Below are 70,692 nucleotides of genomic sequence, written 5' to 3'. Positions count from 1 at the left end.
TAGCCAGAATACATGGCCCTCAGATCCCGTGGTCGATGAGCCCGATGGTCCTCAAATGGGGTCCATATAATGTCATCCACCGTCAGCTCATCGAGCATGACTCGCCTCTCATCAAGGCCTGCATGCCCGACCCGGGACATAGCCCACCGCCGCGCCCTAGGCTGGTCCTGCGAGTACTCCGGATCCGCCCTACGGATAATGACGCGGTCAGAAAGGTACTCGTAGACCCATCCTAGCAGGAGCGAGCTAAAACCTCCCATCTGGGCCGTCCCCCTCCTGGACGCTCGACTAAGCTGGTCGTATAGCGTAGCGAGCGCAATCGCGCCCCACGCGTACTCGCACACTCGACCAAGATCCTCCAACATCCCTATCCAGTAGACGGTCGTATGGTAGCCTCCGCTCTTGCTAGCAAAGAGCGTGGCGCCTAGCTGGTTCACCAGCCAAATCCGTGCAGCGTCCTCATATCGGTGCTCTACAATGAAGTGAATTAAGTTAATAGTTTATAACAATACAATAATAATATATACAAAGACAATACAATAATAATTAAGACATACCCGCCAACGCAGCCTCATACCGGGTCTGCAAGACCCCAAAGCGAATAGTCTGGGACCTATTCGTATCAAACTTAGCCTCATAAATACCAACAGATCCTCCCATCAACTGAGCACAGAGCGCTGCACACTCGTCCCTCTCCCCCCTCCCAAGCGTATAGAACCTCGACCCCATGGGGAGATGGAGAAGAGCCGACACGTCGTCCAAGGCGATAGTCATCTCCCCGAACGGCATGTGGAAGCTACTAGTCTCCTCATGCCATCGCTCCACAAGGGCCAAAATAAGGCCTGCATCTGTCACCAGGTAGCTGCAATAGGGTAGCTGATGAAGACCCGTCTGCTCAATCAACTCTCGAACCCGCCTGTGACTGTCTGAATCACCATCACAAGCAAGGTTCCAAACCTTCCCCCCAGCTGTGGCCACCTTTAACTGTCGACGGTCCACATACCGCTCGTCTGTGCGTAGGAGTGCATGCCACGCCCAGGGAGCCTTGTGATCAGCATAATGGGTGAGGAGCGATAGCTCAACAGGCCCCCTCGGAAACGGCGGCAACCTCTGGATCAGGTCCTCCTCGCCACCTTGTGCCCCCTGCTCCCCCTGCTCTGGCGGCAGGACATCAGCATCAACAGTAGGCGGAGGAATACTATCCTCGTCAGATCCTCCCATGCCGGATGAGGCCTCGCCTGATGACTCCTCGCCGGAAGACTCCTCACCTGAGGACTCCTCGCCTGAGGACTCCTCGCCTGATGACTCAACCATGGGAGAGGGCGGAGAATCAACTGTAGGTATCTCAACCGTGGGAGACGGCGGATAATCAACCAGAGGAACCTCAATCATGGGAGACGGCGGAGAAACAACTGGAGCTGAAGCCTCCACCGCCTGAGAGGTTGCAGCATGATCGCCGCGCCGGCTAGAAGCATGTAACCGCCGGTGTCTATCCTCAGTAGCCCCGACATCCTCACTAGAAGCATGAGACCTCTTTCTGTTCTTCATTCTCACTATATATTCAGAGCAAACATTCACTATATATACCATTTCAGCCATAGACAGAAACATGATGCAAGCAAATGGAAAATTCCTAGAATTTTATAAGTACATAGATGATAATCGGATCTTCTGTGGTTTATGCATGCTTGGATCAACTTTTATTTTCCTAATAATCAATTATGGCATCTAGAAACTACTCACAAATGCTTTGGAAACCTTCTATAATTGATTCTGAACCCAGAATCAATTATAAGTGTTGGGTTTGGTTCTGAGATGAATACGGAAAACGTTTTTCCGTATTCAATACGGAAAACCATGTTCCATACTGAATACGGAATACCATTTTCCATATTCAATACGGAAACCTGTGATCCGTATTTACCCAGAAACGTCATTAACGACAATGAGCTATCGGCCCTAAACCCAAACCACATTCAAGATATTTCAGCCAACAATACCTCTACACAAGCAACAATCGACTACCCTAGGGTTCAATGATTAACATAATTTCAAGTTAAATGGGGAATGTAAGGCCCAAGTTTTAACGCTTTGGATAAGTGAATAAAATAAAAGAGTTTATTTGATTAAGATAAATTTGTGAAGGAAAAAGGTTCAGGAAAAGTCCAAGAATTTATCGAAAAACCGATAAGAGTTATAGCACGACTAACATACGCTTAATCCTAGGTCAAAGGTATTAGTGAATAGTTAATTTACGCTTTAGGACACGATGGAAACTAATTCCAAAAATCCTCAGAGAAATGTTAGAACTTCTCTTTTCCGTCCTTAAACAATTATTTCGATGCGAAATCCTGGAAAGTACGAACGTCAAATTCCAATTCTCGGAAGTTTGCCGAAACGGAATCCTTGATAGTTCGAGAAACCTAAGATCGACAGACGATGAAGAATTTTTCTATTCGGAGCTGCAAATGAAGATTCCACCCGCGTTCTCCTATTTCTCTCGTCATTCCTAATCTTTCTTCAGAAGGAAGTTTTCTTATCCGACGATCACTGCAAAAAGTAGTTTTTCGGGATAAACCGACTTGAACCGACTCACACCGATTTGGTATCATTTGGTTTAATTCCAAGAATCCTGTTTTGAGTTCTAGAATTCTGTCGCCAGAACCTATCTTAGAATGCGCAGAGGAACGCGCAGGAAAAATCGGAATCGCAAAAAAATCATTTTTCCGCATTTTCCAAAAACCTATAAATAGCTCAAAAATTAGATTTTTTGCCAAAAACTACCCATTTCCCTCCCCAAACCCGCGAGCATCAAGAGAGAGAGAGAGATCCGGATCTTCGTCGTTTCTTGCCCGTTTGCTTCACCGATCGTCGCTAATCGAAGACCTCGAGGTAGGTAAACTATACTCTCCTTCGAATCGTCGTTTCTGTCCACTTCTCCTACGTCTTTCTGAGTTCAAAATTTTGAGGTTTTTGAAAAACTGTTCAAATACGCTGATTTCAGTGTCTAAACTTCTTCCCTGCATGCTCCTGAGCGTGTTCTGCGGATTAGATTTTGTCAAATGTCGACGAAATGCCGCCGGGATCAATTTCTACCTTAAATACCCATTTTTCGGCAAAGTCGCAACCTTTGGGCTGAAATCTATCGACCTGGCTTAGTGCTAGTAGGATTTGTCGTCATAAACGTCGTTGTGGACGTCCTCATCCAATTTGTTTTTCAAAAATCCAATTTTGAAATTTTGAGCTAAAAATAATGACCAAACTACCCCTATATCAGTTTTCGATCCGAAAATTTTTCCGAGCTTAGAACCGTCTTAGTTACGGCTTATGTTAACCTAGGAACCAAGTTTGATCGAAGAAAAATTGACCCTCCCAATTAAGGAAAGTGGCCGAGAGCTATACCAAGGGGGGAGGAAATCCGACTTTTTCGAAAACTTGTCTTAACGCGTTAGATTGTCGTACCACAGAGTTTGTAATGTACCGTGTAACCCTAGGACTTATTGCTTGCTGAGTTTCTGACTCAATGTGTTGATTTCTGTGATTTTGGCTTAAGGTTCTTTTGAGGAGTTTCCTGGAGATCAAGGCGAGGAACGTGAAGGAGGTTGTGAGGAAAACGCTGGAGGAGTTACAGGTGAGGGCTACTCTCTGAATTACTAGATAATGCTTTAGGTGTCGATGAAATTCGACTTGATTTATGTGTTATGCACCTAATTGCTAAATGTCTGAAATGATTTCTGAGGCTTCGGCCGAACTTGTTGAGTACTTGATGCCATGATATTGTGTGCTAAATGATTCACATGCTATGTGCTACATGGTTAACTTAGGATGTGTTGGAATATGCTGTTTATGCCTATTGGTTGAGCTGTTTCATGATGCTATTCCACTCGTGCCTATGTTTCTGGAAAGTGAGGATTACGGGCAAGTCATGCCGAATTTTTATGAGATTTTGAGAGAGTTTGAAAGGACGAACGAAGTTCGGACCTTGTTATATTTTAATGGATCGAGACCTTCTCAGAAATTAATTGGGATTATGGGATCCCTGAAACTCATAGGAAGTATCATAAGACTAAACGAAATCTATTTTCTCAAAGAAAATTCATAAGACATTAATCAATCTCTAAACCCCTTGAACAATGATAACAACTTTAGATAAGAGCTTAGAGCCTGAATATTAGTCTTGAAGATATGATAAGTGTCGTCGAGTCCAAGTTTTGAGGAACTTACAAGTTTTCGAGTATGTTGATACTCTTTTGCTCGATGAGCAGGTTAATGTTTGGCTATCTAAAGTTTAGCCGGAAACTATGAGTTTCCAAGTACAATCGTACTCTTTCGCTCGATGAGCAGTTTATTGTTTGGCTATCTAAAGTTTAGCCGGAGACTATAAGTTTCCAAGTACTTCGGTACCTTTTCGCTCGATGAGCAGTTTATTGATTGGCTATCTAAAGTTTAGCCGGGAACCATGAGTTCCAAAGTATCTTCTTCTTCTTTTGATTAATTCATTTTGTCGCAGAATCGACGTTTGCCTTAGGGTAGGCTTTTTTAGAGACAATAAGTTAGCTAGAACACGTGACGACGTGTCGAGTGAGGTCGGAGACGTTGTTTGGCTAATCACTTGCATTCATGCACTCATTTTGAGGTTAATACACGGCGTGATACCGGACCTCGGTGGATTCCAAAATGGTCATAAGACCCGGATTTCCATATTTAGGACACTACGGTGGTCCTTAGTAGCAGACGGAATGGCAGACCTACGGGTTCACTGCTGATCTGACTACTTTTGTGTGGTGTAAGAGGCGCCCGAGCGGAATGGTCCCACTTTGGCCGGTGTTAGGGCTGACTCGATGGTGTCCATCCTTCTTCCGGAATGCATTTTGTTACCCAGCATTGCATTTCATGCAACATACATGCTGACTTAGTTGCTGAGTGTGATTGGTACCTGTTTATCCTACTTGAGGCATGCTAATTGTTATTATGATCTTTATATTCATTGTGATATATGCAACCCTAGGATGTTATCCCTAAACGTATAAGCCTGAGAGGCTAAATAATTATTACCCTATATATCTGGTTTTATTATTTATATAATTCTTTGGAGTTGACCCTCGCGTCTTCTGTGTGTGTTTGGGCGGACTACGCCATTGTCAGTTGAGTATGGCGGACCGGTTCACGATGGTTCACCCTTCAGGGGAAACTAGGTTGAAGAAGCTTGATCAGGAGGACTACGGTTCAGGGGTGGTCGACCCCGCTGGCCACCGAGCGACTTACTCGAGATGGGATTAGTGTAGGAGTAGAGTCTTAGCTCTGACCGTCATTGTTTCTTTGGGGACAGGGTAGTTTCCCGCCTATAGCTTTTTGTGTGGTTCCTCTACGGGGATCACAGAGAGTTGGTTGGGCTAAGAGGTCTTGTTTTAGGCCATCTGGGCTAACTCATTCTCATTTTGAGGGATAGTGTTGCGGACACTTGACTTTTCTTTTGGTTTGTACTTTTGCCTACGGGCGTTACTCTCTTTTACTTTCCGTCACTGGAGGTTTACTCGTGACGTGGTTTACAACTTACAGTGGGGGCTGTAATCATATTGTATATTAGTTCTGTTATCTTCGTTTTAGAGTTTCATCTCTTTCTGTCTTTACTTACATTATCGAAAAAAAATAATTCACGTTTTTCCGCTTAAGTTATTTCTTTGGTTACTAAAGTGACGCCACCGAAATCGGGGTGTTACATTGTGGTATCAGAGCTTGTCGAGTCTTTCGGGAGTCTTTGGGGAATAGGTCTTCTGTGCTAGGTTGTGTGACTCTGCAAAGAGTAAAAATTGATTGTCTGCCAAGCGATTTGTCGCTTAGAATTGATTGAAGTTATTGCTTAATCATATTGTATAGTATGTTAGATGCTATCCGATGATGAGTACTAACTGTTTGTTTGACTAAGCATAGGATGGTAAGCCCTGACCGTATGGCGAAGGCAATAGCTACCATGATTGAGGCAATGATGAATCAGGCTACTGAGGATGCTTAAAGACGCGCTGAGGAGGCGGCACGTGAGCAACCTCAACCGCTAATCGAGGCGTCCCAGTACCAGCAAAGTAGGTTGGACCGAGCTGGAACAGGAGGACCAGTGAGGTCAGGTTCTCAGGAGTACCGTCAGTTGGGGCCGTATCAGCATCCGAAGGAGAGGGGTTTTACCCCAAGCTCTTTTAAGCCTTCGACTACTGCCACTCCAGGGGCAGGAAGCTAATCGGCACATCCTGAGGTGACATGTTTCAGGTGTGGAAAGAATGGACACTATGCTAATGCATGTCTGGACCAAGGGCCTCGATGTTTTAATTGCAACCAGATAGGGCACTTGGCCGTGAACTGTAGGACGTTCCAAGCGGGACCGTCTGACAACAAGATGAAGGGTAAACTTCCTGCCAAATCTAAAGGGGCGAGGAAGCAAGTAACGTGTTACAGGTGCAAGAAGGTGGGGCACCACTCTAACAAGTGTCCAGACGGGAGACCTCTATGTTTCAACTGCAATCGCCCGGGGCATCAAGCCAAGGATTGCAATGTAACCAGGGTTGAGCCATCTGTGCCTACGGTAAGAGGAAGACATCCTGCTGCACGGGGAGGAGTCTATGTCTCGTGCGGCGAGGGAGCTGACGGACTAGTCAGAGGAGAGCGCACAAACGATGGTAACCTTCTAACTATTCCTTCTCATTCTAGTATAATACGCTCCATTACTCTCGTAGCACATGCGACGCACCAATTTTACTTAAATTGTTTAAGCATTGACTTTATAGTTATTACGCCTAATAATACTTTATTTGACCGTTGCTCGTGTTTAAACTATAGAAGTTACACGAGGTTTAGAATAACACGTTAAGCCTAGAAAGTAGTCTTGCACCGATGCGTTTAACAAGAAGCTAGAAGCTGAAGGGTGAATCTCAGAGAGATTCCGTATGGATAGTATACGTATGGTGTCGAGAGTGTGTAGTTCCGTAGCGGCATCATTGAGGATTTAATATCAAGATCTTTGTGACTGCTGGATGTTAGGAACTCATTGACTGTTCCAGTGGGTTTTTCTAAATCTTCACCTTCGATGTATTAGGCCTGATCAACCTAATATTGAGGGGGTGATATTCGGAATCAGAACTGGCAATGGACTTTGATAGATGGATTGGTAAGATTAATTTGATTGGATCGAGGATTAGTTGAGTTGGGAAGTAAAGTTCTTGTTAAGTAATTGATCTCCTTTGGGGAGGAGTTATAGTTTAAGAAATGGATATTCATTTAAGAAGTATTGAAGAATTAAAGGACATTTGAGGTCCAAACTTGGTGAAAGTTTAGGTTTTAAGTCTATGAATTCTTGTCTCAAGTGCGTAGGACTCAAGGTTTGTCAGGTTTTGATCGAGAGACTAAGTATCGGATTGATTGGAGGACGATCTAGTTACGGAAATAAAGAGTTAGTATTAAGATGAATACTTGAGGTTGTTATATGTGGACAAATTTCTTAGAGTCTAAGAGTGAATGGAACTTGGTTATGGATTCCGATATTGCATGCTGGGGTTAGCAAGTGAATTTCACTAAGTTAAGTGAGGATTTAAGGGTTAAGATTGACCTTGGGAGGTGAAAATCATGTTCGAATCAGAGATTTAGTGGTGTTGGCATTAATGATTGTAGTTAAACCTCCGAATGTTGAGGGATCGGATGATAAAATGACTAGTTAAGTTTCCTGAGGTACAGCTATGGTTTGATCTTCTAGGGAATAAGTTCGGATTTGGGGGAAGTGTTAAGGATTTTAGGTAATTGTAAAGTGGGTTGTGAATAAGTGAAGGTTGGTTTTATGGTTCGAGTAAGGGAAGTCTCGAAAAAGGGGAGATGACAATGATGGATTGTAAGATATTAAGATGATGATTAGCTTATAAGTTGCTGATGAATGGAGGTTAAAAGGGACTGGGTCTAGCGATGCACAAGGTATTAAGACTCACGTCGAGTTTTACTTTGAGTGATGACTAAGTAGAAGATTGATTTCATGGTGCGAATGAGGATGGTTACGAAGTTGGAATCGACGTTAATGGACTAGTAGATTCCAAGGGAATAGTTCGTCTATGAGTTATAGAGCGATCGAGTTAAGTTTTGAATCATGAGTGGAGATCACGAGGACAGGTTGAACATTCACTCTGGAATGCCAGAGGTGTACTGAGTTTAAGCAGAATTTTTGGACGAACAAAAGTAAAGGATCAAGTGGTTAAGGTTGTGCAATTGCACGTAGCGTCAACCAATGTTATTTCCAACATAGAACCGACACGAGTGGTCGAGCAGGACGACATAGAGCTTAAAGTACTTGTTTGACCAGAAGGAGTTGAACATGAGACAACGACGCTGGATGGAATTTCTCAAGGATTACGATTTTACCTTACAATACCATCCTGGAAAGGCTAATGTCGTTGTTGATGCATTGAGCAGGAAGATGCATATCTCATCAATGATGGTTAAGGAGCTACAACTGCTGGAACAATTTTGAGATTTGAGCTTAGATGTGAGAGCATCTGAGGGAGAACTGAAGTTTGGGATGATCAAGATCACCAATGGATTGATGGAAGAAATCCGAGACCAACAGTTACAAGATGAATTTTTACTCGGAAAATAAGAATTTAGTAATTCAGGGTAAGGACCCGGAATTCAAGGTAGGGAGTGACAATATCCTGCGATGCAAGGATAGAGTGTGCGTACCTAACAACCCTGACTTAAGGAGGTTGATTATGGACGAAGGTCACAAAAGCAAGTTGAGCATTCACCCTGGAATGAAAAAGATGTATCAGGACTTGAAGGTGAATTTTTGGTGGCCAGGAATGAAAAGACAAGTGGCAGAATATGTAGCTGCATGTTTAACCTGTCAAAAGGCGAAGGTGGAACATCAGAAATCTTCGGGTATGCTACAAAGTTTGGATGTACCTCAATGGAAATGGGATAGCATATCGATGGATTTTGTCGTGGCATTGCCAAGGACTCAAAAAGGATATGATTCGATTTGGGTAATCGTGGATCGACTGACTAAGTCGGCTCATTTCATACCTGTGAGGACCACGTACAACGTGGAGAAGCTATCAGAGATATATATAGCTGAGATTGTGCGACTTCATGGAGTGCCAACAAGTATCGTTTCCGATAGAGACCCGAAGTTTACTTCACATTTGTGGGGAGCTATTCATAATGCTTTGGGAACGAGGCTGAGATTAAGTTCTGCTTATCATCCACAGACTGATGGGCAAACTGAGAGAACTATCCAATCATTGGAGGATTTGCTACGAGCTTGCGTGTTAGACAACAAGGGCAGTTGGGATATCCTATTGTCACTGATTGAGTTCACATACAACAACAATTTTCATACGACCATAGGCATGGCACCGTATGAGGCTTTGTATGGCCGCAGGTGTAGAACGCCTTTATGTTGGTATCAAGATGGAGAGAATTTGTCAGTAGGACCGGAACTTCTGCAACAGACAACTGAGAAGATCCAACAGATCAGAGAGAAGATGAAGGCTTCTCAGAGTAGACAGAAGAGTTATGCAGATCAAAGGCGCAGAACCTTAGAATTTGAAGAAGGAGACCATGTGTTTCTGCGAGTTACTCAGACTACAGGAGTTGGTCGAGCAATCGAGTCAAGAAAGCTTACGTCAAAATTCATTGGACCTTATCAGATTACTCGTCGTGTAGGACCGATAGCTTATCAGATCGCACTACCGCCTTTCCTATCAAACATTCACGGTGTATTCCATGTGTCACAACTGAGGAAGTATATTGCTGATCCGACACATGTCATCGAGTTGGATGACATTGAGTTGAAGGATAACTTGTCTTTCGAGACACCGCCAATCAGCATTGGTGACACAAGGATAAAGCAGTTGAGGGGAAAAGAGATCGAGTTAGTGAAGGTTATTTGGAACAAGGACACCGGCGATGCGACGTGGGAGCTGAAGGAAAAGATCAAGGAACAGTACCCAGAACTTTTTACTGAACCATAAGTTTCGAGGTCGAAACTTTCTTTTTGGAGGGTAGTAATGTAAGGCCCAAGTTTTAACGCTTTGGATAAGTGAATAAAATAAAAGAGTTTATTTGATTAAGATAAATTTGTGAAGGAAAAAGGTTCAGGAAAAGTCCAAGAATTTATCGAAAAACCGATAAGAGTTATAGCACGACTAACATACGCTTAATCCTAGGTCAAAGGTATTAGTGAATAGTTAATTTACGCTTTAGGACACGATGGAAACTAATTCCAAAAATCCTCAGAGAAATGTTAGAACTTCTCTTTTCCGTCCTTAAACAATTATTTCGATGCGAAATCCTGGAAAGTACGAACGTCAAATTCCAATTCTCGGAAGTTTGCCGAAACGGAATCCCTGATAGTTCGAGAAACCTAAGATCGACAGACGATGAAGAATTTTTCTATTCGGAGCTGCAAATGAAGATTCCACCCGCGTACTCCTATTTCTCTCGTCATTCCTAATCTTTCTTCAGAAGGAAGTTTTCTCATCCGACGATCACTGCAAAAAGTAGTTTTTCGGGATAAACCGACTTGAACCGACTCACACCGATTTGGTATCATTTGGTTTAATTCCAAGAATCCTGTTTTGAGTTCTAGAATTCTGTCGCCATAACCTATCTTAGAATGCGCAGAGGAACGCGCAGGAAAAATCGGAATCGCAAAAAAATCATTTTTCCGCATTTTCCAAAAACCTATAAATAGCTCAAAAATTAGATTTTTTGCCAAAAACTACCCATTTCCCTCCCCAAACCCGCGAGCATCAAGAGAGAGAGAGAGATCCGGATCTTCGTCGTTTCTTGCCCGTTTGCTTCACCGATCGTCGCTAATCGAAGACCTCGAGGTAGGTAAACTATACTCTCCTTCGAATCGTCGTTTCTGTCCACTTCTCCTACGTCTTTCTGAGTTCAAAATTTTGAGGTTTTTGAAAAACTGTTCAAATACGCTGATTTCAGTGTCTAAACTTCTTCCCTGCATGCTCCTGAGCGTGTTCTGCGGATTAGATTTTGTCAAATGTCGACGAAATGCCGCCGGGATCAATTTCTACCTTAAATACCCATTTTTCGGCAAAGTCGCAACCTTTGGGCTGAAATCTATCGACCTGGCTTAGTGCTAGTAGGATTTGTCGTCATAAACGTCGTTGTGGACGTCCTCATCCAATTTGTTTTTCAAAAATCCAATTTTGAAATTTTGAGCTAAAAATAATGACCAAACTACCCCTATATCAGTTTTCGATCCGAAAATTTTTCCGAGCTTAGAACCGTCTTAGTTACGGCTTATGTTAACCTAGGAACCAAGTTTGATCGAAGAAAAATTGACCCTCCCAATTAAGGAAAGTGGCCGAGAGCTATACCAAGGGGGGAGGAAATCCGACTTTTTCGAAAACTTGTCTTAACGCGTTAGATTGTCGTACCACAGAGTTTGTAATGTACCGTGTAACCCTAGGACTTATTGCTTGCTGAGTTTCTGACTCAATGTGTTGATTTCTGTGATTTTGGCTTAAGGTTCTTTTGAGGAGTTTCCTGGAGATCAAGGCGAGGAACGTGAAGGAGGTTGTGAGGAAAACGCTGGAGGAGTTACAGGTGAGGGCTACTCTCTGAATTACTAGATAATGCTTTAGGTGTCGATGAAATTCGACTTGATTTATGTGTTATGCACCTAATTGCTAAATGTCTGAAATGATTTCTGAGGCTTCGGCCGAACTTGTTGAGTACTTGATGCCATGATATTGTGTGCTAAATGATTCACATGCTATGTGCTACATGGTTAACTTAGGATGTGTTGGAATATGCTGTTTATGCCTATTGGTTGAGCTGTTTCATGATGCTATTCCACTCGTGCCTATGTTTCTGGAAAGTGAGGATTACGGGCAAGTCATGCCGAATTTTTATGAGATTTTGAGAGAGTTTGAAAGGACGAACGAAGTTCGGACCTTGTTATATTTTAATGGATCGAGACCTTCTCAGAAATTAATTGGGATTATGGGATCCCTGAAACTCATAGGAAGTATCATAAGACTAAACGAAATCTATTTTCTCAAAGAAAATTCATAAGACATTAATCAATCTCTAAACCCCTTGAACAATGATAACAACTTTAGATAAGAGCTTAGAGCCTGAATATTAGTCTTGAAGATATGATAAGTGTCGTCGAGTCCAAGTTTTGAGGAACTTACAAGTTTTCGAGTATGTTGATACTCTTTTGCTCGATGAGCAGGTTAATGTTTGGCTATCTAAAGTTTAGCCGGAAACTATGAGTTTCCAAGTACAATCGTACTCTTTCGCTCGATGAGCAGTTTATTGTTTGGCTATCTAAAGTTTAGCCGGAGACTATAAGTTTCCAAGTACTTCGGTACCTTTTCGCTCGATGAGCAGTTTATTGATTGGCTATCTAAAGTTTAGCCGGGAACCATGAGTTCCAAAGTATCTTCTTCTTCTTTTGATTAATTCATTTTGTCGCAGAATCGACGTTTGCCTTAGGGTAGGCTTTTTTAGAGACAATAAGTTAGCTAGAACACGTGACGACGTGTCGAGTGAGGTCGGAGACGTTGTTTGGCTAATCACTTGCATTCATGCACTCATTTTGAGGTTAATACACGGCGTGATACCGGACCTCGGTGGATTCCAAAATGGTCATAAGACCCGGATTTCCATATTTAGGACACTACGGTGGTCCTTAGTAGCAGACGGAATGGCAGACCTACGGGTTCACTGCTGATCTGACTACTTTTGTGTGGTGTAAGAGGCGCCCGAGCGGAATGGTCCCACTTTGGCCGGTGTTAGGGCTGACTCGATGGTGTCCATCCTTCTTCCGGAATGCATTTTGTTACCCAGCATTGCATTTCATGCAACATACATGCTGACTTAGTTGCTGAGTGTGATTGGTACCTGTTTATCCTACTTGAGGCATGCTAATTGTTATTATGATCTTTATATTCATTGTGATATATGCAACCCTAGGATGTTATCCCTAAACGTATAAGCCTGAGAGGCTAAATAATTATTACCCTATATATCTGGTTTTATTATTTATATAATTCTTTGGAGTTGACCCTCGCGTCTTCTGTGTGTGTTTGGGCGGACTACGCCATTGTCAGTTGAGTATGGCGGACCGGTTCACGATGGTTCACCCTTCAGGGGAAACTAGGTTGAAGAAGCTTGATCAGGAGGACTACGGTTCAGGGGTGGTCGACCCCGCTGGCCACCGAGCGACTTACTCGAGATGGGATTAGTGTAGGAGTAGAGTCTTAGCTCTGACCGTCATTGTTTCTTTGGGGACAGGGTAGTTTCCCGCCTATAGCTTTTTGTGTGGTTCCTCTACGGGGATCACAGAGAGTTGGTTGGGCTAAGAGGTCTTGTTTTAGGCCATCTGGGCTAACTCATTCTCATTTTGAGGGATAGTGTTGCGGACACTTGACTTTTCTTTTGGTTTGTACTTTTGCCTACGGGCGTTACTCTCTTTTACTTTCCGTCACTGGAGGTTTACTCGTGACGTGGTTTACAACTTACAGTGGGGGCTGTAATCATATTGTATATTAGTTCTGTTATCTTCGTTTTAGAGTTTCATCTCTTTCTGTCTTTACTTACATTATCGAAAAAAAATAATTCACGTTTTTCCGCTTAAGTTATTTCTTTGGTTACTAAAGTGACGCCACCGAAATCGGGGTGTTACATTGTGGTATCAGAGCTTGTCGAGTCTTTCGGGAGTCTTTGGGGAATAGGTCTTCTGTGCTAGGTTGTGTGACTCTGCAAAGAGTAAAAATTGATTGTCTGCCAAGCGATTTGTCGCTTAGAATTGATTGAAGTTATTGCTTAATCATATTGTATAGTATGTTAGATGCTATCCGATGATGAGTACTAACTGTTTGTTTGACTAAGCATAGGATGGTAAGCCCTGACCGTATGGCGAAGGCAATAGCTACCATGATTGAGGCAATGATGAATCAGGCTACTGAGGATGCTTAAAGACGCGCTGAGGAGGCGGCACGTGAGCAACCTCAACCGCTAATCGAGGCGTCCCAGTACCAGCAAAGTAGGTTGGACCGAGCTGGAACAGGAGGACCAGTGAGGTCAGGTTCTCAGGAGTACCGTCAGTTGGGGCCGTATCAGCATCCGAAGGAGAGGGGTTTTACCCCAAGCTCTTTTAAGCCTTCGACTACTGCCACTCCAGGGGCAGGAAGCTAATCGGCACATCCTGAGGTGACATGTTTCAGGTGTGGAAAGAATGGACACTATGCTAATGCATGTCTGGACCAAGGGCCTCGATGTTTTAATTGCAACCAGATAGGGCACTTGGCCGTGAACTGTAGGACGTTCCAAGCGGGACCGTCTGACAACAAGATGAAGGGTAAACTTCCTGCCAAATCTAAAGGGGCGAGGAAGCAAGTAACGTGTTACAGGTGCAAGAAGGTGGGGCACCACTCTAACAAGTGTCCAGACGGGAGACCTCTATGTTTCAACTGCAATCGCCCGGGGCATCAAGCCAAGGATTGCAATGTAACCAGGGTTGAGCCATCTGTGCCTACGGTAAGAGGAAGACATCCTGCTGCACGGGGAGGAGTCTATGTCTCGTGCGGCGAGGGAGCTGACGGACTAGTCAGAGGAGAGCGCACAAACGATGGTAACCTTCTAACTATTCCTTCTCATTCTAGTATAATACGCTCCATTACTCTCGTAGCACATGCGACGCACCAATTTTACTTAAATTGTTTAAGCATTGACTTTATAGTTATTACGCCTAATAATACTTTATTTGACCGTTGCTCGTGTTTAAACTATAGAAGTTACACGAGGTTTAGAATAACACGTTAAGCCTAGAAAGTAGTCTTGCACCGATGCGTTTAACAAGAAGCTAGAAGCTGAAGGGTGAATCTCAGAGAGATTCCGTATGGATAGTATACGTATGGTGTCGAGAGTGTGTAGTTCCGTAGCGGCATCATTGAGGATTTAATATCAAGATCTTTGTGACTGCTGGATGTTAGGAACTCATTGACTGTTCCAGTGGGTTTTTCTAAATCTTCACCTTCGATGTATTAGGCCTGATCAACCTAATATTGAGGGGGTGATATTCGGAATCAGAACTGGCAATGGACTTTGATAGATGGATTGGTAAGATTAATTTGATTGGATCGAGGATTAGTTGAGTTGGGAAGTAAAGTTCTTGTTAAGTAATTGATCTCCTTTGGGGAGGAGTTATAGTTTAAGAAATGGATATTCATTTAAGAAGTATTGAAGAATTAAAGGACATTTGAGGTCCAAACTTGGTGAAAGTTTAGGTTTTAAGTCTATGAATTCTTGTCTCAAGTGCGTAGGACTCAAGGTTTGTCAGGTTTTGATCGAGAGACTAAGTATCGGATTGATTGGAGGACGATCTAGTTACGGAAATAAAGAGTTAGTATTAAGATGAATACTTGAGGTTGTTATATGTGGACAAATTTCTTAGAGTCTAAGAGTGAATGGAACTTGGTTATGGATTCCGATATTGCATGCTGGGGTTAGCAAGTGAATTTCACTAAGTTAAGTGAGGATTTAAGGGTTAAGATTGACCTTGGGAGGTGAAAATCATGTTCGAATCAGAGATTTAGTGGTGTTGGCATTAATGATTGTAGTTAAACCTCCGAATGTTGAGGGATCGGATGATAAAATGACTAGTTAAGTTTCCTGAGGTACAGCTATGGTTTGATCTTCTAGGGAATAAGTTCGGATTTGGGGGAAGTGTTAAGGATTTTAGGTAATTGTAAAGTGGGTTGTGAATAAGTGAAGGTTGGTTTTATGGTTCGAGTAAGGGAAGTCTCGAAAAAGGGGAGATGACAATGATGGATTGTAAGATATTAAGATGATGATTAGCTTATAAGTTGCTGATGAATGGAGGTTAAAAGGGACTGGGTCTAGCGATGCACAAGGTATTAAGACTCACGTCGAGTTTTACTTTGAGTGATGACTAAGTAGAAGATTGATTTCATGGTGCGAATGAGGATGGTTACGAAGTTGGAATCGACGTTAATGGACTAGTAGATTCCAAGGGAATAGTTCGTCTATGAGTTATAGAGCGATCGAGTTAAGTTTTGAATCATGAGTGGAGATCACGAGGACAGGTTGAACATTCACTCTGGAATGCCAGAGGTGTACTGAGTTTAAGCAGAATTTTTGGACGAACAAAAGTAAAGGATCAAGTGGTTAAGGTTGTGCAATTGCACGTAGCGTCAACCAATGTTATTTCCAACATAGAACCGACACGAGTGGTCGAGCAGGACGACATAGAGCTTAAAGTACTTGTTTGACCAGAAGGAGTTGAACATGAGACAACGACGCTGGATGGAATTTCTCAAGGATTACGATTTTACCTTACAATACCATCCTGGAAAGGCTAATGTCGTTGTTGATGCATTGAGCAGGAAGATGCATATCTCATCAATGATGGTTAAGGAGCTACAACTGCTGGAACAATTTTGAGATTTGAGCTTAGATGTGAGAGCATCTGAGGGAGAACTGAAGTTTGGGATGATCAAGATCACCAATGGATTGATGGAAGAAATCCGAGACCAACAGTTACAAGATGAATTTTTACTCGGAAAATAAGAATTTAGTAATTCAGGGTAAGGACCCGGAATTCAAGGTAGGGAGTGACAATATCCTGCGATGCAAGGATAGAGTGTGCGTACCTAACAACCCTGACTTAAGGAGGTTGATTATGGACGAAGGTCACAAAAGCAAGTTGAGCATTCACCCTGGAATGAAAAAGATGTATCAGGACTTGAAGGTGAATTTTTGGTGGCCAGGAATGAAAAGACAAGTGGCAGAATATGTAGCTGCATGTTTAACCTGTCAAAAGGCGAAGGTGGAACATCAGAAATCTTCGGGTATGCTACAAAGTTTGGATGTACCTCAATGGAAATGGGATAGCATATCGATGGATTTTGTCGTGGCATTGCCAAGGACTCAAAAAGGATATGATTCGATTTGGGTAATCGTGGATCGACTGACTAAGTCGGCTCATTTCATACCTGTGAGGACCACGTACAACGTGGAGAAGCTATCAGAGATATATATAGCTGAGATTGTGCGACTTCATGGAGTGCCAACAAGTATCGTTTCCGATAGAGACCCGAAGTTTACTTCACATTTGTGGGGAGCTATTCATAATGCTTTGGGAACGAGGCTGAGATTAAGTTCTGCTTATCATCCACAGACTGATGGGCAAACTGAGAGAACTATCCAATCATTGGAGGATTTGCTACGAGCTTGCGTGTTAGACAACAAGGGCAGTTGGGATATCCTATTGTCACTGATTGAGTTCACATACAACAACAATTTTCATACGACCATAGGCATGGCACCGTATGAGGCTTTGTATGGCCGCAGGTGTAGAACGCCTTTATGTTGGTATCAAGATGGAGAGAATTTGTCAGTAGGACCGGAACTTCTGCAACAGACAACTGAGAAGATCCAACAGATCAGAGAGAAGATGAAGGCTTCTCAGAGTAGACAGAAGAGTTATGCAGATCAAAGGCGCAGAACCTTAGAATTTGAAGAAGGAGACCATGTGTTTCTGCGAGTTACTCAGACTACAGGAGTTGGTCGAGCAATCGAGTCAAGAAAGCTTACGTCAAAATTCATTGGACCTTATCAGATTACTCGTCGTGTAGGACCGATAGCTTATCAGATCGCACTACCGCCTTTCCTATCAAACATTCACGGTGTATTCCATGTGTCACAACTGAGGAAGTATATTGCTGATCCGACACATGTCATCGAGTTGGATGACATTGAGTTGAAGGATAACTTGTCTTTCGAGACACCGCCAATCAGCATTGGTGACACAAGGATAAAGCAGTTGAGGGGAAAAGAGATCGAGTTAGTGAAGGTTATTTGGAACAAGGACACCGGCGATGCGACGTGGGAGCTGAAGGAAAAGATCAAGGAACAGTACCCAGAACTTTTTACTGAACCATAAGTTTCGAGGTCGAAACTTTCTTTTTGGAGGGTAGTAATGTAAGGCCCAAGTTTTAACGCTTTGGATAAGTGAATAAAATAAAAGAGTTTATTTGATTAAGATAAATTTGTGAAGGAAAAAGGTTCAGGAAAAGTCCAAGAATTTATCGAAAAACCGATAAGAGTTATAGCACGACTAACATACGCTTAATCCTAGGTCAAAGGTATTAGTGAATAGTTAATTTACGCTTTAGGACACGATGGAAACTAATTCCAAAAATCCTCAGAGAAATGTTAGAACTTCTCTTTTCCGTCCTTAAACAATTATTTCGATGCGAAATCCTGGAAAGTACGAACGTCAAATTCCAATTCTCGGAAGTTTGCCGAAACGGAATCCCTGATAGTTCGAGAAACCTAAGATCGACAGACGATGAAGAATTTTTCTATTCGGAGCTGCAAATGAAGATTCCACCCGCGTTCTCCTATTTCTCTCATCATTCCTAATCTTTCTTCGGAAGGAAGTTTTCTCATCCGACGATCACTGCAAAAAGTAGTTTTTCGGGATAAACCGACTTGAACCGACTCACACCGATTTGGTATCATTTGGTTTAATTCCAAGAATCCTGTTTTGAGTTCTAGAATTCTGTCGCCATAACCTATCTTAGAATGCGCAGAGGAACGCGCAGGAAAAATCGGAATCGCAAAAAAATCATTTTTCCGCATTTTCCAAAAACCTATAAATAGCTCAAAAATTAGATTTTTTGCCAAAAACTACCCATTTCCCTCCCCAAACCCGCGAGCATCAAGAGAGAGAGAGAGATCCGGATCTTCGTCGTTTCTTGCCCGTTTGCTTCACCGATCGTCGCTAATCGAAGACCTCGAGGTAGGTAAACTATACTCTCCTTCGAATCGTCGTTTCTGTCCACTTCTCCTACGTCTTTCTGAGTTCAAAATTTTGAGGTTTTTGAAAAACTGTTCAAATACGCTGATTTCAGTGTCTAAACTTCTTCCCTGCATGCTCCTGAGCGTGTTCTGCGGATTAGATTTTGTCAAATGTCGACGAAATGCCGCCGGGATCAATTTCTACCTTAAATACCCATTTTTCGGCAAAGTCGCAACCTTTGGGCTGAAATCTATCGACCTGGCTTAGTGCTAGTAGGATTTGTCGTCATAAACGTCGTTGTGGACGTCCTCATCCAATTTGTTTTTCAAAAATCCAATTTTGAAATTTTGAGCTAAAAATAATGACCAAACTACCCCTATATCAGTTTTCGATCCGAAAATTTTTCCGAGCTTAGAACCGTCTTAGTTACGGCTTATGTTAACCTAGGAACCAAGTTTGATCGAAGAAAAATTGACCCTCCCAATTAAGGAAAGTGGCCGAGAGCTATACCAAGGGGGGAGGAAATCCGACTTTTTCGAAAACTTGTCTTAACGCGTTAGATTGTCGTACCACAGAGTTTGTAATGTACCGTGTAACCCTAGGACTTATTGCTTGCTGAGTTTCTGACTCAATGTGTTGATTTCTGTGATTTTGGCTTAAGGTTCTTTTGAGGAGTTTCCTGGAGATCAAGGCGAGGAACGTGAAGGAGGTTGTGAGGAAAACGCTGGAGGAGTTACAGGTGAGGGCTACTCTCTGAATTACTAGATAATGCTTTAGGTGTCGATGAAATTCGACTTGATTTATGTGTTATGCACCTAATTGCTAAATGTCTGAAATGATTTCTGAGGCTTCGGCCGAACTTGTTGAGTACTTGATGCCATGATATTGTGTGCTAAATGATTCACATGCTATGTGCTACATGGTTAACTTAGGATGTGTTGGAATATGCTGTTTATGCCTATTGGTTGAGCTGTTTCATGATGCTATTCCACTCGTGCCTATGTTTCTGGAAAGTGAGGATTACGGGCAAGTCATGCCGAATTTTTATGAGATTTTGAGAGAGTTTGAAAGGACGAACGAAGTTCGGACCTTGTTATATTTTAATGGATCGAGACCTTCTCAGAAATTAATTGGGATTATGGGATCCCTGAAACTCATAGGAAGTATCATAAGACTAAACGAAATCTATTTTCTCAAAGAAAATTCATAAGACATTAATCAATCTCTAAACCCCTTGAACAATGATAACAACTTTAGATAAGAGCTTAGAGCCTGAATATTAGTCTTGAAGATATGATAAGTGTCGTCGAGTCCAAGTTTTGAGGAACTTACAAGTTTTCGAGTATGTTGATACTCTTTTGCTCGATGAGCAGGTTAATGTTTGGCTATCTAAAGTTTAGCCGGAAACTATGAGTTTCCAAGTACAATCGTACTCTTTCGCTCGATGAGCAGTTTATTGTTTGGCTATCTAAAGTTTAGCCGGAGACTATAAGTTTCCAAGTACTTCGGTACCTTTTCGCTCGATGAGCAGTTTATTGATTGGCTATCTAAAGTTTAGCCGGGAACCATGAGTTCCAAAGTATCTTCTTCTTCTTTTGATTAATTCATTTTGTCGCAGAATCGACGTTTGCCTTAGGGTAGGCTTTTTTAGAGACAATAAGTTAGCTAGAACACGTGACGACGTGTCGAGTGAGGTCGGAGACGTTGTTTGGCTAATCACTTGCATTCATGCACTCATTTTGAGGTTAATACACGGCGTGATACCGGACCTCGGTGGATTCCAAAATGGTCATAAGACCCGGATTTCCATATTTAGGACACTACGGTGGTCCTTAGTAGCAGACGGAATGGCAGACCTACGGGTTCACTGCTGATCTGACTACTTTTGTGTGGTGTAAGAGGCGCCCGAGCGGAATGGTCCCACTTTGGCCGGTGTTAGGGCTGACTCGATGGTGTCCATCCTTCTTCCGGAATGCATTTTGTTACCCAGCATTGCATTTCATGCAACATACATGCTGACTTAGTTGCTGAGTGTGATTGGTACCTGTTTATCTTACTTGAGGCATGCTAATTGTTATTATGATCTTTATATTCATTGTGATATATGCAACCCTAGGATGTTATCCCTAAACGTATAAGCCTGAGAGGCTAAATAATTATTACCCTATATATCTGGTTTTATTATTTATATAATTCTTTGGAGTTGACCCTCGCGTCTTCTGTGTGTGTTTGGGCGGACTACGCCATTGTCAGTTGAGTATGGCGGACCGGTTCACGATGGTTCACCCTTCAGGGGAAACTAGGTTGAAGAAGCTTGATCAGGAGGACTACGGTTCAGGGGTGGTCGACCCCGCTGGCCACCGAGCGACTTACTCGAGATGGGATTAGTGTAGGAGTAGAGTCTTAGCTCTGACCGTCATTGTTTCTTTGGGGACAGGGTAGTTTCCCGCCTATAGCTTTTTGTGTGGTTCCTCTACGGGGATCACAGAGAGTTGGTTGGGCTAAGAGGTCTTGTTTTAGGCCATCTGGGCTAACTCATTCTCATTTTGAGGGATAGTGTTGCGGACACTTGACTTTTCTTTTGGTTTGTACTTTTGCCTACGGGCGTTACTCTCTTTTACTTTCCGTCACTGGAGGTTTACTCGTGACGTGGTTTACAACTTACAGTGGGGGCTGTAATCATATTGTATATTAGTTCTGTTATCTTCGTTTTAGAGTTTCATCTCTTTCTGTCTTTACTTACATTATCGAAAAAAAATAATTCACGTTTTTCCGCTTAAGTTATTTCTTTGGTTACTAAAGTGACGCCACCGAAATCGGGGTGTTACAGGGAAAATCCAAAAATCCTTACCTCTAGGTTTCAATTCTGAGAATGGGGTTGTGAAGAGCTTTGATGGAGATGATGGAACCTTTCAAGTACACGGTTCAAGCAAGGGGAGCGACAGAGATCGAAGGTTGAAGAGGGGAGAAGAGCTTGGCAAAATACGGAATGAAGTTTGAAATGGGTTTGAATAAATCCTTGCCGGTTTACATACTAATATAATACGGATATAAGACTTCCGTATTGAATACGGAAATGTTTCTTCCGTATTCTATTAAAGGGGGGCGTTCCAGTAATTTCCCCACTTTAAGTGGGGCGGGGAGCCCCATAGGGGGGGCCCCAAACCCAACTCCCTTATGAAGGCTTGCATGCTTTCTGTGGTATGCGTGAAGCAATCAATTAATGCAACAGTTAGAGTTACCATGTTAATGAATTTGAAAATTGAAGCAATCAATTAATGTTAAACAGGAAGCTGAAACAACAAATTTGGAGGAGAATGACGAAGGAGACAGGCTGGCCAATGGAACGGTGCCACACAAAAGCTGATTGGAGAATGAGAATAAAGGAGAAGAGGACACGTGATCAGGAAAGGAGAAAGGAGAGGAAGCCACCTAGGAATTCCACTCACCGTGAGAATGCACCAGAGAAGAGAATGAATCTTGTGGCGACACATCAGCAAATTAGTCTTATAATCCTTGCTGTTTTAATATATATGTTGATGTTGATGTTGATGTTGATGTTGATGAGACATTAACCAAATAAATTCAACACCCAACTTCATTATAAAACATAGTTCAATATTCTTTGTTAGAAATCACATGGATTTCTTCAATTGAATCCCAAACATAGCAAAAAGGAGAATAGGAAAATTGATTTCAATATTCATTCATTATTAAAATTGATAGTAAAATATTACAATGGGTTTCCTATTTATACTAGAATTCTAATATCCCCGCAAGCTGGAAGTGGTAAGAATTAACACTACCTACTCAATGAAGAAGATGATTAGAGCATTAACTCTAGGCTTTGACATTCAATGAGAGAGAGAAAGCTAATCAATGATTAACGAAAATTAAAGGCAATAATGATGAGAGAGGAATGAATCTTTATTCAATGATTAGAATTACTCATTATCACAATGAGCACCTTATTCGTAGTGTCTTATTACATCAGTTATTAAGACTAAAAACTGTCCACTATACAAGGACTGAAACTCAACACATTAAAACACAAGGGACCTAATTCTGAATTATATATTTTCATTCCAACATTCCCTCATAATTCAGAATCTCAGCAGCTGACGTGATCTTCATCTCCTTACACAACATGTGAAACCTTTCGGCTCGCAAAGGCTTGGTGAACAAGTCTGCAAGCTGCTTCTCTGATGAACAATGAACCAGCTCCAAGTTTCCCTTTGTCACTTGACCTCTCAGAAAATGAAACCTAGTTTCAATGTGTTTACTTCTTTCATGAGCCACTGGATGCTTTGTCAAGTCAATAGCTGACTTATTATCCACTAACAGCTTCATTTTTCCTGCAACTCTCAGACCTATCTCCTTCATAAGCATGCTGATCCACAAGGCCTGACAAGCACCAAAAGAAGCGGCTACATACTCAGCTCCACACGATGATAATGCCATAATAGGTTGTTTCTTGGAGCGCCAAGAAATTGGTGCATCACCAAAAAGAAACACATACCCTGTGGTGCTTTTCCTATCATCCTTATCACCCCTCCAGTCAGCATCTACATAGCCAACTACCTTATTCCTTGCATTGTAAGCTTTGTTAGCACAAAGCACACCATGATCAATGGTCCCCTTTATGTATCTCATAATACTTTTGGCTGCCATAAAGTGTGATTCCTTGGGATTTTCCATGAACTTACTAATCAATCCTACTCCATAGCTAATCTCTGGTCTGCTACAGCATAGATACCTCAAGGAGCCAACAATTTGCTTAAACAGTGTAGGATCTACTGGCCTTCCAGAATCTGTCTTGGACAAAACAACACCACACTCAATTGGAGTAGTTGCTGCATTACATTCAACTAAATTGAATCTCTTAAGCACATCTCGAGCATATTTCCTTTGGCTCATGAAAATTCCTCTCTCAGTTCTGAGAATTTCTAATCCCAGAAAGTAAGAAAGCTCACACATGTCACTCATCTCAAATTCTGACTGCATGCTTTCTTTGAACTTCTTTATCTCTGTAAGACCTTGGAGTTATTAAATAAGTATTTCGACATAAGAATATTATTATGATAATATATAGATTGTTTAATCTTGGTTGTTGACTGTTTTCCGTAAATTAACTTCTGTTGATTCATTTCTTGTTGTTGTCAATATGAGAACATGTGTATTTCATGCTTACATGGTGGAGTCTCTTAGGACAACGCCCTTGTTGTTGATGTTGTGTTGTTGTCGTGATCATTATTGGATTGACGTAGGAAAACAGCACAGAGTATCATTTATGTAACTAGTTGACAGTAAATGACAGAAATTAATAATAATTAGAATAGACTTAGGTTAATTATTTTAATTAATCTTAGAAGCCTTGAAAAAAAAAGTGAAATAATAATTATTAAAGTTTTGATTTTCGTGTTGGGTGACTAGGAGAGAGAAAATAGGGTAAAAGCTTAATTTAGAATTGTTTGAGGGCTTTTGTAGAAAAGTAGGATAAATCTTTTGAAAATAGAAAAGTTGATACAAAATTCAAATAAAATAGTGATGGGTCTGAAGTGACTTAAAAATGTTAATTTTATAAAAAAAAAATTATTTTCCTAAAGAAATTCGTAATTTGCTATTTTTGAGATTTTAAGGTAATTTGAAGTTTATATCTTTAGCATGTCATGGGAAAATTTGAAACTTAAGTTAGTAAAATTTATAAATAATTTTTAGGGGTAACTAAAAGCCCTTGGGAGTAGAGAATAGGTTGAAATTCGGATTTGTGGTATTTAGCAATTAAAATAAGCATTTAATCTTATTTTAGGCTTTAAAATTCAAGAAAATAGGAGATATGTTTTTTAAAAATTGTGGGAAGACTTCTAGACGCTGAGGAAAGCTTGGTGAATGTATGTGACCTATTTCTTGACTTAAAGGAATTTAATTTCGTATTTTTCCAATTTATTTTGATAATTTAGCATTTTTTGGGTTTTTGTTACTTGGGGTGCAAGTAACTAACCTACCTTGATTCAAGGACTATGGAAGGACTTCAAGATGAGTGATAGAGTTTAGGAAAACTTAATGGAATCAGTTTTAATAGAGTTTCTTTTTAATCAATTAATTTAGTGGTTTTTAAAGGTAATTTGATATAGTTATCAAGTAAATTCATAGGGAAATAGGGTGGAGTTTGAACCTAGACCCAAGAATGGACTAAAGGGAGTTTAAACAAAAGATAACAATCCACCATGATTTTTTTGGTCGAGCCTTTCAGTAGGGGAAGGTTAGTTAAATCTCTTCTATAAATAGAGCATTAACTGAAGGCAAAAGTCACATAACCACAGTAGTTGATTCTTTCACCCAAAAACAAAAACACTTGAGACTTCTAATACCTTAGAGCTCTCCCCCTTTGGCCGAAACTCCCCTCTCAAATTGGTAGACTCATGTTAACTTCATCCTCACTCCAAGGTTAGATGTTTTGTCTCCTAGGCTTAAACCAAGCATCTTTCGTAAGATTTCATTTAAGCATGCCTCTTATGAACTTTTACAAAAAAGTAAAACCTAGAGAGGAGCAATCTCTCTGTTTTTTTTGCTCAATTTGTTAAAAGATCCAAACTTTTATTTAAGAAAGATGTTTTGGGTCATAAAGGGGCTAGGGTTTTGAAATCGGGTTTGCAAACAAAAGAGAAAAAATCTTTTCCTCCTTCCTTGTAGTGGCCGCGAGTTTGGCGCCTTAGGGAGGGGGTAGTTGCTTGAATAAAAATCTTTATTAATGACGTTTATATTCTCTTTTGGCAGGTTTGTCGTCACATGCAATATAACTTGAGGAGGTAAGGGTAGTCTTTTTATTAGTGCGTGAGTTTGCATGACTTTAATTCTTCCCTCTTTGCATGATATGTGAGATGAATATTTTAAGGCGTCTTGTTGCTTAATTGTATGCATGTTACTGTATTTTGATTTATGACATGACTATGATATGGATTAATTGTTGAAAGATGTCGTAAATTGGAATATCATTACCTTGTTGTATCAAATTTGAAAATGACACTTTGTTGAAGTATGAGTGTGGTCGTGGGTCACCTTGTTGGTAACTTGAGCATTAGGGTTTGATTTGAAGTGGCAACATGGTGGTAACTGTCCCACCGTTGTCCCACCTTTCGAGGTGTTTTGAATTACTTGACGACGAAGTCGTCTAGCATTGTGAGGCCTGATCGATCCATGTTGGTAGAAGAAGCATATACGCATTAGGACTAACCCTAATTTCCTCTTTAATTTCGTGTAGTATGTTTTTGAATAGTTGATAAGTTGTTAATTTTCTATCCTTAAAATTGAAGTTATGAAGTTTGTTGTTAAATGATAAGGATATGACTTTTAATTTGTTGTTATCTTATCTTTAATTTTGAATTTGAAATTTGTTATCTTATCTTTAATCTTTGAATTTGAAATTTGTTATCTTGTTTGATTTTGAATTTTTGAGACTAACCTATGTTTGTTACTTGAATATGTGGGTGTTTAACGCTTTAGACCATGGAGAGCCAAGTGGTGGAAATTGACCTCTCGAGAGCGACAAGTTGGGTGTGGATTGTTGACGTGGCGACACAAAAGATCGACACTTGCGTGAGGTTCTTGGGCTGATTGGTTGAAGAACATAACTTTTATTTATGGATTTCATTTTAAACCATGGTTTTTTTTGTCGTACGTCGATATTTTTATTTGGGTTTTAAGCTAGCGGTTTTTAATTAGGTTTTATCGGGTTATTTTATATTATTATGATTGTCACAATCTCGTTTAAATTTTGAATATCGATATCGGATAAGATTTTAAAAATAAACTAAATGATAAGGTTTTGGATTGAATAAGATAAAAGCAACCGACGAGATTTGAACTTGGAAGAGAAAAGAATCGATTTTGAAAATGATTTGAAAATGATATTGGAAAAACCTCATTTGAGTTCAAGAAAGAACTCGGGTTGTTCTGTCTCGGTAAGGAGTGCTTTCAATGAGGCATTGCGCCCGACCAAATTACCTGGGAACTTCTCGGGCCATTGCGTGGGTGATAGTGGGCTTTGTGTTTTCGAAAATCATCACCTTTTGGAAATAGAAAAAAAAACCCGAGTTAGTCCCCATATTTGTTTGGGTTACTAATGTGATCTTCGGTTTAGAAATTGGGGCGTTATATTTGTGGTATCAGAGCATTGGTTGAGATAACCAGTGCTCTTTGGGTAGACTTGTTTGCTTAAGATGTTTGAACTCTGAGATCGATTGATGGGGTGTTAATCGAAAGAAGAGTCAGTTGGTCGCTGCTGTTTGAATGTTGTTTGCTAGTGAAGAACCTGATATTTATACATAGTGGTCGAATATATATATAAAACCCTCTTGTTGTTCTGACCAAGTTATCTCTTGTGGTTTGAACTGTCCATAAAAACAGGGAAAGGAGATATCCACAACCCAACGAGATGCAAGGCCAGAACAACATGAACCAAGTAAAGAATGCGATAACAAACCTAACTGCCCTCATGGTACAACAAGTGAACCAAGCTGCTGCTAGAGATGAAGCTGAAACTCAGCGTGCTGTTGCTGCTGCGTTGGCAACTCAACGCCAAGTTGAAGAGGCTGCTCGTCGAGCACAACAAGAGGAACGAGAACAAGCTGCTACTCAGACCAGGGGTCTGAATGATTTCAAGCGTCAAGATCCGTCGAAGTTCTTGGGAGGTTTTGATTCGGAGCAAGCTGACCAATGGCTCCAAGAACTAGAGAAGATTTTCACCTTTCTGCGAACGCCAATGGCAACTAGGGTGGATTATGCGACCTATCTGCTGATCAGAGAAGCTGAGAATTTGTGGCGTGGGGCCCGAGCTATGATGGAAGCTAACCAACAAGCTGTCACTTGGGAGTCTTTTCGTGTGGCTTTCCTAGAGAAGTACTTCCCGGCTAGTGCAAGGGCTTCCAAGGAGGCACAATTTCTGAGACTTCGCCAAGGAGGAATGACTGTGGCGGAGTATGCTGCTAAGTTGGAGTCCCTGGCGAAACATTTTCGCTACTTCAGGGGGTAGGTTGATGAAGGGTACATGTGTGAACGCTTTATCGATGGTTTGAGCTATGAGCTGCAGAGAGCGGTGCAACCGCTTGGGCTGAATCGTTATCAAGTGCTGGTGGAAAAGACTAAGGTAGTTGAGGCGATTTACAATCAAAGGAACAAGTACCAGGGTCAGAACAAGTCGAATCAAGGAAGTGGAGGTCCAGCTAGGACTGATCAAGGCAGAAATGACAAGGGCAAGAACTACCAAAAGAAGTCGTACCAACGTCCTCAAGGAAAGGGAACAACTTTTGGGTCCTCTCGACCCTCTGGGGGAAATGGTAATACTCCTGCAATCGATCGCGAGAATGTGACCTGTTTCAAGTGCAACAAGAAAGGGCATTATGCTAATCAATGTCCTGACAGACCCCCGACATGTTGGAATTGCAATAAGCCAGGTCATACTGCCAGGGATTGCAGGGTTCCTAAAGTCGAAGCTGCTGTGAATGCTGCTAGAGCTCAACGACCTACGACTAGGGCAAGAGTCTATATGATTGATGGAGCTGAGACTGAGGCAGCTGATGGCTTGATCCGCAGTGCTTGTGAGATTGCAGGTAATTCTCTTATCGTGCTTTTTGATTCGGGTGCAACACACTTGTTTATTGACATAGCTTGTGCAACGAAGTTAAAGCTAACAATGTCGAAGTTACCATTCAACCTAATAGTATCAATCCCTGCTTCTAAAAGCCTTAAAACAAATACTGCATGCTTGGAGTGTCCTTGGACATACCTCGATTAGACGTTTGTAGCTAACCTAATCTGCTTACCCCTCAAAGGATTGGATGTAATCATAGGCATGGATTGGATGTCTCACAACCATGTGTTGTTTGATTGCGCCAATAAGATGGTAATACTCCCAGACCCCGGACTCGCAGAGTTCTTGAATACTTACTTTTCGAAGCTCTCTTTGAAAGAAGGAGCTTTGAGATCTCTCTTGGCGACTACTGTGGTGGATGCTAAGACAAATGGAGTGCAAGGAGTAGAAGTCGTGCAAGACTTCGAAGATGTTTTTCCCGAGGATGTTCCTGGAATACCCCAGTCAGAGACATAGAATTTACTATCGATGTGGTCCCAGGCACCGGACCTATATCAATTGCACATTATCGTATGGCACCGGCGGAATTAAGCGAGCTAAAGAGTCAACTCGAGGACTTAACCAAGAAAGGGTTCATACGACCTAGCGTGTCGCCTTGGGGTGCGCTAGTGCTGCTTGTGAAAAAGAAGGATGGACGGTCACGACTATGTGTTGACTATTGAAAATTGAACAAGGTCACGATTAAGAATCGATATCCCTTGCCAAGGATCGACGACTTGATGGATCAATTGAGAGGTGCTGCCATTTTCTCGAAGATCGACTTGAGGTATGGATACCATCAAATAAGAGTCAAAGATGAGGATATTCAAAAGACCGCATTTGGGACACGCTATGGACACTACGAGTACTTGGTGATGCCTTTTGGAGTTACAAATGCTCATGTCGTATTCATGGACTACATGAATAAAATCTTCCATCCGTTCTTGGATCGTTTCGTGGTGGTTTTCATTGACGATATTCTAATCTATTCGAAGGACCACAAGGAGCATGAAGAACATTTACGATAGGTCCTTAAGGTTCTCCGTGAGAAAGCCTTGTAAGAGAATGCAGCAAAGTGTGAGTTTTGGATGGAGGAAGTGAAGTCTGGGGCACGTTATCTCAAAGGAAGGTATTGTTGTAGATCCCAGTAAGGTGGAAGTTGTCACTGCTTGGGAGCGTCCGAAAACTGCGACTAACATAAGGAGTTTTGTGGGATTGGCTGGTTACTATCGACGATTCATCGAAGGCTTTGCCAAGATTGCAGGGCCATAGACGAAGCTCACTCGTAAGAACCAACCATTCGCATGGACCAAAGATTGTGAAGAAATTTTTCAAGAGATGAAGAAGCGTTTGACGACTGCACCAGTTTTAACCTTACCGCAAAAAGAAGAACCTTATGAAGTGTATTGTGATGCGTCATATCAAGGTTTGGGTTGTGTGTTGATGCAACATCGGAAAGTTGTGGCTTATGCATCAAGGAAATTGAAGACACGTGAGCGAAATTACCCTACGCATGATTTGGAGTTGGCTACCATAGTTTTTGCACTTAAGATTTTGAGGCATTACTTGTATGGATGTACTTTCACTATGTTTAGTGACAATAACAGCTTGAAGTACCTATTCGATCAAAAAGACCTGAATATGAGACAAAGGCGTTGAATGGACTTCATCAAGGATTACGATTTTTCTCTGTTGTATCATTCGGGAACAGCTACTGTGGTGGCGGATGCCTTGAGTCGCCAGACGATTCATGTGTCATCCCTAATGATCAAGGAATTGGAAATGATTGAGACCTTTCGTGATTTCAGCTTAGGCATGAAGGTGGCGCCTGGTAAGCTAAGTTTTGGTATGGTGATAGTAACAAGTGATTTGTTGGGAGAGATCAAGCAAAAGCAACTGTTGGATGAAGAGTTGGTCGAGAAAAGAAGCATGATAGTGTTGGGGAAAGCACCTGATTTCGAAGTAGGAGCTAACGACATCTTGCGCTGCAAAGGGAGGGTATGTGTACCATATGACGAGGAGTTGAGGAGGTTGATTCTCAATAAGGGTCACAAGAGTCGTTTAAGTATTCATCCTGGAGCAACTATGATGTACCAAGATCTTAAGCTTAACTTCTGGTGGTCAGGAATGAAGAAGCATGTGGCGGAGTTTGTGGCGGCATGTCTGACTTGTCATAAAGCAAAAGTGGAACACCAAAAGCCTGCGGGAATGATGCAATCACTAGATGTGCCGGAATGGAAATGGGATAGTATCTTCATGTATTTCGTGGTATCCCTACCACCTACAAAGAAGAGATTGGATTCGATATGGGTGATCGTGGATCGCTTGACTAAGTCAGCACATTTCTTGCCAATAAAGACGACGTACAATGTGGAACAACTTGCGAAAGTATACGTTGCTGAGATCGTACGGCTTCATGGAGTACCTTCAAGCATTGTGTCCGACCGAGACCCAAAGTTTACTTCGCGTTTTTAGAAGGCATTGCATGAAGCTCTTGGCACGAAGTTGAGGTTGAGTTCTGCTTATCACCCTCAGACGGATGGGCAGACAGAAAGAACAATTCAGTCACTAGAAGATTTGTTGCGAGCTTGTGTGTTAGACAACCAGGAGAGTTGGGACGAGTTATTGCCATTGATTGAATTCACATACAACAACAATTTTCATGCTAGAATCGGAATGGCACCTTATGAGGCTTTGTATGGGCGTCGATGTAGAACTTCTTTGTGTTGGTTCCAAGACGGGGAACATCTCCTTGTCGGACCAGAAATGGTGCAACAGACGACCGAGAATGTGAAGCAGATTCAAGCAAAGATGAGAACCTCGCAAAGCAGGCAGAAGAGTTATGCAGATAATCAACGAAGGGAGTTGGAGTTCGAGGCGGGAGACTACATGTTTCTCCGTGTAACACCGACTACCAGAGTTGGAAGAGCAATAAAGTCGAGGAAATTGATGACCCGGGCGTTTAAGTTACTTTTCTAGCTTATTTTTATGCATTTTGATATATTATTTATGGTATTTTAGTCAATCTAGGCCACCTTAGGATTATTTCATGCATTTTATTATTTTTATGTGTTTTTACTATTTTTCTATAATTTTTATGTTTTTTTATTTATATTTTAATAGGATTTTTGGATTAATAATGGGGAGCTGATCTGGCGTTGATGGTCCGCGGAAATTACCATGCACGCAAAGGAAATCTGACGGCTGCTGTTTCCAACCCAGCCATGTGGCGTGATCAGAAGAGAGTTCCATGATAAGGTTGTAGTCCGCGAAGCGCTGGAATACGCCCCTTTAAGCTCCGGCCAATGGAGCTGTGACACGTGGCAGAGTTGTTGGGAAAGTTTTTTGTCTTAATCACGTGAAAGAAACAGAACGGATTCAGATTGAATTTTTTTATTAAAAATACAGATTGGATTTGAGAATAAAAAAAGGGAATATATATTGAGTCTCAATGGAGAATAGGTTACGCAGACCAGAATGAACGTGAACGGCAGCAGTACTGGAACGTGAAGAGGAAGAATTTTGGTTCTCTATTTGATTATTATAGGTTTTTTTCTTTCTCTGGTGATTGCTCTATGACCATGTCAGACTAAACTCGTTAGTGTTAGGGTGATTGATCTAGTTTTCCTTTAAACTATGTTTTGAACCAAGTTTCAGTTATGATTATGATTTCTATTTTAGTTCTTGAATTTCTCCTCTATTTTAATTGATACTTTCTATTGCAATAGTTTGTCGTACTATTTTCTATGCAATTGGAAAATTGGTAGAATTTAGGGATTTGGGGAGGAATTGAGCAAGGGTCTTTACACCTTAAGGATAAGGGTAACAAATTGTTTGTGTTTGCCTGAACTAAATTGAACTTTTATCTCTGATTAATTAGGATTAGGTACTAAGGAATTAGCTATCACTAACTAATTGGAAGGGACACTTATGCAAGGAATTGATAAGTGGACAATTAGGCTTAGCACCTTGAAACTTAATTTGATTCATAATTATAACTGATTGGAGAGATACATAGGGAGAAGAAGGTTAATGAAATCAGGATCCCTAGCGCGCCTTTTAAATTGAATACACTTCAACCGTGTTATTTGCTTTCTTTAATTTTATTGCAGTTAAGTTACTTACGAACAATCAATCATATCTTTATTTTTATTTTTATTTTCACGTCCTTTCATTCCGAGTTTAGTTAATTTAGAGTATAAACGTACACAATCCCTGTGGTTCGATCTTTTTATTACTTCGGGCAATCTGTACACTTGCAGATTCGTTATTAAGTTTTTGGCGCCGTTGCCGGGGATTGTGTTTAGTTTATTCTCTAATTTTTCTTATTTGTTAGGATTTTTACTTTAATTCTCTTGTGCGGGTATTACTAACTTCTGTTTGTTAGTGCATGCGAGGTACAATTAGTCCTGAATCTTTGTTGTTTGATCCAGAAATCGAAAGAACTTGTCGATCTAATCGTGCACAACAGAGGAAGAAGAAGGGTCAAGCCAAAGCTACCGCTGCAATGGAAGAAGCACAAGCTGAAGCGAGAAATCGAGCTGAGTATGAAGCGAGAGTGGAAGCTGAAGTTGAAGCTCGGATTCTTCGCCAGAAAGAAGAAGAAGCTGAACGTGATGCTCAGAGACCATTGAGGGAAATCACTGCCCCTCGTATGAGCTATACATATGAGGGCAGCGTTGTCCTTCCAGCAGACATCCCAGACAACTTTCAGATTCCACATCATTATATTCAGTTGGTGAGCCAGCATCAGTTTGGAGGTAAAGCTACTGAGGATCCGCATGCTCACATGGACAAATTCACCAGACATTGTGAGTCTCTGAAAAGGCGTGAAGTCAGCTTGGATACAGTCCGGATGATTCTTTTTCACTACACTTTGAAGGATGCTGCAGAAGATTGGTTGAGGTCACAACCCCCTAACAGCATTCGAACATGGGAGGACTTGGCGGAAAAATTTATCGCCAAATTCTTTCCATCCACACGCATCAGAAAGGCGAAGCAGGAAATTTATGCATTTAAACAGAGCAAATCTGAAAATTTGTATGAGGCTTGGGAGCGGTTCCAAGAACTTCTGAGGAAGTGTCCAGGTCATAATGTTTCTGCTGGTGAACAAGTGGACAAATTCTACTCATCATTGCGTGAGTACGCAAGAGGTATGTTGGACGCAGCAGCTAATAGTGCATTTGATTCATTGCCTGCACACAGAGCTCTTGAGATCATCGACAATTTGGCCACTAGATCTTCACAGTCAGATTATGATAGGGAGAACCGGGAACGTGTGCATGAAGTTGGAACAAATGATGATGTTCTCGCCTCCAATAGGAAGTTGTCACAAAAGATGGATGCAATAGTACAACGTTTAGATGGTCGCAAACTGAGTGCTGAAGATGTTGCATTTGATGAGGAAGTGAAGGCAATGGGTAATCCTTAAAACAACCCTTACTCAAATACTTATAATCCGGGTTGGAGGAATCACCCTAACTTTTCATGGAGAGATCAAGACAAGTCTGGAAATTCAAGGGAGTACTCTAATCAAAGGAGTTATGGTCAAGATCAAAAACCTCAACCCTCGCAAGAGCAAGGAAGTGGGAAAAAGAGCTTAGAAGAAATTGTGGGAGAACTGGCCCAAGCTACTAGCAAGCTTCAGGTGTCCACAGATAGCTTCATAAATGAATCCAGAAATAACTTCAAAAATCAGGAGGCTTCAATAAAAAATTTGGAGAATCAGGTCGGTCAAATTTCCAAACAATTATCTGAGAGATCTCCAGGTATGTTTCCTAGTAACACTGTGCCTAATCCTAGAGAGAATATTTCTGCTGTTACTCTAAGAAGTGGAAAAGTTATGCATCAAATTGAAAAGAAAAAAGATAATGAAAAGAATAAGAGTGAGACTGGGAATAAAAGTGAATCTGAAGTGATAAGTAAGGAAAAAGAACAGAGTGAAGATAGGTTAGTGAAAGAGAGAAAAGTAGATTTATAAAATAATAAGTTTACAAAAGTTCCTTTTCCCCATTTCCCCACTAACATAGCAAAGAGGAGGTTGGAGAAGCAATTCTCCAAGTTTGTTTCTATGTTTAAAAAGTTGCGTGTAGACCTCCCATTCTCTGAAGTTTTAGAAAAGATGCCTCAATATGCCAAGTTCATGAAGGAGATACTCTCTAAGAAAAGGAGCTTGAGTGAAGAGAATGATATCGTTGAGCTGACTGAGGAGTGTAGCGCTATTTTGCAAAGGAAGCTTCCACCAAAACGAAAGGACCCAGGTAGTTTCACTCTACCTGTTAATTTTGGGGCTTCAAAGGAAGTGAGAGCTTTATGTGATTTGGGGGCAAGCGTCAACTTAATGCCCCTATCAATGTTTGAGCGACTTAATGTTGGAGAGCTGAAACCAACAATGATGATGCTTCAACTAGCAGACCGCTCCATGGTGACCCCTTGGGGAGTTGTTGAAGATGTTCTAGTGAGAGTAGGAGAGTTTGAGTTCCCGGTGGATTTTGTGATAATTGATATGGACGAGGACTCTAAAATACCATTGATTATGGGAAGACCGTTCCTAGCCACTTCACAAGCGAAAATAAATGTGGGAAAAGGAACAATATCTTTAAGGGTAGCTGATGAGAAAATCACTTTCACCATATTTGACCTGAAGCCAAAGCAAATTGAGAAGAATGATGCATTCTTGGTAGAGATGATGGACGAGTGGAGTGATGAGAAGTTGAAGCAGTTCTTCCTTAAAGAAAAAGCTGGAGCATCAAATAAGAAGAAAAAGAAAAACACGCAGAGCGACCAAACTGAGAAAATCTACTCAATGAGCATGGTTGTCAACTCAGAGCAGAAGGAGGAGAACCTGGGAAATCAAGCTGAACCAGTTCATGTTGAAAGCGTTGTGGCCAACATGGAGCGGAAAGAGGAGAAAGCGAAAGGAGAATCCTTCATATGGAAGCCAAAACATAAGAAAGATGAGAAACCTCCTATCCCTTTTAACTCTAAATTGAATAACTGTGTTCATGCTTTTGAGATTGCTTGCAAGAACATGGTGAAAATGTTTGCTGAGTTCAAGGATCCTGGAAGTGCAATGCACTATGGGGTAAACCCCGGATAGAGATTCTTGGTCGAGAAGAGTCTAACAAGGACTATAACATTGTGCTTATTGGGAGACAACCCAAATAAAATTTAGCTTAGTAGAGTAAGTTTTTCTTATTTTTACTCGCATTTTCAATTTTAGTATGATTTTATTATTAGTATTAGTAGTTGAAAAAAAAAAAACTGTAATTTTCTGCATGAAACTCGCGCAGATTCCTGTGTTTTACGGTGCATTTGCACCAAAGAACTCAACTCTGGAAATTTTTGCGCGAAACTCGCGCCAATTCCAGTATTGCGTGGTGCAATTGCGCGGTCTAAAAAAAAAAAAGAGCACCTTGTGTGCGTCTTCACTTTTCATATTATTCCAAGTTTTATTCTGGAGTATTCTAGCTCCATTGTCTTGTTCGAGAACAATTTCCCATCCCCATTCTCTAAAGCATTACACTTACGTCCACTGTTTCTTGCTGCCATCATCACTATTTTCTTATTTACTTCATCTTCCTTCCCTTAAAAGGTACCGTAACCCCAACTTTGGTGCTTCAAATTTTTTGTTTCACACGAATTTTTTGTTTCCACTCTGGATTTGGGTTCCAATTTCCATGACTTTGAAGTTAAATTTTGTTATATATGAACTGTTCGATGAAAGTCCTCAATGAAATTGTTGTTTCTGTTTTCTGAAAAAAAAAAAAAAAACTGAGATTTCATTGTTGGGTTAGAGAATGGTGGTTTGAGAGTGTTGCATGCTGAGATGGGTGAGTTTTGAGAGCTGGAATGTTCTGTTTTGTTGCCACCACCGTATGTTCAATGAAATGTCTCTTTGAAGTCTGAGTAGAGGGGACAGGTTGGCTTTGGATTCAAAGTTTATGGCGGTGTTTGACTCAGAAATGAAAGGTGTTTATGCTTGGAACTGATAAATTTTCTTGTACTAATGTGAAGTGTGTGTTGCGATTGTCTTGGTTATTTTGCAGATGACAGCTAGCAAGCTCAAAAGTAAGAGGAAGGAGGACCAAGAATTTTACATGATTGAAATTGAGCTGGAGGTCGCAGCTGACAATCTTGGTGCTATCACTTTCTGCAAAGAAATTGAGTACAGGGAGTTTCTCTTCATTAATTACTCTCAAGTAATTGCATGATCATGCATTTTACATTTTGTTGCACACACTAGTTCTGCACATGCTTTTATTCCTTAGTCATTTTACCTTTGTATTTGACTACTCAAGTGATTTCAATTCTGAATCTATGCCTTGTTTTTTATGAAAATTGTGATACACATGTGGAGTTAATGTATTGGAAATGACATATTATTGAGAGAAGTAAGTGAATTTTAGGACTGAGTGGTGTTTTCAATGGATATTGTTGATAGGAGTTCACTGGGGTTCATCTCTTTACCCCTTATTTTTGCTGAGTGATGAGTGATCTCTGATGATTCCTGACTTGCTTGCACATGTTTGGTTCTGTTTTGAAATGCATGTCGGTTTGATATTGTTATGCTTGTGATTTGTTAAGAGATTATTAGGCATTCTTGATGGCCTTCAGACTTTGTTTCAGTTATTCCTTAGTTGCCCAAGTTGAGCCTAAATGTGAATTTTCTTGGTCCCTAACTTTGGAAATATTTGTGAACTGTTAAGTGATCTGAATTATGAATGGAGCAACAAAAAAAATTATGTGAATAGGTTCCCACTCTCTCCTAGTGTGCATTTAAAATGAAGCAAAGTGCTTGAAAAAAAAATGATGAAAAATGAAAAGAAAGAAAAAGAATGAAAAAAAAAAAGTTTGCAAATCAAAAGAGGAGAAGAGAGAGAGAACCTTGAGTACTTTAAATGAATGCTCTGAATTGAAAGAACAAATAGATCACTTAACTGTCTGTTTGTGTAACCTTGCTTTATCCTTTTCCTATCCTACCTAAAGTTACACCTTGGCCAAGTTACAACCTGTGAGAATCTCTTTCTTGTTGCATAGCATGACACTGTTTGATCTTGATTTAATTGATTATCAGAACCGAAACATAGTGTTTGTACTGTCAGATGCACTAAATAATTGACGATTAATGATTAAATTTGTGAGTTTTGATGTGAACTCTGAGTCTCATTGTCTTATTGATTTCATTTTCTCTGGACTTGATTCCTTATTTCTCTTAACTAGTATGCTCATGATCTTAGCTTTATTTGTTTGGTGTGTATCTTGTGTTTTGAAAGTGCTGGCAATTGATTTGGAATTGATTTATTTTGTGCTTGAGGACAAGCTTTCCTAAGTTTCCGCTTGAGGGCAAGCTGCCGTTGAGTATAGGGGTGTGATGACCCGGGTGTTTAAGTTACTTTTCTAGCTTATTTTTATGCATTTTGATATATTATTTATGGTATTTTAGTCAATCTAGGCCACCTTAGGATTATTTCATGCATTTTATTATTTTTATGTGTTTTTACTATTTTTCTATAATTTTTATGTTTTTTTTATTTATATTTTAATAGGATTTTTGGATTAATAATGGGGAGCTGATCTGGCGTCGATGGTCCGCGGAAATTACCATGCACGCAAAGGAAATCTGACGGCTGCTGTTTCCAACCCAGCCATGTGGCGTGATCAGAAGAGAGTTCCACGATAAGGTTGTAGTCCGCGAAGCGCTGGAATACGCCCCTTTAAGCTCCGGCCAATGGAGCTGTGACACGTGGCAGAGTTGTTGGGAAAGTTTTTTGTCTTAATCACGTGAAAGAAACAGAACGGATTCAGATTGAATTTTTTATTAAAAATACAGATTGGATTTGAGAATAAAAAAAGGGAATATATATTGAGTCTCAATGGAGAATAGGTTACGCAGACCAGAATGAACGTGAACGGTAGCAGTACTGGAACGTGAAGAGGAAGAATTTTGGTTCTCTATTTGATTATTATAGGTTTTTTTATTTCTCTGGTGATTGCTCTATGAGCATGTCAGACTAAACTCGTTAGTGTTAGGGTGATTGATCTAGTTTTCCTTTAAACTATGTTTTGAACCAAGTTTCAGTTATGATTATGATTTCTATTTTAGTTCTTGAATTTCTCCTCTATTTTAATTGATACTTTCTATTGCAATAGTTTGTCGTACTATTTTCTATGCAATTGGAAAATTGGTAGAATTTAGAGATTTGGGGAGGAATTGAGCAAGGGTCTTTACACCTTAAGGATAAGGGTAACAAATTGTTTGTGTTTGCCTGAACTAAATTGAACTTTTATCTCTGATTAATTAGGGTTAGGTACTAAGGAATTAGCTATCACTAACTAATTGGAAGGGACACTTATGCAAGGAATTGATAAGTGGACAATTAGGCTTAGCACCTTGAAACTTAATTTGATTCATAATTATAACTGATTGGAGAGATACATAGGGAGAAGGTTAATGAAATCAGGATCCCTAGCGCGCTTTTAAATTGAATACACTTCAACCGTGTTATTTGCTTTATTTAATTTTATTGCAGTTAAGTTACTTACGAACAATCAATCATATTTTTATTTTTATTTTTATTTTCACGTCCTTTCATTCCGAGTTTAGTTAATTTAGAGTATAAACGTACACAATCCCTGTGGTTCGATCTTTTTATTACTTCGGGCAATCTGTACACTTGCAGATTCGCTATTAGAAATTGACACCTAAGTTCATTGGACCGTATCAAATCACGGAGCGAATTGGAGCTGTAGGATATCGGATAGATCTACCTCCTTTCCTATCGAAGATTCATGACGTGTTGCATGTGTCACAACTAAGGAAGTACGTACCAGACCCCTCGCATGTTATGAAGGAGGATGACGTTCAAATTAGGGATAACTTGTCTTTTGAAGTTACGCCAATGAAGATCGAGGAACGTAGGATTAAGCAGTTAAGGAACAAGAAAGTTCCTTTGGTGAAAGAAATTTGGAACCAAGTCACAGGTGACGTGACTTGGGAGTTAGAGGACAAGATGAAAGAGTAGTATCCCGAGTTGTTTTCTGAATCTTAAGTTTCGAGGTCGAAACTTTTGTAAGAGGGGTAGAATTGTAAGACCTTGGAATTATTAAATAAATATTTCGACATAAGAATATTATTATGATAATATATAGATTGTTTGATCTTGGGTGTTGACTGTTTTCCGTATGTTGATTCATTTCTTGTTGTTGTCAATATGAGAACATGTGTATTTCATGCTTACATGGTGGAGTCTCTTAGGACAACATGAGGCGGGCAAGATATGGAGCTGTAATTATATAATGTTTGAGAGAAATTGAAGAAATGTTTGGCATAGAGAGGAGGAACGTAATTACGTAAATAAAGTAAGTGGAAGAAACAATTGTGCAGATGGTGAATTGAAATTCCAAACTCACTACAAGGCTGGCCTTTTATAGGCTTTCTAAGCTAATAAAATAATAAAATTGATGATAAAGAAATCCCAAGCTCTGAATGTCAACGAGGAAAAGAAAGATCATGAGCTGTTGGGATAGTTCGATACGTGTAAGCTTGTCAAGAGAGTAGCCATTAATTTAGGACAAGCTTACACGTATCGAACTATCCCAACAGCTCATGATCTTTCTTTCCAAGATCCGCGTTCCAAGGAATAAATTACAATATTTTCTTCCACCCCCCATTGCACCACACACTGACACGTGTCCCCCCTTATTATTTTATTCATTTTCATTCAAACATTCATTCCATTTCTCTCTCCCACTAACCAGCCCTTATTTTTTTATTCACTTTTATTCATTCCTTCACCCCATTTCTCTCTCCCACTATCTCTACCCTAATATTTTATTCGTTTTTAGTGATTTCTCTCTCTCACATTAATCCGACTCCTTCAATTTCCCCTTATTCCTTGCCTTCTCTCTCTTCATTCCAACCCTAATTCATAATTCCCTAGAATCTTTCGAATTCTCCCTTCTCCATTGATGGTGCAGCCGCCCCTTCTTGGTTCCCAATATTCATTAATGGATTTTGGTAGTTTCAATTTTGTTTTTCTCTATTTGTGCCCAATGATCGTTTATCATTCCCACTTTCTGTTTGTTTCAAATTATTTTCCTCGAGTTCTTCAGGAAATCCAAGAGTTTCTACCCCTCAAATTTTTCTATATAAATCAATGTTCTTTGATGCAATGAAACTCATTCCATTTTGCATTGTCTGTTTAGGGTTTGTTAAAATCTCTCATCAATCCCTTTTGAAATGGCCCTTCGAGTTGATGATGTCTCCAAAATTGATGCTTCAAAAGATACATGGACCATCGTTGTGAAGGTTATTCAGCTGTGGTTAACACCTAGCTACTCTGGTTCCAAGCTTCCTTCATCCTTGGAAATGGTTTTAATGGATTCAAAGGTTTATCTCCCCTCTATTTTTTCCTCATTATCTTCATGGCTTCTGTGAAAGTGTGTAATGTTTATGTTTTTTCCTTTTTTTTCTACAGGGTTTCAAAATACATGCTACCATTAGGCGAACCTTGGTTTACCGATTCCAAAATCAGATCTCTGAGGGCCGTGTGTATCAGATGTCCTTTTTTGGTGTTTGTGAAAACGGAGGTGATTTCAGGACGACCTGCCATCCTTACAAGATAAATTTCCAGATGCATTCCATTGTTAGGGTCATGGCTAACACCTCCATTTCCGGAAAGCCTTTCTCCTTCATGGCTTTGTCTGATGTTGTGTTCAAAGAACCAGACACATCCTTTCTTATTGGTAATTGTTTACTTACTATTAATTTCCTTTTATATTTTTGTTAATCATTTTAATGTTGGATCTCCAACTTGAGTTAGTCTTTTATTCCATATGTCATAGGTATCCTAACTGGCTCATCTGGGGAGCAGGAGTTTGAAAAACATGGTAAAGTTCAAAAGAGGATTACACTTGAAATTGATCAAGATGGGTATGTCTTACAGTGGTCCTTAACATTCTTCAAGATTACACTAAAATTAACAGACATCAAGATTATGTCATGTTGTCTTATATGTCGTTGATTTTCCTTTGTTGCCAGAGTTCGTGTTGAGGCAGCTTTTTTTGGGAAATATGTTGATGAAATCGTTAGGTAGTTGGCGTCTGGAGATATGACTAACGTTGTTGTTGTTGTACAATTTGCGAAGATTAAACCTTCTAAAGGTATTCATATTTTTTCTGCGTTTGTTTTAATTGTTGCGTAAATAAATAATGAAGGGTTCCTGATTTTTTTAATTTCGGCTAAATCTTCATTCACAGGAAAGCCTAGCATTCAAAATGTTTATGGGGCTACTAAGATTCTCTTTAATCCTACTATTGATGAAGCTGGCCCTATTCGGGAAAGGTTTTTTGAGACTAATGATCCTTCTGCTCAAGTTTTGACTCAGCTTCATGATTCTGGAAAACTGACTCCAGCTGAAGATTTTCTTAGGCAAAATGAAAGGAAAACCATTGAGCAGATCAAAGACCTGGCCGAGGTATGGTTTTTCCTCCGTTCTCCTGTGTTTCATATTGATGACTTTACGTTTAGATATTTTACTGAGTTTTTTATTTTTGTTGTTTTTAGAAATCTGTTTGCGTTGTCCTTGCCACTGTTAAATTTATCCCTGACGACAATAGTTGGTACTACCCTGCTTGCAAGTGTAACAAAAAGGTGTACCCCGCTGAAGACATGTACTTTTGTCAAGCATGTGTTTGCCATGTAGTTACTGCAATTCCTAAGTACAAGATTCGTCTCAGGGTTATGGATTCAAAGGATTCTACTACATTTGTTGTTTTCGACCAAGAGGCCCACAATCTGCTGAATAAACCATGTGCTGAATTGGTTGAGAAATGCCATAGGTTTAGTGTTTCTTTTTTTTCTATTTCTAATAATTTTTAATACAAGTTATTGGACTATTGACATGTTATTCTGTATTCAATCAGGACCCAAACGATTCCCAGGTGCCGTCTGAGATTCTGGATTTGATTGATAAAACTTTCTTATTCAAAGTTGATGTTGACAACAGTTCTAATACCTGGTTTGAGCAATCATATAAGGTGAAGAGAATCTGTTCTGATCCTGATGTGATTTCCCAGTTTAAAATTGCCAATCCTCAGTTAGAAGGTTCCCCTCTGTACATGCTATTGACAACTCCTAGCTCTGGTGGTAATGTTGAAGGATCATCATCCAGTTTTGCTAAGGTTTTGCTATATGTCCCTATTCTTGGTTATGTTGGTTTTGTTTGTTATTAGGTTTCTTATTGTTTTTTAACCCTCAAATTAGGACCCCTTAATGAGGAATTTAATGTTGCTGGAGATCCTGTTGGGCTTACTTCTCCCAATTCATCTGTTGTTGATCTTAGGGGTGAGCAAAACATCCATTTCGACCCGGACCCGCTATACCCGACTGTAGAAAAAGTGAAACGGGCGGATTTGGGCGGTTTATCGGGTCCACGGGTAGAGAGAAAAGGGTTCAAACGGTTGACAGCGGGCGGGTCCGGTTTCAGAATTATTTACCATCGGTACCCGAAGCAACCCGACTGAGTACTTTAGTCTATAGACTTTAGAGAGCTGTGTGATGGACTGATAGTGTGACAGACAAGACAAGCATTGTCCTCTTTTGCTGACTACCACTGCATGCTAACTCCTTTCCCACCTCCCTATGCACAAAAGTAACGCTCCTTTCCCACATTTCACTGACAGGAGAGATTTCCGTGTACAAGTCCAACTCCACCATGATCATCAATTCATCATCATCACATGTCATGAAATGAATATATACATGACATGATAATATCAGTATCACCTCACCATAGTGTGCCTTTTTTATTTTTAATTACTAAATAAATACTATATAAAATTAGTTGATAATATAAAGAAGAAGGAATAAAAAACGAATTTGAGCAAGGACGACGTCGTTCACAGCTGCTCTTGCCTCTAACCATAGTAGTTTTCAGTTTTCACATCCAATTAAAAGTATGCAACTTTTTTCTCCGTGAAAGAGAAAAGTGAATGACTAACAGTAGATCTAAATGCAAGAGTGAAGATCAACAACTTCTTTCCCATGGCAGATCCGCCTTTAGTTTACCGGTGACAAGGATGCTAGCATCTCCTTCCACCACTTTGCTCGACATAGGGAGGGTGAAAGCTTACTGCGGTGCCTCACACGGTGTGGGTGGCTCATAATAGCGGCGGTAAAGGAGCGTCTCGGTGGCTCGCGAACAACGATGAAGGCTAAGTTTCGGTGGTTTGCGGCGGCATTCACCATAGAACCAACACAGATCTGAGTCACCCGCTCCAATCCGCCCGAGCCACCCGCTAACCCGTACCACCCGGACCCGACACACCCGAAGCCAACATCGGTCGGAGTCGGCCTTGAATATGCTTGATTCAAATCCGCCCGAACCCGACATTTTTCACCCGAACCGCCCGAACCCGCCCGCTGCTCAGCCCTAGTTGATCTAAGTAAAGATAGCCAGGAAAGCTCTATTGTTTTGGCTCCAGTGAAAGAATTGAGGATGCACTACTCATCTATTTCAAAGACCAGTAAGGGAAAGCCTGAAGTCTTATACAAATGGAAGGTCAGTTGGATTATTATTGATGTTTATTATTATTTTTTATACTTATTCAATTGTCTAATTTATTTCTGTCCTGTGCTTCTATGTTTCAGGATATAATTTCTGCTAAGTCTTCTACTGGAGTTAATCCTGTTTGTTCTGAAATCAATGTTAATGCAAGCCCTCATGAAAGCAATATGTCTGCATGCCCAAACAAAGAAACTCTTGCTGTTGAAGTCTTAACTTCATCTGTTGTTGATGTAGCTGGCCTCTCTTCTTCCCAAATTAATGGATCATCTGTTCCCTAGAAGGGCGATATGGTATGATGATCTTTTATATGGTTTAATTAGGATTTTTTTATCATTTTAATTTCTCTTAACTGATTTAATCTTTTGGTTGTGTTTAATTCAACCGCAGGATAAGAAGGGTTCTAATAAGGATGTTAAAGTTAATTATAAAAAGAAGTCAGTTGCTAAAAAGAATGTATCTTCTGCTAAGAATGGATCTTCTGCTTCAGAAATCAATGAGCAAGTATGTTTTTTACTATCGTTTTAAAATTTGCATGTAACTTGGAAAAGCCAACGAAATATTATTAATTTATTTGTTACATTGATTGCAGTCCCCAGATAAGGGTGATGAAGTTGATGGTAAGATGCTGGAGGTGCTGGTGTTAAGTTCAAACGCATCATAACGTTTTTAAAATCTTATTTTGATTATAACAATTTTATAAAAGTCCCACTGAAAATTGAACTCACTATAGCATTTGAATTTCAGGAGAAACTCAAGCAATGTTATATGCTTCAACGTTCTATCATCTCAAAAAGTAAAGCTTCAGAAGTTACAAAACAGTTTGGGAAGCAAACTGACTCTCACTCAAGATTCAAGTCTCTGACCGTCCAATGTCACATCATCCGTTAGATTCATTGAAGACAAATTTTGAGCGCCAAAAGTTAAAGTTCAATTGTAACCAGTTGCCCAAAATTCAAATCAAAAGGCAACCAATTGACTTATATTCAAATCAGATCACGTGAAGACTAGTTTACTTCAGCTAAAGGCACGCTGACCAACAAGGGAAAAGTACAAGCCGTTAACATCATATTTCCCAATTGTCTCATATCTGAAAAGTAGCCCAAGTCTATCACCACCTACTAGCTGAGAAACATCATCTTTACGGCTAAAGGATAGACTTACTTCTGAGCTCGCATTAAATGGAGCTACCAACCAAAGCCATTTGCATCAACGGTTTGATCTCATTTCACAACAGCTAGGGCAACGGTTGGATTTTGTCTCATAACGGCTAAAACACTAGCAAGCAAGTATATAAGGCACTCTTGAAGATTGAAGACCAAGAGAATTAATTCCGAAAAGAACAAGAACTCAAGCATTTATTCAAATCTTCTCAAAAGCATTCAAAGCTCAAGCAGAAATTCCTAAGAGTCAAACACAAGCCTTTACTTCTGCAAGTGAAAGAGAGAACCTCGTACCTTAAAAGAGTCAAATCTTTTTATTCTCTTCTCACTTAGTGATGTATGAGCTTTTTAGGATATTTTTAGTATTTTAGTAATTTTATTTATTTGTGGTTGGATCTTTTAATTTGTATATTTTATTAACTTTTGATTAGGATCTTTTTATTTTCATATTAGGATCTTTTCATTTTCAGAATAGGATCGTTTAATTTTAGAATAGAATATTTTTTGTTTCATTAGGATTTTCCTATTTCTCTATTTAAGCAGTTGTAAGGCATGAGCCATAGTAAGTTTTTGATAATAAAATTCAAGAGATTTCTCTCAAACTCTGGTGAATTCCGGTTTATTAACTCTGGTGGATTACAGTTTAATTTCTAGAGTTTTAGCGTTGGCTAACTCCCTTTCTGGTGGATTCCAGAAACATTTTCCTTTAGGATTTGCGCTTGCAATCCTAGTACGACTTTCGCTGTATCAAGTGGTATCAGAGCAAGTTTCTCCTGTCTCTTTTCTTTGCTTGATCAACCATGGAAAATCAACCAATGACCAAAGCAGACCTGAAGGATATTACTGCGGCTCTTACCGCAACCCTAACTGTTATGACGCAACAGATGACACAACAAATGACGACGTTCACGACGGCTATATCGGCGCATTTTAACAATACCAACAACGGTAACCGGCGACGAGACAGGAGAGGGAAACAAATAGGTTTTCGCGCGACAACAACAACAATCGTTCCGCTATATACTTACCTTCCCAATCCTTACCTTCACCATCCGTATATCATCCTTATTACCAAGTTCAGTACCAAACCTCTAAAACCACCGAAACTCCACACCACGAACCTTCTACACCCAACCTTATCAATCCTCACCCCCAACATATCACCGACTGCAAATTCAATTTCCTTGCCACAACCCCTACCAAAACCCACATCTAATTCATGTCCATCTGCCAGACCTGTGCACGCAACTTCTTCGGAATCAGATTCTGAAATTTAATTTGCGTCATCCTCTGTTGTTGGCCTGGAAGATGAGGCAAAAACGTTGATGGATGATTTGTGCAGCGAGAGCACACCAACACACAGTTCTCTTCTACCTAGATATGACGACATCTCAGAGGTTGCACCACATGTTATATCTGAGGCATACACCTCTGTCAATTTGGGCATCGAGGCAATAGTCACACCTTACAATCCAACACTTATGGTTGTGCCTCAGGTTCGATCTGTCCTTGTTCCCAAGTTTGCACCCCATCTGTTTGGTAATATGCCTGAGCAAAGAGGAAGTGCAATCCAACTTGTCTAACTCGCAATTCAGACAATTGATTCTATGCCACTGGAAGTTGTTTCAATCACTGCTTGTTCATCCAGAAAACACACTCTTTCAATTTCATGGTATTCGGCGAAAACAATTTGATCCTGACATCAACAAGATGGACACTAGTGTTTCAAAACAGAAGTCTCCACACTCTTTTCCATGTGCTTTTATTAGATATTCAACACTCACTCTCCTTGGTTTAATTTGGAAGCCTTTTGATCCTGGTATTTTGAGGCAGCTGAAGTCCTTTATCGTGATGAGAACTCATGGTCGAGTTCTTCACAAGAAGAGAAGACTGATGTAGGAGCTTTTTAGGATATTTTTAGTATTTTAGTAATTTTATTTATTTGTGGTTGGATCTTTTAATTTGCATATTTTATTAACTTTTGATTAGGATCTTTTTATTTTCATATAAGGATCTTTTTATTTTCAGAATAGAACCGTTTAATTTTAGAATAGAATATTTTTAGTTTCATTAGGGTTTTCCTATTTCTCTATTTAAGCAGTTGTAAGGCATGAGCCATAGTAAGTTTTTGATAATAAAATCCAAGAGATTTCTCTCAAATTCTGGTGGATTCCAGTTTAATTTCTAGGGTATTAGCGTTGACTAACTCCCTTTATGGTGGATTACAGAAACCTTTTCCTTTAGGATTTGCGCTTTCAATCCTAGCACGACTTCCGCTGTATCATTTAGTTTCAGAACTCTTAAGTGATTCAAAGTCAAATCTGAACCCAAACACTTAGAGTTCCAGTACCATAAATTCTCTACCACTACTCTTGAACTAAGAGAAATTCTGTAGAGTGATTTAATCTTTATAAGATTATTGGAGAAGTCCTGATTAATACTTGTAGGAGGAGTCCTGTAGAATACTTGGAGAAGTTCGTGATAATACTTGTGGGAGAAGTCATGTTGAATACTTGTATTGGAGAAGTCCTTGATACTTGCTAGTGAAAATCTTGGTGGTGGCCAAGTACTGGACGTAGCCCAATCGTTTAGGGTGAACCAGTATAAATCTCTGTGTGCTGATCGTTCTGCTTTACTAACTTATTTTCGTTGCACTAAACAGTTTACGAAAAAAACATACTCAACGTTTTCTTAAAAGAACTTATATTCTTTGCATAAAACAAAGTTTTAAAACGTAAATTTCAAGTACACAATTGAAACCCCCCTTTCTTGTGTCACTTATTTGTATCTCAGCTGGCAGTGGTAACTCTGAAGTCCCTCTTCATGTTGAGAACAATGAATCCCCTCCTTATAAACGTCCTACCCGTGTTGATGCGGAAGCAGTTGGAAATTCTGTTGACAACAAGAAGCCACTCAAGATGGTCAAGAAGGAGAAAGTCTGAAAAGTAGTTTTGCAATTTTTCATTTGTATTTTGGATTTTGGTGTACTTTGCTGGCTCTACGGGCTCTTGCCTTCCTGAACAAGGCTTTTGATTTAGTTTTCCTGCTTTTTTTTTTGTTTCATGATTTTTGTTGCTCTATGAGCTTGGAACCTTTATGTCGTGGTATTTTAATATATTTTTATGGTTATCGTTTTGCCTCATTCAGCGTTCCTAATTCCCCTTTTTTTGTGAGATAATTTAATATCTTCTTGAACTTAAAATATGTATGTTTAAATAACCCTTTAATAATTAAACCTTTTTTTTGTGTGTAATTAAACTGATCTGTTTTTTTTTCTTATCAAATCAAAACGTGTGCATCTGTTTGTTAGGTTTTCCAATTAACTTTATATTTTGAAGCCATGAATTTCAATTGGACGTCTTAATTCATAATATATTTCTTTGAGATATTATAAAACCTATTTTTCACTTCAAGAAGGTTTTTATAAACATGATTTATATAGACCAATCTTCTATTGAAAAACAATCCACTTCAATAAGATGTTAATTCATAATATATATATATAGGTGATTTATATAAAAAAAAACAATCTGTTATTTCATATATACGAAACTAAAGGGTTTTTCCATAAACCAATCTACTATTGAATTTATGATTTGTTTAATTCCCAACCCGAATATTTTTTTTTTCTGTTTAAAAATCTCTCTCTTTATTCCCCTCCATAAATGTTTTAATTCTGAAACAATGAATTCTTTATTCTTCCCACAAAGTTACTGTATCATAAACTGCCATAGTTTTTATCACAAATATCAATGATTAGTTTTTATTAATTGATTTATATTTGAATTGTCATTCAAAAAAAGATAGAATCATATTACAGTTCGATTTGTTTTGAAAAGGGCCCTTTGAAAAGGTTTAGGGCCTGTTTGATTGTGTTTCCAATTTTCTTGTTTTCAAAACTGTTTTCTAAAATAATTTTTAAAAACTGTTTCTAAGAACAATATAGGAAAAAAACTTGTTTGGTAATTAGATTTTGAAAACAGTTTTAAAAATAAAAAAAAACAAAAAATCTTGTTTGATAAATTTGTTCCCAAAACATGTTTTGGAAACAAAAAAATAGAAAACTCGTTTGGATGTATCCTTAGGAAAAAAGTAATTATCATGAATTTATTGAATCAATTAATTTTTAATCCCACCAATATCACCCCCAAACTTACATGCCCATATGTCACACCCTTACAAACCTTATTATGTTGGTGTACACATAGACTCAATTACAACTTGCATTAAAGCAAATAAAATTAGTATCCTGCCACTATTTAAACAACTAGATAAATAACCTGCATAAACCAAAGAAAAGGATTGCAATGTCAGGACCTACGTAGTTCTCATCTGATGCCTGCGACTCATATTGAAACAAAAATTCACCTATGCAAACCTCTCCCAAAGTGTTTCAACTCTATGATAAGACTTTTTCATATACTTTTATTCATTTATGAAAAATATTCGTGACAAAATAGTTAACAATGAATGTAAAGAGTTACCAAGAAACCATAAATCTTAAATAAAAATATAATAACATTTATAAAATATCATCAATGCATAATAATCATTAATCCTAAAATCCATATAAGTATAACTTAATAAATAAAGTAAGAACATAAATTAAATTTGATAAACTAGTCATTTCGGTGTGCCCACATTATATTTGCAACATGATCTCTATATCCTGCCATTTGCGTTGCTCCTTCGTCGGATAATCTTGATAAGTTGTCATTATTAGAGTTTGTTCCCTCTATGTCATAATCTTCATTCATGGCGCTAGAACCTTCATTCATGTTGCTAGAACCTCCATTCATTGCATCAATTTCTATAGGATCCATATCTTCCCATAATCTAAATAATTCATCACCAGATTCCATTTGCAGTTATAATTATGAATTGTACAACATGCTGTCACTATATGTCGCTGCCTAACAGGTTTATATGAAGGCATCAATTTTAAAATTGGAAATCTATTTTTCAAGACTCCAAAACAACGCTCAATCGTCATCCTTAGAGATGAGTGCCTGTAGTTAAATAATTCTTCACGACTCCTGGGCTGTCTACCTTGACCCCTATATTCTTGTGCATGATATCTTTCACCCCTATAAGGGGGGAGGAAACCTCCAGTACATGGGTAGCCAGAATCAACAAGATAAAAAAAACCTGTATCAACGAACTATGTATTAATTTTGATTCTTTATTTTATTTACACAAAAAATCCTCGTTACAAATGATAGTATTTACCTGCAGGTGGCCAAGGAAATTCTGCATTTGGATTGGTAAGTGCATCCAAGAAAACCTTTGCGTCATGTGCACTTCCTTCCCATCCTGAATACACATATGTGAACATCATATTGAAATCACATGCACACATAACATTTTGTGTGACCGTTGTCTTTCTACCCCTTCATGACACTTGTTTCTCAGCAGGAACCCATGCGCTTACATGTGTTCCATCGATTGCACCTACACAATTCTATACAACAAAAGCCAAATAAAAGAAATTGAAACTAGATCGTAGCAATATGACATTTATATAAATATGACATTTAAGATGAAGTTATTTACCTTGAACCAAGGATAATATTTCTTGTTATTCTTAATTCTATCAGGCATTTCTGTGGACTCTTGTTTAATCAACTCTTTTCCAAACCGACATACTGCCCTTAATACTTCCTTGAAATAACGAGAAACTGTTTCTGTGGAGTGTTGGAAGCGGTTAGCAGCAACTCTATGGCGAACACTGTGGCCAATTATGAACAAAAACATGGCAACTTTTTCTTCAAGAAGGACATCTCTTGAGTCGCTCAAGTAGTTCTTTCCCCTCATTTCATTACAAAAATTGAGAAAACATGTCTTCTCCATTCGAAATAAGTCAAAGCAAGTCGTTCCAGATCCATTTAACGTCTCAACAACAAATGCACGACCATTTAGAGCAGAATTGTGTACACTTGCTTTATTTAAAATTTTTTTATAATATTGATACACTATGTCAACTATCATGAGTTCATCATCATCACTTGATTCATCAGAAGAAGAAAAATCATCAGAGCTACAAGCATCACTTGCTGAGTTAATATTATCATCCATTATAACTATAACCTGTAATGAAATTCCATCACAATGCATTAATAAATAGCAATTCAATCATTAAAATCTAATCAAATCAATAACACTAATGGAGGCCAATGAAAATAATATCATAATACTAGAAAAAATTATGAAATCAGTCATACTAATCAAATCTAAATAATAACGAAAATACACCATAATACTAAAAGTATATCAAATTCAAAATCTAACTTAAAAGAAGCAAAATTTGGCCTTAAAGTCTAACTAGCCATCCCTTTCTCCTATCACTAGGCATGATAAGAAATGTTTCTCTCCACACAAGCTTCTCAAATTTTTCTATGGCTTTTGCAAAAAGATCATCTGAAATATCTTCAATCTCTCCAAGAACAGTCATACACTTGGCCATAGAATAGTCAGAAGTATTCTCCACATTCTTAGCCATAAGTTTCTCAGCTCTAGCAAAATTAATCACTGCCCTCGCCTTAGACGCCTCAGTCCATGCTGCAAGTGTCTCTCCCATTTGATTTAATTTAGACTCTTTCTTGGGTTTTTGCTCTTTTATAGGCATTTTGCGCTTTCCACTACGTGAGATGTTCTCCACTTCATCGTCTGTACTATCCTTATCAACATTTACATGAACCCCAGTGTTAAAGTATTGATCTTCAAGCTCATTTTCTTCATCTGTATTTGGTGGGTCTTGGGTAGAGGAATGATGCAATACTCCAGTTGCAGTACTTCTATTGAATATGATGCCCAATAACTTATAATGCTCACATCCTTTCTTCTGAAATTGAGCAGCCTCTTTATGTGCCTAAAATAAAGCAACTAATTATTCAGCTAATTGTAGAAATTTTACATATATATTAAACTATAACCTCACAAATAAATAATATTTATCGCTAAACTAATCATACCCGAATGTAAGTTTTCCAGACTTCTTCACTTGCAGTAACAGTGTTGGTTTCCGGATCCCGGCCAAATCCAGTGGTTTGCAAGAGTAAAGAAAACTCACGATGCATTGTACGCAATCTATTCATCTTTTGTTTTACTTGTTTAACAGTAAATGAACGACTTGTCATGGAATTCAATTTGGAAGTCATGGAATTCCATATTTTAGAGTGAAATACACCATTTGGCATATTTCCTTTTGTGACTTCATCAACCATAATGTCTATAAAACATTTGACAATTGAGGCAGACCAAATCTTGGACTCATTTTTTTCAACATTAGAATCCATCTATCATAAATAAATATTGAAGTAAGTAGACTATAAGTAACTCACAAGTTCTTAACAAAGCATGGTCTAAAGAGGGATGAGTCCATAATATTGTGATTAGAAAAAAAAATCAGAATAGAAAGATTACAAAAATAAAACAAGCAAATAACATAGGAAAAACAAAATGTGCAACAACACATGGAAAACAAAGCACCAAGTTTGATCAACTAATATGCCACTCAACTAATACACCTAAGCCACCAATAATATATACTATCAACTGTAATTAAAGTCTGCCACCAAACCAGAATTTTATGTAAGAAACCAGATTTATGGCTATGCAACTAAGCCTAGAAACCTGCATCAATCAACTAGGAAAAACTAGAGAGAATAACTACAGTGTTAAATGGAGCAGATTTAGATTAAATGCACACGATAGCCAAGAGAAATTGAAAGAGTTAGATAAGGTTCAATTGCCACACATACAAAGAGAAATTGACATTCCTTCCCTTCACTTCAATCCATAATACAGATTTGTAATTTAAATGCTAAATGAAATTTAAATAGATACATGGCAAAGATACTGGTATGATTGTCTTATAATTGATTAGAGGCTGCCACCACTTTTCCAAGTTAATTCACAATTCTGGATCAGCTTTGGCAAAGTGTTGAACTATGCTATGTTGGATCAGCTTAATGGAAGTGTTAGTTACCAAGAGAGGGGGAACTTGAGTCCATATAGGTGTTGGTTAGTGGAGAGAGAGGTATTGTTGGATAATCATTTTCTGTTTTGTGAATGGAGAGAAATAGCTCATTGTATGAGCTTGGCTCTGGGAACTAGTAGGTCTCCCTCTTATTTCAATAATGCAAATACCGTTTCCCTTTCACAATCTCTGTTTTTCTGCCTTAGTTTCTATTGTTGGACTCAGTTTTGTATCAATGAACAACAAGTTATGTTTTCAATTATTTAGTTATTGTCACCTTCAAAAAAAGTTTTGGTCGATCCATGACATATAAGCCACCTTTTGACAAAGTAGCACCCTATAGAGTTCCATCCATGACAAATGCTACATGTAATTTAGATAGATACCACTTAGATGATAATTATTTGATTGGTCACTAATCTAGATATCATCAACGTGCAAGTAATTGATTGACAGATTAATTAGCTAGCTTCTAATTGTGAAGGTCACACCATGGTATTGAACTGCATGTTTGGCACATTATACTGAGTTCTTATAACTGTTAAACGACAAGAACAGAGATGAATCTGACATTTAAAAACCTCATGCTTTTTGTCTATTTACCATGTTCTCATACTAAAACTTTTTCATAAATATGTAAACCACATATCAAAACACTCAATAGAAAGGGCTTTGCGTTTCCAGTAGAGTAGTAAACCCACCTAAGACACTGCCTTAACTAGATAAAGCACAACCAAAAGTAAGAGATACACAAAATACAGAAAGGGCTTTGCGTTCCAGAATCAAAAGAAGACGATGAGAAGAGGCATAATAACTTCACCGAATCACCAAGAGAAGAGGAGCATGTCATTATGGCAAGAGAAACATAAGAAGAGGAGGATTACCTTGAGCAAGAAAGAACAATCGGAGTTGGAGCCGCAACCCACACGAGAAGAAGCGAATCGAAGCAATGTGCAGACTGAGGCAGAAACACGGCTGAGAGAAAAGAAGAGCGTTATTTTGAGTAGAAACCCTATTTTCTAATTGCTGATAATTACGAATGTGCCATTAATGAGAGATACAAAAAACACTCTGTTCTCCGTGTTTTTTTCTGTTTCCAAAACAGAAATCCAAAACTAGAAAACAAAAACAATTTTTTTCTGTTCTCATTTTATTGTTCTAAAAACAGAAAAATATAAAACTGTTTTCAAATAAATTTTGAGAAAACAATTTAACCAAACAAGTTTTTTTGTTTTTTTTATTTTATAAAACAGAAAAATGTTTTTAAAAACACTTATCAAACATGCCCTTATTTTTTTGTTGTCATTTTCATTGTTTTGTTTAATTAGTTTAGAATAAATTCCGTTTCATATCTCTTTTTTTTTTTGGCAGCCTCTAATATACACCTGAAAAAAACTAGTGTAAATTTACACTAGCAATTTCCGTCCAGTGCCGTTACATTCTGTTAGTTCTTATTTTTCATATTAATAACTAGTATGGTTACCCGTGCCGATGCACGGGGCATATTTTCGAGTATATAATCATTTTTTTTAATATATAGAATAATTTATTTTGTATAAATAAAAAATAAATATAAATATAAAAATATAATTTTTAATTTGATTAATTTGTTATGATATAATAATATAATAAATTGTATGATTTTTATTTTTTTCTTTTATTTTTGTTTTTTCTATCTCGAAATAAGTTTACGCAATTTACAACTTGTAAAAATTGATATAAAATATGGATCCCTAAACTCTAAATAAATACAGATGGGTAAAAAAATTAAAGGATACAATAATAATTCTCTTATATAAAATGCTATAATATATTTATCAAAAAGTATGAACATTTAACTAAAAATCGCAATAGATATCTTTAGTGGAAAAACACCACATTTCAGTAAGAACATAATTTCCTAATTTCCTATGCTGAAATAGTTACAAAACTATCAAACTTTAATTTTTAAGAAGTTTATTTTAAATTAATAAAAAGTTAGTATTTCAGTTAGCATAAATATTTTACCAGCTGATTAATGTATCAATACGCTCATATACAAACAATATTTTATTTATATAATTTAATTGAAAATCGTCCTCCTTGAGAGCCGTTTCTACCAGCAAAATCTCATTTCCCGTAACTTGGCTTCTGTTTGCCTATCAATGTAAGCAAGTAGATCTTATAGCCTGATTCAGCTAAATAAAGAGAGCCTTTTAGTAACAATAGACTATCATATTGCTTGTAAGACAAATATAGATCAGTAGATCAATCAATAAATAAAGGAAACAACATGAACTTTTAGGTGTACCAATTTCAGTGTTTTTGAACTTATAGTTCTGCTATTAATATATATATATATATATCCCTCCTCCCCCCCCCTCTCTCTCTCTCTCGATAATGTATAAAGGACTTGTTATTCCAACAACATGTTCATTTGGAAGCTGAATTAACCTATGTCGTGAGATTATTATGCTGATTGGATGCTTAGAAAACTTGAATTTAGCGACTCAATAATTTATTTTACTTTCTCACCGGAAAATTTAAACATAAAAAATATAAGCTATATATGTTCATATTTGAATTGCCGTCAAAATTTCATATTTATATATATATATATATATATTTAAACTTATGAAAAAAACTTATAAAATTATATTGTTTTTTATTTTCAACTTGAAAATATTTTAATATAAATGTTCTTCCCCGTGGAATCTATATTTTTACAATCAAATTAAAATGGTTTTGTATATCTACTCTTAAAATTAATTAAAAGTCTGGGAATATTACAAAAATTATATTAAAGCATTTTCTATTGGTTTCAACTTGAAAGTATTTTTATGCAAAATCTTCCTCATGTAGGAGCTTTTTACTATATAATTAATAAATATAGACTAAATATGTTTATTTTTCTCTAATTCCCCGTGAAAGCCCTATAATCACAATCAAATTATAATGCTTTTATATATCTACTCTTAAATTATTTAAAAAGTATGAACAAATTATTAAAATTATATTAAAACATTTTCTATTAGCTTACACTTGAAAGTATTTTCATGCAAAACGTTCCTCATGTATACTATATAATTAGTAAATATAGACTATATATGTTTATTTTTCTCTAATTCCCAGTGGGAACCCTATATTCACAATCAAATTATAATACTTATGTATATCTACTCTTAAATTATTTATAAAATATGAAAAACATACTAAAGTTAAATTAAAACATATACTCTATTAGTTCCAACTTGAAAATATAGACTATATTTGTTAATTTATTCCAACTCCAGTATTTAGATCAAAACTTCGTTTTTTTTATATAGGTACTTCTAAACTTATCAAAAAAATGAAAAATAAGATTAAATTTTATTTTTTGTATATTTTTACTCGGAAATATATTAATGTATATGTTCTTTCCCGTGGAATCCCTATTTTCAATGCTTTTATAAATCTAATCTTAAGATTATTTAAAAAGTATGGAAAAGTACAAAAATTAAATTAAAACATTTTCTATAAATTTTGATTATTTTGATGCAAATTTTAATTGAAAATTAGAATCAAATTCCTATTATTATATGATCTCACTATTATTTTAATTGAAAATTGGAATCAAATTCCTATTATTATAGTTTTCATTTTTTTATGGTGAACTTTTTTCTTAGTAAAGAAACCTAATTTTTTTTGTCAAAAATACTCATGGAGTAGTGTTTTACTATATAATTAATAAATACAAACTAAATATGTTTATTTTTCTCGAATTCTACATGTGAGTCATATATTCACAATCAAATTATAATGCTTTTGTATATATATATATATAATATATATATATATATATATATTCTTAAATTATTTAAAATGCCTGGGTAAAGTACTAAAATTATAACAAAACATTTTCTATTAGTTTCAACTTAAAAGTATTTCATGCAAAATGTTCCTCCTCGTATGAGCTTTTTAATATGTAACTTTAACATAAAGCGATATATGTTCATTTATTCTAGTTCGCGTCAAAAGTTCATATTTTTATATATATTTACTTTTGAACTTATCGCATTGAAATTTATTGTTTTTTATTTTTAACTTGGAAATATTTTAATATAAACGTTCTTCCCCGTAGAATCCCTACTTTCATAATTAAATTAAAATGGTTCTATATATATCTACTCTTAAAATTATTTAAAAGTCTGAAAAAAAATACTAAAATTATATTAAAATATTTTCTAGTAATTTCAACTTGAAAGTATTTCCATGCAAAATGTTCCTCAGGTATGAGCTATTTATTATATAATCAATAATTATGGACTAAATATGTTAATTTTTCTCTAATTCCCCGTGGGAGCTCTATATTGACCTAGCAAATTATAATGCTTCTGTATATCTCTTAAATTATTTCAAAAGTCTCAGAAAAGTACTAAAATTATAACAAAACATTTTATGTTAGTTTTAACTTGAAATTATTTTCATGTAAAATGTTCGTCCTTGTATGAGTTTTTTACTAATTAAAGGGACAAAGGCATATAGTAGGGGCATATGAACCCCTATTTTCATTTATTAGGATAACCATGTCAATCTCATACATTGTTAAACATCTCTTACATAATTGAACAAAGAGGGAACTATAGCTCTACTGTCATAATATGTATCTACCACAATCACCAAACATATTTTTGAATATGAATCAATACATTACATTAGTAACATACAATGACGGTCACAACACCATTTAAACTTCAACCACAACACTATCCCCTTTATATCTTCACATAATTTTTTGATATGATTTGCTGATTCATTCCTTCTTGTTCTGCGGGTGTTCTGCATAAGTTAACCTTCAAACCATAATGGTACAAATTGTTAGTCCTTAGTCAAATCACATGTGTTGTTCAATAAGAGAAATAAAGTATGCAAATAAAAAAATAGCACACCAACATAACTGATTTCATTCCTAATTATAATGTAGAGAATATTGAAAAGATCAAAATAAATTTGAATAAGTGAGCTAGTCCTGATATATACTTTAATGATGCTTTCAATTCCAATGCTTAGGAAGCTACTGGGGTACTGGTGGCGGTAGAAGCACTGATGAAAGTGATTAAGGGTGGTAAGTGCAGGGTGCTATAAAGAAAAGCATTGTCACTTCAAACATGAAGGTTCAAAGAAAACTCTATGCCAAAGGTAAAAAAAAGAAAACTAATTAGTTCCTTTCAAATCAGGACTTCTTTCCACCTTTGTCTTCTTTAACATGTTAACATCTCATTTATCCTTTTCTCCACTCTCACGGTTCGAACCTGATATGTACAAAAACTTCAGCCGTAACCATCAACCAATCTAAATGAAATATCAAAGGGCAAGGATCCCATTTTGCATGCTCCTTATTTGTTATGTATAAAAACTGAATTCTTATTTTTTTGCAATCTCACCATTCAAAAGCTTATTTTCAGCTTTGATTTGTAACCTTAAGAACAAAGAACTGAAAAACCTAGCAAACCAAAGAAGGGTAATAAGTATTTTAGTTTATCTGTTTTTTAAATAGGTATCCTAGATCTTTTGGCATATTTTTTTGTGAAAAAAATGAAAATCCACTCCACCATATTGTTTCAAAAAAAATGTGAAATTGGTTCAATAGGGTCAAAAATTTACCTGCCACATTTTTTGGTAGGTAGTACGCATATGTGTATATGATGATAATATGGAACTTGAAAAGAAAGGAAAATGGGTTCCATACCTTCATAGTCTTCTAAATTTTTTGAATAGTTCCTTGCCTCAATTCAGCCATAACAATCCTATAATCATTCACAAAAGCTAATCAACATGATATTTTCCAAATAAAAGGGTTAAATTTTTTTTTTTGAAAGGACAACAGGTTCATTGAATTTAACGTGAATCCAATGCAATCTTATTCATGTAGACCAACATCATATACTGTAAATACATGAAACATAGTCACTGATAATGAGCATAAAACTCATGCTACACGCCTGCAAATACTGAGGCCATCCCCTACGGAAGGAAGAGCGAATTCGACGCGAGAATCTTTTGTGATTGTTTTGTTAAATTCAATTGCTGAATTCCTCATTGGCAAACTGTGTGGTGGAACTTTCTCTTCAGGCCAAGCAACGCAACATTCCTGCAAGTAAAGGAAAATGTAATGAGCAAAAGAAGCACTGCAGACATGAGTAAGAATGCATTGAGATAAAAAGGGATTCGTATGCATTGATATGAAAAATTATTGAAATATTTATAGGAGAATGCTATTAGAGAGAGGTGGCAAAATTAACCAATCAAATGTAATAGGTGATAGTATCCAAAAAATTGAATTCAAAAAATTAAATACATATTGGGAATATGGAGAATTAAGGAAATTGTGGACGGCAAACATTAAGAAACAATGAGCTATTTATTTATCCTTTTTTTTAACTGGTCAAATAGGGAAGCACTATATTTGCATTTGTTTTTAAACAATAGGAATTTAGAAGATAGGAAGGTAGTCAAAGAAAAGGTACGTGAAAAGAAAAAAAAAATCAGAAAGGATTTTATGAGGTTTAAAAGAGCACTCACAGTGCTTAATTATGATTGGCTATTGATGTGGTGGTTTTTATCATAGATAAATATATGTTTAAAATAATTCACCAGAAAAAAATTGATTGGCCAACAACTTGTTAATGGGATTGAAATTTGAATTAGTAATTAATGCAAGCTATATTAGTGATTAAAAAAATTAGAAATTAAAATAAATTAGGTGAGCTATTACATGCTTACCCTTAACTAAAATTGCAATTATCAAGTGAGCCATTCTCAAGTTTCCAAAAGTAGAAATAAAACTTTCTTTTTGATTTATTTTAATCTTGAAAAATTGGTTGAAAGGTACTTCATTGCTTGCCAAGTGTCAAAAGTTTCCTTCTTATAGGTTCTCTTTTATATTGTATTTAGATTCCCATTTAATTAATTTTGAAGTAAATGACAGTTTTACCCAAACTAAATTTAGATGGAAAAAAAAGTAAAAAAGAAAAAAGAAAATGATAGAGGCTGTGCAACTCGACGCCGACGCCTACCAACACCACGCTTAGTTTCTCACCGCCAGCCCTACAATACCTTGGCGGCAAACCATCACAGCGTCTGCAACTCGACGCCGACCAACACCACCACCATGTCACTAACTTTGTAAGCCAACGCCGACACCGACGTCGACGCCAACCAACACCATCACAGCCTCTGCAACTTGTCCACGCCGACGCCAACCAACACCACCACCATAGGATAAACAAATATAAATCCAGAAAAATCATTAACGACAGATCTACTTGATTGAAGACCCACCCCATAAAAAATCCGTCAATTTGTGATTGGGTGGTGTATTTGGCTTCTGTTTGGAGAGATGGCGAGTTTGCTACTCGTGAGGGACATTGATGCGTGTTTCATCTCACACTCTGGATGTTTCCTCTGTTTTCTTCTGCCTATGCCTTTTCCCTCTTTGCTGTCATTGTTTTTTCTTTGATTTGGGGCTCTGTTTTTGCCCTGTCTCTTAGTGCTTTTTTCTTCTGTTCCCTTCTTTACTTTTCTACACTTGTATTATATTATACTATGGGTGACACCCCTTGTGCCCTTTAATTCAAGTATTTGGCTTACCAAAAAAATGGAACTCAGAAAACCAGCCAGAAAAGTAAAAATAATCAAAGAGACAAAGATGGAAAAGGCATAATCTCTATTCTTTTAAATTAAATACAACAGCACACATGTCTAATTTTGGATGTTTGATTACAGGGCCTTGGCACCTCCAGAGTTGCTGAAAATGAAAGTGGTTTGTTTTTGGAATGTCATTCTATCGCTGGAAGTGACACACAGGAGTTAATGCTCCAACTTCTCAGTCGTTTCTAAACTATGTGTTTTTGGTTATTGTTTATGGAAGTATTTTACTATACCGATGGAAACCACTCAAGGTTAGTTATACTACATGCTTCATCATCACTCATCAACTTGATGTTAGTTAAATTTGCCAGCATGTTTGGAAACCTCCTTGCCCAGGGATTTTCACAATTAATGTGGATGCAGCGGGTGTTGGCTCAGATTGGGGATTAGGAGTGGTTATAAGAAATCAATTTGGTAATGTGGTAGCAGCTAAAATAAAAAAATTGAGAGCTGCGCATGGTCCTGATTATGCAGAAGCAAGTGCTATCATGTTGGGTCTTGAAGTGGCTTTGAAATGTGGCTATTTTTCTGTGAGATTGGAATCAGATTGTCTTAGGGTTGTGCAATCCATATTGCAGAAACGGTCCAATAGTTCTTACCTTGGTGTACTGTTGAAACAGATTATTAACTTAGGTAGTCAGTTTGGTGTTTTTAATATTTGTCATATAGGTAGAAATGCTAATAGGGTGGCACATGAATTGTCTAAGTTTTCTTTAGCTCATGATGATAATGAGTGGATTGGTGTCACTCCCTTTTGTATTCAACAGTATGTACTCATGGACATTATGTCCTTTTCTAATTAATGAATATTAAGTTCCCTGTCAAAAAAAAAACTTGTGCTTAATGTTGCTACAAATTTGGAACTAGGATTTTAATTTTACTATTTGCAAATATGATGCTCTGCCTTAGAATATGATGAAATACTAACTTTTTTAATCAATTGTGTGCTCTTCTGTGAATAGAGAAACAAATGAGAAAGTTGCCATCAAGAAGATACAGAATGCCTTTGAGAATCGTGTTGATGCGTTGAGAACTTTGCGTGAACTGCAGCTTCTTCGCCATCTTCATCATGATAATGTGATTGCTTTGAAAGACATCATGATGCCTGTTCATAGGAGTAGTTTCAAGGATGTCTATCTGGTTTATGAACTCATGGACACGGATTTGCATCAGATCATTAAGTCTTCTCAATCACTGTCGAATGATCACTGTCAATATTTCCTCTTTCAGGTACGAGTCTCTGACACTATTGCTATCATAATAGAGAATTATCGGTTTGCTATCATGAACAAAGTGGTATTTTACATTTTTACCATGTATGCAAGTTATAGCGTGTTTGTACCAGCTTCTCTTTTATCCAAATCAATTCTGAAATCCAGAAGCTACTTATTGAAGCTTATCTCCAGAATTGATTTTGTATTCATAAATCATAACTGATTGTAGAAAGGTTCCAAGCATGCCCTTGATAGCCTAGAGTTTACACTAGGCAGAAAAACACTTATGCAACTCATTTATTAGTTTGTGATAGTCTTGCAGAGGGGCTTTGGTAAAATCGTACTCAATATGGGAAGATCTTTTATGCTTACAAAATTGTGTGTTTTCTTGTTACATTATGCATTTTACCCTGCTGCTTTCTAACCCCTCCCCCTCGATTTTCTGAACTGACTGTTCTTTCCTGAAGAACTTACATTACATCAGTCATGCCATGGAATATTTGCAGGGCTTTCTGGAATTGTAAATTAAAATGATTTGTGTTTCTTAGCTTATTGCATTTAGCAATTGAAAGTTCTTGGTTGCAGCTGCTTAGGGGCTTGAAATACCTCCACTCAGCTAACATCCTTCATCGTGACTTGAAACCTGGGAATCTTCTAATTAATGCAAATTGCGACCTTAAAATATGTGATTTTGGGTTAGCACGCATTAACTGCAGCAAGAACCAGTTCATGACTGAGTATGTTGTCACTCGATGGTATAGGGCGCCAGAGCTTCTACTCTGCTGCGACAACTATGGGACGTCTATTGATGTGTGGTCAGTGGGATGCATATTTGCAGAGCTTCTTGGGCGAAAACCTATTTTCCCTGGTTCAGAGTGTCTTAACCAGCTAAAATTGATTATCAATATCCTTGGTAGTCAAAGGGAAGAGGATATTGAATTTATTGATAATCCAAAGGCAAAGGAGTATATCAAGTCAATTTCATATTCTATTGGAGCCCCCTTCTCCCGACTTTACCCGAATGCGCATCCATTGGCAATTGATCTACTTGCAAAGATGCTTGTTTTTGATCCCACAAAGAGGATTAGTGTCGCCGAAGCACTTCAACACCATTACATGGCCCCTCTCTATGATCCTAATAGTGACCCTCCAGCCATGATTCCTGTTGATCTTGACGTCGATGAGGATCTAGGGGAAAAGATGATAAGGGAGATGATGTGGAAGGAAATGCTTCATTACCATCCTGAATCTGCCATAGAAAATGCCGAGTTGTGCTCATAATCTTATTTTCTACGTTTTTTTGGGGTTATGCTCCCTTTTGTTGGTGCCTATAGAGTCTAATATAATAGCTTGCTTCAAATAACTAGGAGGGATTTGTCATCAGATACCTCAATATATTCTCTGTTTCCTCTTTGTTGAGAGCAGAGAAAACAGCAAAATGATGGTCATCTTGAAAAGTCATGCACAACTATGTTTTGCTGATGATGCATGATAGTTTTTAACCACCATGCTGAGAGACTGACTTTGAGCTTTATATTGTAGTTTCCTCGTTCGAGTTGTACATAAACATGTTCTTGTGTCTGTAATAAACCATTTTGTAAATTAAGTCGTGTTTATCAGTAATGTATTATCCTCTGTACTACAACAAGCTTTTTTGTTTTCTTTATTATTATCTTCTAAGCTGATCAGGTACTTTGTGCATCACCTGTGTATGTGATGGCTCACCAAGCGTATTATATGAACGTCTTGTTTGCTTAGGCAGAAAGGACTTCTGGCAAATGAGTTAAGTCCAACCACAGTCATAAAAATCAGATGACATTGTAGTTTTTTTTTTTCTTTTTCCAATCAAACATTTTGCATGTGTTATCAATCAATATTTGCTCGTGGTATGGAGGCCAGTACGCCAAACTTTAACTTTCCACCGGAGCCATTCCTTTGTGCGTGCAGTACTCCTGGTTTTATGGGTCCATAAATAACATTGGACATATGTTAATTTCTGGGTCTAAATGGAACTCTATCAGGAAAGCCATAGGCATGTGTTTAGGTATCGTTTTGAGATCACAAAATAATGGTTTGAGCATAACTGCATAAGTTACAAGAACTAAGCTTTTGACCAAATTATGGGTAGAGATTATTTGGACAACATTAAAATATTTGGACACCATCAGTCATTTGCACAATATTTGCTTGATTACCCATTGAGCAGGTTTTACGATTGTGACCCAATCCCCCACAAATACCACAATGAAACCTGCGCCTACCTCCTAAGTTGGGTTTTGAACCACCCCTGCCACACCCTTTGGTTCTAACAACAGCTGGATTTCCAACATGCCTATCAAGAACTTCATCCTCATCTACATCATGACCCACTTCATCCTCATGATCATGATTTGCTTCAAGCTTTTTAGTGTGATTGTTAACAACTGGTGTCCTGCAGGCTAATTTGCACATCTGCGTACAACTTTCTAACAAGGACACATATCTACATGTTTGCAAAGGATCCCAACCTTTTGACTGATATTGCACATTAACAGATTCCTTAGCATGTTTTGTCCACCTACCCAAAATCAATGATTCAGGGATCTCACCCATATCGAGGGCTAACATAACAGCTACCACATGATTACATGGAATCCCTACAGACTCCATTTTTAGACAGGAGCATTTGAAATCAATTTTAACTGGGCAATATGAAACATTCCACTCCCGATTATGACTTTTATACTTGCCCACAAAATAGATGACGCGAGTTGCTGTTCGTTTCTTCCCCAAAACCCTGAATGTGGATGCATTTGATAGAACAGTTCTAAACAAAATAAATATTTCCCTGGTATAGATATTTGATGCCGACCTCTCAAGTCCTACCAATGGCGTGATCAAAACTTGTTCACCCTCCATTGATCTTAAATCATCTTCAATTTCTTTGAATCTGAAATAGTCAGTGCACCTGTTGAAGCTCTCCATAAATTCTTTCAAATTACTCTGAACATTCACATATCGGCCAATTTGACAATTCAACCCTTCAGCACGAGATGTGGTCCTAAACCCGGCAAAAAATTTACCTCGAAAGTGTGATGTGGCCCACATCGTCCTTTTTTCATACATCTCATTCACCCAGCTTTCATCTTGAACTTCACACACTGCCACCATGTCTTCCCATTTTCTCTCAAATTCAGCAACACTAAATTCACCAAACATACAGTTTTTAAACAATGGAAGAAATTTGGGGATTTTAATATTACGGGTCGCATTCTGTATCAAGTGCCATGCACACAATCTGTGGTAGGAGTTAGGAAAAACAATTTCGATAGCCTTCTTCATGGCTTTGTCTCCATCAGTTATAACAGATGTTGGCATTTTACCTTTCATTGCATCCAAAAATTGCTCAAGCACCCACACATAAGTTTCCTTGGACTCATCAGATACAACTGCAGCACCAAAAATAATGGTTTTGTTGTGATGGTTGATGCCAGAAAACACCTCTAGTGGACAACAATATTTTTTTTTTTTATAAGTTGCATCAAATGCTAAAACATCCCCAAATACCGAATAATCCCTCTGACAATGACCATCTGTCCAGAATATTTGTACTAGCCTGCGACGCTCGTCTGTAACGTGCCTCCAATACATGTCAGGGTCATCTCTTTTAAGACTCCGTAAATAAGCCAGCGCACCTCTTCCATCAGGAAGTTCTTTTTTCCTCTGCTTATCCACTTCATTATACATGGCATGGATTGAGAATGGCACATTTTCATATCCACCCATTTGGTTAGCAAAGGAGCCATATATGTTACGAATTCCATTTTGAGCCCTCCTCATGTGGTTCATGTGCATAATGTCAGCATCCTGCATCCTTCTGTGGCGTGGTAGCAAACCTGCATGATTGGCACGGACCAGGAGATGGTTATGTTCATCATCAAAGTATTTCACATACCACCTATTACTATTGCAGTCAATGTGAACCCGACATTCAGCCCTGCACCCACACCTGATATCCTTCATAGGTTCTCGCTTTCGAGTACGCTCATCCCCAAATATATTTGTTCGGCGGCCTTGCTTGTGGCACACAAAATTTTGCTGTATGATCTGACGATTTTTGTCTCTCAACAACTTGTCCTTACGTGCAGAGAATCCTTTCACTCTAGCATACATATTATAAAACAGGAATGCAACCTCCCGGCTTGAAAACCTGTACATCTTAAGATTGTTGCCATTTAAAATCTTGAAATTCACATTGCCCATGTCTTGTACACCATCAATGTTAATTGTAATTCCTTCTTAAATTGGCTGCAATGTGTCCTGGTACCTCGTTTAGATCAGCATTCGAAACATCGTAATCACCTTCACTATCCATGTTATTACCATAAGTTTCCATTGTAATGTTATCATCACCTTCCACTTCCATGCTATTCCTGTCACTGTTTCTACTGCCACTGCCATCATCATCTAAAATGGGTTCAGAGTAGTCAATCTCATCCACTTGTTCAACTTCTGCTTCAGGTTCAATGTTGTTCACCGACGAAACTTCATTTAAGTTGGCCATATATTCTGCTTCAGGTACGCCTACCATAATATATATTCCAATAATCAGACTTTGAACAAAAAATTAAATAAACGAAAAAATTTGGAGGAGGAATCCAAAATTGAAAGTTTGACAGTGAAAGAATAATCCAAATAACAATTTACAAATGCATTCTATCTAAAGCAACTTCACTTCAGAAATTATAGATATATAAGATAAATTATTAACAGGGTAACAGTAGTACAAGCTACATCAATTAGAGTGAGCAACTGTTTTAAAATCACTAGCTGAAAACTACATCTAAGTCCAACTTGTCTCAACAGCTATTTTGAAATCACCAGCTGAAAGTTAGTTCACAGCTAAAATATTTGCAACTGTTCAACATTAAGGTGCGAAATATGAAGTATGGACTATATATTTTGTTGAATCCGAAGGATGTGAATTTCATCATCCAATCTCCTTCTGTGGTCAATTAATAGCATATATGGGTTTAGAGTAATAAAAATACTCTAAAATCCCTCTAATATGCATGTCTTATATAGCGTCTTAGTAAACGTGTCTCTAATTCTCTGCAAATCGTGAAACCAAACACTCACTGTGTGATGCAAGTTTCTTCTCTCAAAACCAAAGTATCCAGATAACTGCATGTCTAAGTTGAGGATAGGTTTCATTTCTGATGTCACACAGAATATGCTTGCCTAAAAAATCATTGCATGACATCATGATTTCTAGCTAGCACCAGTTACTGGGAGAATCAAAACAAACTGACCAATATATATCTTTTAGGTACTCATAGCAGACTGTAATCTATATGGAATCTTACCCAAATGAATAAAGAAGAGAGGGAAAGAAACGGATACATGCAAACATTTACAACCACAACTACCAGATCAAAAATTATATTATTGAGATATGGTGGTTCATGTGTTATAGAATTTGTTGTCAGAATCCTATGGATCATAGTGACATTCATGACACCAATTGATTATCCATGTGAGATTCTTCCAAGGAAGATCAATTTCAATGCAACAGATTATAAACAGTACAACTAATTGTTTTCTTCTTGATGTAATCTTGTTTTTTTTTTCAAGGTACAAGGCACATGATTGTCTTATCATTTTGGAATGATCCAAATTCGAAAACCAGAGCCAAAAAGGCTGTAGGGTTCAGATCCTAGTATAAGATGAGGGAAGTACATTGAGATATTGAGAATCTACCATGACTTCAGCAATATAATGGAATAGTTATTTTGTCCCATTTGAACTAGCATCTTCCTCAATTCATATCAACCAATATTGGCTCACTTGTACTGTGTGAGAGCCATCTATTAATTATGAATTTAACTGCAGAAATCTATATGCACAAAATAGAAAACAACATTAAGCAAATCATGTTAATCCCAAAATGTCATACGTGTGAAAACTTAGAGAAGTTCAAGATATGTATGACTATCTTCTAAATCTCATAATCCCAAAATGTCATGTTACTCTCTCAATGTGGATTCTCTGCAGCTTTCTACTGTAAATTAGTGGTCTTTGATTCTTACATTAAATGATTCAGATTTATTGGAAAAAGTTGAATTGGTTAAAAGTTTAAAACACTCGTTATTTGAGGTTGCAGGGTAGCAGAGAATCTGAATTCTACTCTCTCTATTTCTCTCTAAACTACTATGTTGAAAAGAAAAATAAACAAGTAAGTAATAAAGAGGATAAAAAGAAAACCTAGGTGGTGAAAGGGGACTCAGTTTTTCTTTTTAAAAGTCAAATGATGAATAAATTAATGGTAACACTAGGGGTGTTACAACCCAATTACACGACAAGAAAGAATAACAAAGCTCAAGGAAATGTCCAAGAAAACCAAAAAGAAAAAAACTCTTTACTGTACAACCAGGAACAAAACAGAGTAACAACAACAGCAGGGGAAAACCAGAACCCCAGGCAAATACGGGCCTTTTACCCCAAACACAGACCCGGATTCAAGTAAGAGTACTCAGAGTATCTTAGAAAATCAAGAAAACACAACCATCATCATAGAAAGAGAAGGAGAACTAAAAAAAGTTGTCCAAAAAGAGGGACATTCAGCGTAAAGTTAGTGCATTCAAGCAAATGAATGATCTGTGTATCTCTATCATTTCATTTGCGAATAAACAAACAAGATGGGTTGTTGCCAATCTTCATTGAAAGATGGAGGAGGAGAGACTCACCCGGAAAAGGAGAAGGAACAACTCTACCACCGCAATCTCAATCTCTCCCACTCCCAAACATGACAGGTTCTTGACGGACAAATTCCACTGCTATTAGAGCAATTGAACAACGAGATGGGAAACGGGTTCTGAGATTGAATTCAAAAACACGAATAAACGGGAATGGATTCTGTTTTAAATTTTAAGGATTAAATCCTATGATATGGTGGAGAAGGCAGTAGTCATGGCGGCACCGTATCAGAAAATAGAGGTCAGAAAAGGAAGGAACTAAGTGAGGATGAGAAAGTAAAAGAAGATGATGAACAATCATCTCGAAAGAAGGCTCGTTTGGTTTGGACGACTGATTTGCATTCAAAATTGTCTTGCAAAAAAAAATCCTATAATAAAAAATGGGCAATACTGTCATTTACTTTGAATTACCATTTTTTAATTATTTTTAATATAAAAATCAAAACTAACGGCAGTTAACGGAACTTGGTAGTGTAAAATTATATCTGATTTTTACAGTGCACATTAGATGGACCCGGCATTGTAACCCGTTTCATAATAAATTAAATCTCACAATATAATATTATTTTTTCTCTGAAAACAGGTATCCCTTTTTTATATAAAATTATATCATCTTATTTTAATTTCCATTCCTTTTTTTATCAGAATAAACGTTTTTTCTTCCTCTGAAAACCGTGTTCTTTATTTAACCCTTTGTAATTCCCAAAAACGCATTCATCATTCCTTCTTCCAATTTCATTAATTTCCTTCTCTTAATTATTGGTTCATCTGTATCTAACTTTCCATTGAGTAGGAAGTGGGTACATTCTACAAAAACTTGAATATTTATTATTCACAAACATCCGTTTGGATCTATTCAACTTCCCAATGGGAACTATTTGGAAGTAATGTTCCTCTGGACACGTGCTTTCACGTCCTTTTGCTCATACCCACCAAAGTTCTTTTATACAGACTTTTCTCTTATTTCTTTCCAAATTATTTCAAGTTTCCAGTACTAAAAAATCATATCAATGGCTACTACGGCTATATTTCCTTCTCTCTTCTACAAGAGCTTCTTCCCTCTTCAAAATCGTCATTTGGAGGTAAATATCTGATGAGTTTTTTAAGTTTCCTTCTCTCTTCTACAAGTTCTTCTTCCCTCTATTGTTCATTCATGTTGCTTTTAAGAATTTAAACACAAGTGTTAGTAGTCGCAATACACACCCATCTATATACTTTATAAAACAAAATCACTAGGAGAGAGACTCTGCTGATGTGTCACTCCCACAAAAATTCTGCTCTAAGAATGACTCTCAATGCCTTCTCTCTTACGTGTCGGCTTCTCATGCATTTGAGCTTCATGGGCTCCACTTGCCTTCTTTTTACCCAATAAGCGTTCAAGTTCTCCACTACTCCCTTCCTTTCCTTCATGATTTTCAAAATTTGCATCTGTTCATTTTAATCCTTGACTGCTGCATTTACTACTCTCCCGTTTCCAAGTCTCCCTTCCTCGAGATTTTCTTCTCCATTCACGCTTCTCCCATTCCAACGACTTCCACCTCAACTGTGTCCAATCAATTTTCTTCCCCTCCACTTCCTTGGCTCCTAGACCTTTCTTTTTCTCAATGTTTTCTCATTTCCCTTGATATACTGTTCTCTCCCCTCATCTCCATATTCAGATTCTTTCTCTTCAGGAGAATGAAGAATTTGAAAGAAAAATTCTTTCCCACCCATCATCATCCTCTTCCCGTCCATCCGTTCTCTGTCTCTCTGTCGCGTTCGCACTCCCCCCACCAGCGCCGCCACGAGTTACGCATCCCGAAGATCTGTTTTCTTGATGCGGTTCCATATCTGGTGAGGGAATCAAGGTCGATGACTCAATTGGAGAGGTACCGGAAATCTTTCCTTACGCGATCTCAATCTTTCTTCC

General features: G+C 38.1%; 7 protein-coding genes across 12 annotated transcripts; 6 read left to right on the top strand and 1 right to left on the bottom strand.

Annotated features, from left to right (window-relative positions):
* Positions 1-27,878: 27,878 nt before the first annotated feature.
* LOC130712691 (uncharacterized) lies at positions 27,879-28,937 on the top strand. Its single transcript, XM_057562512.1, has 2 exons — positions 27,879-28,440; positions 28,747-28,937. Exons 1-2 carry the CDS (start codon positions 27,879-27,881, stop codon positions 28,935-28,937), a joined length of 753 nt encoding a protein of 250 aa, XP_057418495.1.
* Positions 28,938-33,225: 4,288 nt separating this feature from the next.
* LOC130716069 (uncharacterized) lies at positions 33,226-38,573 on the top strand. Its single transcript, XM_057566253.1, has 2 exons — positions 33,226-36,054; positions 36,509-38,573. The coding sequence occupies exon 1, from the start codon at positions 34,531-34,533 to the stop codon at positions 35,557-35,559; it is 1,029 nt and encodes a 342-aa protein (XP_057422236.1). The 5' UTR covers positions 33,226-34,530; the 3' UTR covers positions 35,560-36,054; positions 36,509-38,573.
* A 2,128-nt stretch (positions 38,574-40,701) lies between these two features.
* On the top strand, positions 40,702-41,557 carry LOC130712690 (uncharacterized). Its single transcript, XM_057562511.1, has 4 exons — positions 40,702-40,851; positions 40,940-41,207; positions 41,307-41,394; positions 41,503-41,557. Exons 1-4 carry the CDS (start codon positions 40,702-40,704, stop codon positions 41,555-41,557), a joined length of 561 nt encoding a protein of 186 aa, XP_057418494.1.
* Positions 41,558-41,572: 15 nt separating this feature from the next.
* LOC130712689 (uncharacterized) lies at positions 41,573-42,986 on the top strand. Its single transcript, XM_057562510.1, has 5 exons — positions 41,573-41,624; positions 41,721-41,938; positions 42,028-42,285; positions 42,387-42,644; positions 42,696-42,986. Exons 1-5 carry the CDS (start codon positions 41,573-41,575, stop codon positions 42,984-42,986), a joined length of 1,077 nt encoding a protein of 358 aa, XP_057418493.1.
* Positions 42,987-43,342: 356 nt separating this feature from the next.
* On the top strand, positions 43,343-45,791 carry LOC130715340 (uncharacterized). Of its 3 annotated transcripts, none has more exons than XR_009011630.1 (5): positions 43,343-44,023; positions 44,113-44,319; positions 44,417-44,530; positions 44,619-44,646; positions 44,760-45,791. XR_009011630.1 is itself a non-coding variant. In XM_057565426.1 (5 exons), the coding sequence occupies exons 2-5, from the start codon at positions 44,317-44,319 to the stop codon at positions 44,915-44,917; spliced, it is 303 nt and encodes a 100-aa protein (XP_057421409.1). In that variant the 5' UTR covers positions 43,343-44,023; positions 44,113-44,316; the 3' UTR covers positions 44,918-45,791. The 3 variants fall into 3 exon arrangements, 2 of the variants coding, with proteins under 2 accessions (XP_057421409.1, XP_057421408.1); XM_057565426.1 differs by having other exon boundaries at positions 44,619-44,660; positions 44,774-45,791; XM_057565425.1 differs by having other exon boundaries at positions 43,344-44,023; positions 44,774-45,791.
* Positions 45,792-60,158: 14,367 nt separating this feature from the next.
* On the top strand, positions 60,159-63,697 carry LOC130710197 (mitogen-activated protein kinase homolog NTF3-like). 4 transcript variants are annotated; one of them, XM_057559378.1, is made up of 4 exons: positions 60,159-60,527; positions 60,911-61,086; positions 61,798-62,065; positions 62,635-63,697. In XM_057559378.1, the coding sequence occupies exons 2-4, from the start codon at positions 61,028-61,030 to the stop codon at positions 63,328-63,330; spliced, it is 1,023 nt and encodes a 340-aa protein (XP_057415361.1). In that variant the 5' UTR covers positions 60,159-60,527; positions 60,911-61,027; the 3' UTR covers positions 63,331-63,697. The 4 variants fall into 4 exon arrangements, with proteins under 4 accessions (XP_057415361.1, XP_057415360.1, XP_057415363.1 ...); XM_057559377.1 differs by having other exon boundaries at positions 60,159-60,542; XM_057559380.1 differs by adding an exon at positions 61,199-61,468 and having other exon boundaries at positions 60,160-61,086.
* Positions 63,698-63,855: 158 nt separating this feature from the next.
* Positions 63,856-69,106, bottom strand: LOC130710196 (protein FAR1-RELATED SEQUENCE 5-like). Its single transcript, XM_057559376.1, has 2 exons — positions 68,775-69,106; positions 63,856-66,612 (listed from the first exon to the last, which is right to left on the bottom strand). Exon 2 carries the CDS (start codon positions 66,289-66,291, stop codon positions 64,195-64,197), a length of 2,097 nt encoding a protein of 698 aa, XP_057415359.1. The 5' UTR covers positions 66,292-66,612; positions 68,775-69,106; the 3' UTR covers positions 63,856-64,194.
* Between the last annotated feature and the right edge of the window lie 1,586 nt (positions 69,107-70,692).

Source organism: Lotus japonicus, chromosome 4, assembly GCF_012489685.1.
Source record: "Lotus japonicus ecotype B-129 chromosome 4, LjGifu_v1.2".
NCBI lineage: Eukaryota > Viridiplantae > Streptophyta > Magnoliopsida > Fabales > Fabaceae > Lotus > Lotus japonicus.
This window is presented reverse-complemented; position numbering and strand designations above follow the sequence as displayed.

Bases quoted from the DNA above. Each gene is read 5' to 3' on its own strand.
- LOC130712691 (XM_057562512.1), top strand. From the start codon at position 27,879: ATGTGTGAACGCTTTATCGATGGTTTGAGCTATGAGCTGCAGAGAGCG. The intron at 28,441-28,746 runs GTAATTCTCTTA...TAATACTCCCAG, and splicing joins CAGTGCTTGTGAGATTGCAG to ACCCCGGACTCGCAGAGTTC.
- LOC130716069 (XM_057566253.1), top strand. From the start codon at position 34,531: ATGTTTAAAAAGTTGCGTGTAGACCTCCCATTCTCTGAAGTTTTAGAA.
- LOC130712690 (XM_057562511.1), top strand. From the start codon at position 40,702: ATGGCCCTTCGAGTTGATGATGTCTCCAAAATTGATGCTTCAAAAGAT. The intron at 40,852-40,939 runs GTTTATCTCCCC...TTTTTTCTACAG, and splicing joins TGGTTTTAATGGATTCAAAG to GGTTTCAAAATACATGCTAC. The intron at 41,208-41,306 runs GTAATTGTTTAC...CATATGTCATAG, and splicing joins AGACACATCCTTTCTTATTG to GTATCCTAACTGGCTCATCT.
- LOC130712689 (XM_057562510.1), top strand. From the start codon at position 41,573: ATGACTAACGTTGTTGTTGTTGTACAATTTGCGAAGATTAAACCTTCT. The intron at 41,625-41,720 runs GTATTCATATTT...CTTCATTCACAG, and splicing joins GAAGATTAAACCTTCTAAAG to GAAAGCCTAGCATTCAAAAT. The intron at 42,645-42,695 runs GTTTTGCTATAT...GTTTGTTATTAG, and splicing joins CATCATCCAGTTTTGCTAAG to GTTTCTTATTGTTTTTTAAC.
- LOC130715340 (XM_057565425.1), top strand. From the start codon at position 44,288: ATGGATCATCTGTTCCCTAGAAGGGCGATATG. The intron at 44,531-44,618 runs GTATGTTTTTTA...CATTGATTGCAG, and splicing joins CTTCAGAAATCAATGAGCAA to TCCCCAGATAAGGGTGATGA. The intron at 44,647-44,773 runs GTAAGATGCTGG...TTTGAATTTCAG, and splicing joins TAAGGGTGATGAAGTTGATG to GAGAAACTCAAGCAATGTTA.
- LOC130710197 (XM_057559378.1), top strand. From the start codon at position 61,028: ATGTGTTTTTGGTTATTGTTTATGGAAGTATTTTACTATACCGATGGA. The intron at 61,087-61,797 runs GTTAGTTATACT...TTCTGTGAATAG, and splicing joins ACCGATGGAAACCACTCAAG to AGAAACAAATGAGAAAGTTG. The intron at 62,066-62,634 runs GTACGAGTCTCT...TCTTGGTTGCAG, and splicing joins GTCAATATTTCCTCTTTCAG to CTGCTTAGGGGCTTGAAATA.
- LOC130710196 (XM_057559376.1), bottom strand. From the start codon at position 66,291: ATGGGCAATGTGAATTTCAAGATTTTAAATGGCAACAATCTTAAGATG.